The sequence below is a fragment of the Labrus mixtus genome, chromosome 4 (genome assembly GCF_963584025.1).
Source record: "Labrus mixtus chromosome 4, fLabMix1.1, whole genome shotgun sequence".
In the NCBI taxonomy this organism is placed as follows: Eukaryota; Metazoa; Chordata; class Actinopteri; order Labriformes; family Labridae; genus Labrus; species Labrus mixtus.
In genome coordinates, this window is record NC_083615.1 from 29,656,123 (window position 1) to 29,711,381 (window position 55,259).

The 55,259-nt window shown below is 40.2% G+C and overlaps 2 protein-coding genes across 2 annotated transcripts in view; both read right to left on the reverse strand.

The window, feature by feature from the left end:
• tead1a (TEA domain family member 1a) overlaps positions 1 to 12,606 on the reverse strand; it is a 43,976-nt gene extending 31,370 nt beyond the window's left edge. Inside the window, exon 1 of the mRNA XM_061036812.1 lies at positions 12,344 to 12,606. The gene's annotated coding sequence lies outside the window, so the exon portion shown is untranslated. The remainder of the gene's footprint in view (positions 1 to 12,343) is intronic.
• A 14,737-nt stretch (positions 12,607 to 27,343) lies between these two features.
• Positions 27,344 to 48,754, reverse strand: parvaa (parvin, alpha a). Its single transcript, XM_061036813.1, has 13 exons — positions 48,467 to 48,754; positions 42,608 to 42,697; positions 40,500 to 40,570; positions 39,066 to 39,168; positions 38,694 to 38,834; positions 35,886 to 36,001; positions 35,703 to 35,761; positions 33,748 to 33,767; positions 33,596 to 33,657; positions 32,169 to 32,237; positions 31,399 to 31,500; positions 29,078 to 29,150; positions 27,344 to 28,226 (listed from the first exon to the last, which is right to left on the reverse strand). Exons 1-13 carry the CDS (start codon positions 48,600 to 48,602, stop codon positions 28,150 to 28,152), a joined length of 1,119 nt encoding a protein of 372 aa, XP_060892796.1. The 5' UTR covers positions 48,603 to 48,754; the 3' UTR covers positions 27,344 to 28,149.
• Between the last annotated feature and the right edge of the window lie 6,505 nt (positions 48,755 to 55,259).

The following is a 55,259-nucleotide window of genomic DNA, read 5'->3' on the forward strand; positions in this document are numbered from 1 at the left end:
CAGCAGATTTCCAGTAAAGACAAGAATCCATTCATCCAACGGGCTGGCACACTACAGGCAAGATTTGTTTCATCTTCACCAAATGTGGATGTTTTTTTTTAACAATGCAGCTCTGGGCACTGAAGTAGAGTGGTCCTCTGTAACAGGCTTTGATCATGTAAGACTCATTTTACATGAAATCCCTGTAAATGCAGAATTTAACAAATGAAACATGCATACATGCTTTTTTAAAACCGCTCCCACAGTGTTATCCAATTCTCTGTCAGCTATCATTAGTTTGTACTATATATGCTCAGTATACTCAGTTGATATGACTTCCATTTGGCTCTGGTGCTTATAGGAGTCATAGTGTGTCACAGTGTTGATTTTTGCAGCGTCTTTGATTGTGATGGCTTCTCGGACACTGTTGGGATTGGGTTGTCCCCAATGAAGAATCTAATGTCAGTACTCCCTTGACAATGGAAATGCTGCGTGATTTAGATGGTTTTATCTTCATGCTGGAATGTTCCAAGCACCCAGAGAAGCCGGACAGTCCTGTCTTCTGTACAGATGTGTTCAATGTACTTGTTTCTTCTCGCAGGTACTCCAACATCCTCTGAGCAACAATACAGAAGAAGACTTTACCCTCGACATTCAGTAGGCTGAAGTTCTCTGCCTGCTTCCCTTTTGGGATCAGGACCCCCCTCTTCCTCTGCCATGCCGTCCTCATAAGCCTCCAGAGACACCTCAGGATATCTGGTGTGTTCTTGTACATTTTATATGGAACTCCATTTGGCCCTGGTGCTGAAGCTGTTCTTGCCCGTCAGACTGCATTTTCCACCTCCTTCCAAATTGGAGGGACAAGCTCAAACTGGTGTTCTGGTGGGTCAACTTGTGTCTGCTGGAATAGTTAGATGTTCATGCTGCCTTGGGTCTGAGTGGGTTGTCTTCAAGTAGTCCTCCAGCTCTTTCTTCCTTGTTCTCAAGGCTCTTGTTCTTTTGAGGAACTTGAAAGGATCTTGATAGAACCGTGTTCTTGTTTGTTCTTTTTTCCTTCTGCGTGCGTTTCCATAAGTGATCTTCTCTGCGGAGGGATGCTGATCTGGTTTTAATATCATCTTGAAGCATGTTGATGCCTTCCTTTACGCTTCAGGCATTTTTCTACCGTTTCCTGAGTTGTCTCCTTTCTTGGATGAGGTGCTTGATCTCCTGTTGCCTCCTGGAAGTTGGTGCAGCTGGAGCCTTCTTCCTGCCTTTCCTTCTTTGCACTCCAAAGCGATCTGCCCCGTACTGGTTAGATGATGTCCCCCATTCTTCCCAACTTCCTTTCAACTGAGCCTTGTTGTTGGATCGAGGTCAAGTCAGTGTTGACTGTTCCCCATGTTCTTGTCAGCAGCATTAGGCCATTTTACATGTAGTCTGTGCCCTGTCAGCCTCCTCTGATTGGAGGGCTTCACTGATGATGTCATCTCTGTGCTCGGGGTTCCCTCTTCTCTGACAGTGGTGCTGATGCGCTGCAAAAGATGGTTTGAGTCTCTTGTTGTGCTTCCCAAGAAATTAGTAGTTTTCAAAAAGCTCTAAGCCCAGTCCTTAACTGAACATTTGGTTCTGTAAAACAGAATCCAAAAGCATGTTCATCGAAGGTTCAAGCATGAGGGATATTTTTCTACTCCCGATAGTCAGTCATAATATTTCACTCGTTACAATATCAACTTCTTTTGGTGCTTTCACACACTGAAAACTTTAAGTTAATCTGAAAGTGTGATACAAATCGGCCGATTTATTATTCCCCCTTTACAGAATTTTTCCTGCCAGCCCCCCAGGAATATTTTCCACATGAAGATGGGGTAAGCTGATGTTACGGCACAGCAGGAAATAATGAAGAGTATTTACTGCAAGTTGATGACTTATATGTCCTGCGACCGTCACAGGACTACAGACTTTATGCAGACGTCCTGTGCGATAAAGCTGCAAGTAATGAAACTGTGTTCTTCTTTGCTCATTTTTTGATAAATATGTTGAACTACATGTAGTACTGATATACTTGGATATAAAGGCAAAAATTATCATCACACAAGATGTGCAAAATACGATGTTATTTAGAGCCAAGGAAACTAGCCAAGATCTCCAGGCAGGAAAAGAGAAGCAAAGTGGATTTTGGTCAAACTTTACACAGACAGTTAAAACTGAATGAAGCATAACACCTCATCATTCTTGTATGACATCAACTGCCTCTCAAGAGACTAGTTAGAACTGGTTATGAGCAGTGAAAAGGGAGGTTTGAAGATTAGTAGAACAACCAAAGTGAGGCTCCAGGGATGTGTGCAGGAGAGGGGCCCAGCAGCAGATGGACACTGGAGAGAGACATTAGTCAAACAACAATCACCTCTATCTGGTCAACTCCTCTGCACCCTCTGAGTACCCCTCCCCTCTGTGTATCTCTCTGTCACCAGGCAGGCCCAGGCCACTCCAGCCAGGACAGCAGGCTTCATGGTGTCAGTGCCAGCCCTCGGGAGAACACACACAGGGCATCCAGCCACAGTCCTGCAGCTGCCTTGGACTCTCACACTCTCCCTGTGTTGCCTTTCTTCCTCTTCCACTTCTTTCTTTCAGTTCTTTATGGCTTCTGCTACATGCCAACTGCATGTACTTGTTCCTGAGCGTGTCATTTGTATGGTGCTCAGCCTCTGTACTGTCAAAAGCAGGCCAGTGAGGTTGTAATGAAATGTTATGCAACTATAGGCCCCCTACATAACCAGAGGGGCCTATAGGTCTGTATTTGCGAGTGTGTGTGCAGCAGGGGGTCCTGTTGGTATACAAGTTGAATGTGTTATCACAGGCTAGTCAGCTTCTTTCACTCTTTTTTTCTCTTGGACCACTCAGCAGCATCTGTTTCAACTGCTTCCAACTGTGCACACACACACACACACACACACACACCCCTGGTTTTATACAAGAGGATTTTCTCATAATCCTCTAAGCAAACATTGTTCCACTTTACAATTTTTTGTCATGTTTTAATGTTGCCCTACAACACAAATCAAATTATACAACACTTGATGTAATGTTTCCAGTTTTCTGCTTACATAAGATTTTTTTTTTTTTAATCAAGTACCGTAAGGCAGAAGATTTATTTATATTGCTTTGCGCCACAAACGTAATCTCTACCTGAACAGATTCAGTGCCACTTCATTTGTCTTGCCACTTTCACAGCCTCCACAGTGGACACATCATTTGCAACAGAAGACCATTCAAGTACACCTCATGTTATTCCACAAGTCTCAGAGTATTATTTAAATGAATGATTTGCTGATGTACAGTCTGACCCTGAACACCAGACGTGTCACTATGGGGAGAAATAACATACATAAATCGTATTCCTGCTCTCCTTTTTACATCCCTTTTATGTGCAGTATAATGAATGAGTCTTTTCAAAATGTAGTCACCAGATCTCTTCTACATTTTTGATATTGACTGATGAGTGAATAAGTACCTGGTTTATGTTTTATAACAGCTAATTATAAGTATTCAGCAGAGTGTGTGGGGACTGCTGCTCATTTATTTCTATAAGCCGTGCTAAACCAAATCAGCTTGAAGACATCAGCAGTCTCACACTGAAGTATAAAGGATGACTGATCAGAGATCATTGATTTATAAAGTTAGCCAACTTTGAGCTTGTCAAGGTAAAATTGATGCAGACATGGATAGAAATCCAGTGCTGAAATAAATTCACAAAATGTTGAGTGTTCTTGATGGTTATAACATTTTTGCTTTGTGGTATTAATATATCATATTAAGGCTCATAGTAGCAGCTTTCAGGATTTCTCTGTACTATAGCATTGATTGCATTGCTTTGATTTTTTTCAGCCCTGGAATAAAAAAAAATTTCAATTTGCCCCAAAAACGTTCTAAATTACTTTTTATAAACATGTGAGGATAGTTGACTAATGGCAGGCACTAATGGATACTTTGAATGTGGTAACTCATTTAGGCTAGAAGCCCAAATTCCACAGAGACGAGCCGCAACATAAAAAAAAAGGAACCAGCTAACTACAACACCACAGCACTGCTAGTTCATAAACTTCACTAACCAAATATTTACATTTCTTTTAAGAACAAGATGGATGAATAAAATATCGAGAGCTTGAAGCTCCTGCGACACTTTTGCTTTGTGTCTATTTTGCTGCCCCCTGTGGACAAACATATATCTTATCTCTGCGCTGGTAAAACAGATACTGGACCTGTTTTCAGTCATGTTTCTGTTGATCTTTATACTACATGTGTTGCTGGAGCTTTTTGACCTCTTGAAGAAGTTCACTCTCCATGCACCTTGACAGTTGGTGAAGTTTGCTTCAAAAATCAATTTGGACGTTATTATCGGGTGATACTCGAGGGTTAAATTGGTCCAAGCTGTACTACTGGCACACTTTATCCAGATGTGTGGACACGACCTGGAGCTGTTTCACTTGGAAGGACAAAGCCTTTCTATGTGGATGGCCTGCTCTTGCTAAAGCCCTTCAGTTAGGAAGCTACTTTAAAGACAGAGAAACAGATGTCACATCTGTCCAGCCTGAACTTCACAGTAAAGGAAAAAACAGTCAGATCATCGTCTATCTGTGGACAGAGAGAAAGTCCAAATTGGAACTTGATATTAAGGAAACAGCAGCACACGGCATACAACATGAATTTCTGATATATATTTTTTAAAGATACTCAAAAATAGTACAACTTTCTTGGAGCCTGTATGTTAAGATAAAGTTATGCTCAGGGGCAGATTCTAAAGACTCAACTTCACCTACAGCTCAAATGCAGCGTTTCAGATGCATTTGGAATCATCACATGAGCTAATCTTCCCCATTTGATTTCTATCTGTGATGAACACATTAAAACTCACATTAGATCTTAAACCATTCAGCCAGAGAGGAAGAGTGACTTAAAAATCTTGTTTTGCGATCAGCATACCAGCTGTATCCAACAATGTTTGAAAGATTTGTTGAGCCTTACATACGCTTCTGTGGATACAACCATCAGTGGTCACGAATGGTGAACTACAGAGGTCACATGAGGACACTCGTCCTTGACCAACTGTGTCTTGAGTTAGCCATCCTAAATGCAATCTAGGAGCACTCACCCCTGTTTGTACTGTTATCTACTCGTGATCAAAACAGACAAGACTCCATCGGCTGAAAAATGTGCAGGGCCAGATGTTAAGTAAGGACATTATTTCTCACAAGGCTACTCAACCATCAATCCTGTGACAATTTTTACCAACAGTGTTTTGTGCAGCTGGTTCAAACTGAAGGATGGGTGAGTGCAGTATCAATCTCTCCAAAAAGTGTAACAACCATGAGATGCAAAATAAAGCCGATTTCAAATATGCACTCCTGAAAATGTATAGAACATTTCAGGCAGACTGCCCATGAAATTATTCCTGAGTTGCTTGTTCACACATGCACCTCACAGCCGGAGACTATCTATGTCAGACAGGAGGGGGATATGTGAAAATGAAATGAAGCAGAAGTGGAGGACAAAGAAAAAAAGTCAAAAACTAATGACAATTTTTGTCTTTAAATCAATGCTATGTGTGATTCAACAAAGAAGTGGAGAAGAACATACTGGTACTGAGATCACACTGGTCATCACATAAAGTGTTGCGTCGGTTGCAGGACATTAACACCATCACCCCCTTACACTTGCTTGCGGTCATTTTTCATGCATAATTGCTGCCTCTATGTTCTGACATCAGCTCACCAGACTTTACATGGAAAATTTAATAGACGACTGATGGTAAAAATTCTGGGTGAAGTCTGAATGAAAAATGTGTCCTTTTACGTTCACACATGCAGCTCACCCTGAAAGTTTCAGGACGTTTACAGGAGTTTTGTGCAAAGTGTGAAAAAACCACAAGATGCTAGATTTGATCTTTTCTGCTTCTAGGAAAACTGTGTCGGTTTCTGGAACTATCAACAACATACATTTGTTTTCTTTCTTTTGCTATTCAGTTCTGCATGGATATAGAATTCAACTAATTTAGAGTTTAATGGACTTTCTATATGTTCAAAAAGCATTAATACTTCCGACAAAGATCAAACTGATATCATTAGCCTCCATTCCAAAGCTGATTTCTTCTCCATTACTTGTAGTTTGTTTTGTCTGCTTTCACTCTCTCTAGATTAAATGGTCACAATTTCTAATAATCCATTACTGCGAAAATCATTTTACACAATGCCAGGAAAAAAACTTGAGTCCGATTGATTAGTTCTGACCCAATTTCATGTTTGAAAAACAAAGAAATATTCATTAGAGCCCAATGAAAAAGCAGCCTCAGTGAAACAAACCCCACAAAGCTACTTTTGTGCTGCCCCTGTACTTATACACACTTAAGAAAAGACAGAGAAAATGAGAGAGGGACTTGCTTTGTGAGCGGTGAAGAGGCTGTGATTCAAAGCATCCCACTCTACTTACAGATGCATTACCATTTATGCACAAACACAGTAATTGTTTACAGCTTGTACACAGAGAGGTGCATGCTTATTTCTTATTAAAATATGATGGTGAAAGGTCTAGAAACTCGTATCTATGATCTCTATCCTTCTCTGTTACTTTTCTTCTTCTATCAGTTTTTGCTGAGTCAGATTAGGCCATTATCTGGCCTCTTCCTGGGTGGGGGGCAGTTACTGTCACACACACACACGCGCACACACACACAGGAGAGACAATATACTCAGACTGTAGAAAGCAAGGCCTGGGGAGGTTGCAGCAATACCAACACCATTTAATAAGTGTGAGCCTGGGAGCATTGTGCTGAGAGAGAAACCACGTGTGTGTGTGTGTGTGTGTGTGTGTGTGTGTGTGTGTGTGTGTGTGTGTGTGTGTGTGTGTGTGTGTGTGTGTGTGTGTGTGTGTGTGTGTGTGTGTGTGTGTGTGTGTGTGTGTGTGTGTGTGTGTGTGTGTGTGTGTGTGCGCGCGAGCATGTAGTAGTCTTGTCCCACACCCAGTAAAAGAACATTGTATGGCTACATGAAAGTGAAGAGTACCCTGAACTCCATCTCTCCACCACAATGACATCCTCTACAGCTAACAGACGCTCTGCTCTCATCTCCACTGCTAAAAACAGAGATATAAATACACACACAAACACACACAAACACACAAAATAAATTAGCCCCTGAACTATGTTTTCCATTTGTGGTCCATTAAAACTTCGCTACTGCTCTATTTAGACTGATGCAGGTTTATAAGGAGGCAGAGATTGTGGCTGCTGTGCATCCTTCAACCAGTGTGCCGAAGTTATCTACGGACAGAACTGGCTTTGCTTCTGGTTATTTTTTCTCTGGCTACAAAAATGTGTTTCTTAATCAAAGCCTAGAATGGAGCCGACCAAGGCTTTATCCTCTTGATGCATGTGCTACGTAAGCAGATAGACAGTCATTATTTCACAGCGCAAACACACCCATAACATTTTGGAACAGTTTACCAAGAGACACTTTCTCACAAACTCTCTTTTCAGTCCCGACACTATGATGATAATTTTGCCTTTAAATCAATGGGAAGAATGTATTCACATCACCATCACATGAGTGAGAGGAACATACTTGCAAGCAGAAAACATTGTGAAGCAGCTTCATTGAGTATTATCTGCTGTGTTCACACACAACGGCTCACCCAGAAATTGTGGGTGAAATATTTCTTCTGTTTGCATTCATGCTTTCCTCCCCGAAATTTTCAGGAAAGAGTTTAGTAAATATGTTAAAACTCCAGAAATGCGTCCATCATATCATTAACATAAGTGTACAAAATATAGGTCAAAGTAATTTATGTAGGTCATCATTATTAGCCCTATCAGGTTTACCTTTAGTTTTATTCGCTTTTGTCAATTATCTTTCAGAATACTATAATTCAATTATTGCAAACCAAATGTTTCAAGAAGATCATTTTACCATATACGGCATTAAAATGAATCTGGGAACACTGCTGAAAAACTTCCACGTAGATTGGCAATTGGCAGCAGTTACAGACAGAATATACTTAGTTTCTTGTAAAGGTTTTGTATCTACAGTGTTTGGTGTTGGAGATTCCCAGCAGCAGAAAGCAGCAGAAACAAGCCTGACAGACTGTTTAACACTGAAAATATTCTCACACAGACTAAATCAAAATTCACAGTATATTTGTTTGACCTGCATATCTAAACACAAGTCTGGGTATTTGCTTAAAAAACGTAATCCATGCAACCCCCAAATGACTTTTGTAAAATAAAAGTGAAAGTTAAAACCTCGTATAACTTTAGTACATAAAGCACAGTCATTAAGAAACACATTGAATAAGTTCAGTAAGTGAATAGGCCTGCTAAAGACTTAAGCTGGTGTCCTGAACAAACAACAGAGGAATATTGTTCCAATGCGAGGTATCAGAGAGCAGAGTGAGCTGTTGTCCTGCAGAGTGTTTATCGTGCCAATTCCTCCAACCGGGAGGAGCAAACAAGGAGTACAGGCCTTAGTTGAAATCTAGACTTCCAGCCCACTTCCTGTTGAGGACAGGAAACCTGAGTTTGTTTTAGATTTCCCATGAAGGGTTAGTCACTCTACATCGTCACTCTTCTAATGTGCTCAGTGTAATAACCCGAAATGAGGGCAGAGAAACTGAAAATACATTTTCTCTGTCCACATTAGCAGTTTGGAGAAGGTGGTCCACATTGAAATGCAGGAACCACAGGAAGACACTAAAATCTCTCTTTTTTTTTTAGGTAATTGTGCATGCAAATAAATAGTTTTTTTGATTATGGTCGTCACATGGGAATGGCTAAACCTGACAGTCAACTTCCTTCAAGCTGTGTCACCTGTGTCTGTGTTTTACCCTAACACACAGTAAACATGTTTCTTCTATTTTACATGACTGAAACAATGGTGGAGTGTTACATGTGTTTAATGTGAACAAAACTTTAAGGTCAATCACATTGTAATAAATTCCACATCAAATAAAAACAACTGTTAAAATTAATTTTCCTTCACTTTAACTGCAGAAAGAAATATTTATCCTAACTATTCTGTTTTTTTTAAAAAGTCAAACTCTTTTGTGAGAAGCACTCCGGGACACATTCACCGATTATTTAAAACAATCTTTGAGTCACTGAGAAATATGTCAAAGGAGATACAGGTGCATCTTGCAAAAACTCATCTGCAAAATATGCTACATGGATTATTCTGAATTATAAAATGTCCGTTACAGTAAAGTAAAGAAGATAGAGTTTGGTTTTGGACATGAGAGAGGCAGACAGACGAGGGGAGAAGGAACAGGGAGTCCAGGCAGTCAGACAAGCCAGCACAGGCTCTACGGCCTCCTGCAGCCAGAAACCAGCTTCCCCTACTCCACCCCACCCAGGAGGGTACCTATTGTTCCCCCATCCCCTAAACAAAGCCAGCCCCCCCCACCCTCCTTCTCCCCACCTACCCCCTTTAGCCCCTGCCCCCTTCTAACTCTCGCACTCACCCCCCACACACTCAGCATTGTTTCTCTAATAAACCAGCTCCGCTCCCCAAATTTCATTACACACGAGCCCTTTATCAACACTCTGGACTTTTTATCTTCTTAAAATCACATCACTCTTCCTGCTACATGCTAAATACCCCCCCCCCCCCCCCCCCCCATATGACAACAATGTGCAGAAAATGACCATATCTGTAAACAAAAACAAAACATTAAAGTAGATATTATATTCCAAACAGGAAATAGAAAGAGGAGTGCATGAAATGTGTGTAAGTCATTATGTGTGTAAACATGAGGAAACTGTTTCTTTTAACAACCACACAGGTGTGTTCACAGACAGAAGCAGCAGGAGTCAATGTTTCACCTGTTGATTCATCCAAACCGGAGATTTGTATCTACAGTAATATATAAATACATTCAGCAAGGACACTAAAATAAGCAGAAAAAGGGCTAAATGATCAGAATGACAATGGAGAAGTATAGGACTACATCTGGACATCACAAGACATCATTTCATGCCAGGAAGATTACTCCTCCTAATCCTGACTCCATGAAAGAAATCTGTGTGCCGGATTTTCTCCTCCTGTCTAGAAATGAGACAACAGATGAAACAACAAGGAAGAAGGCGAGCAGCCTGCCGCTCACAACTCCACCATAATGTTACAGCATTGGTGAAGTGCAGGATCGCACACACACACAAACATGTGCACACACACACACACACACACACACAGCAGTTGTGACTAAAGCACACAGAGGCCATATGGTGCGTCCTCATCCACCGACGCCTGTTGCTGCTGCAACAATAGGCCTGCCTGGCCTGGACAGCAAGAGGCAAACACATACACACACATACACACAAATACACACACACACACACACACACACACACACACACCAAATGGTCGTTAGTCAGTCTGAGTTGCCCAGAACAAACGCCTAGATTTGCATTCTGCACCTCCTTTCACCCCCCCTCTCTCACACACACACACACACACAACACACACACAAGCTTCCCCAGTCTGTACAGGTGCACAGAGCACTCAAAACAGATGTCAACGGACTGGAGAGGGCGAAGAACGGGGGGGGGGATGACGGGAGGCTGTTTGCCCAGAGTGACGGTGCTTTGTACACGCAAAGACAATGAAACACACACACACATATCTCCTTTCCCTGTTTCAATGTCAGGGCTGCCTGATTTATTATTTTAAAACTGAAGAATTAAAGGGGATTCAAAATCTAAAAAAGGTCCCATACTGTAACTGATGCACTCACAGGTTCCCTTTTCCCCATCTGTCAATATTTCACATGTTCAGCAGATGGAACAAAACTATAACTAAAGTTTACTTTTTCTTTTCAAGTCATATAAGCTACTGCATAAATAAACTTCATATAAATAATTTATTAAAAAAATCTGATTTGCGTTTTTTTCTTCTATTCTGGGTTTTTAACAATATATGTTTCAAATGTATTAAAAGAATCGACTGCTTACCAATCAGAACAATATGAAAGGACATTATGACTTATGGCTCGGATCAACTTAAACAGACTGATTTCAATGTTTCCTGACATTTGATATTTTTTTGTTTTATTTATTAGGAAAACTATTTTAAAAAGTACAATAGCATCACAGTTGATTGAGGGACAAAATTACTGACTTAAACATTATACCAGTTTCATAAAGTAGCTTCATGATAATAGGATTTAATTCCTCATTGACAAAACTAAACATTTAGCCCATTTGACAGTTTCATTCAGCCACATCAATTTAGTACAAGACCCTTTTATCTATCATCCCCCCCCCCCCCCCCCATCTGACAGATGGATTACTGTTACAGAAGTAATGCAGCTACTATGCTTCATGCTGAAGGCTGTAATCTTCTCCAATAATTACATTGTGGTTTGGCCTGCATTACCACAGATGTCTTGCTATAAAGGATAAGAGCAGCCCTTTAATCAATATTTAAAAGGAAACACACAACCAGGCCTCTATGTCTTTGGAGGGGTATTACAGGCTGGTATGGGGGATTTAAAAACTATGAGGTCCCTAACAAATTCACCACCAGTCTCCACAGAGACTTCAGACAGATTTGATTGGAGCCGGTGTTCAAATGAAAATGTGTCTCACCTGGCTAATCAATGAAAAGAAACCAATCTTATTGAAAGCATAGAATGAACCTCCGTTTAGTCTATAAACGGTGTAAGGTGTAATTGCTGAATTTACTATTCGAGTTCTCTGGAAAAAAAAAAGGTGGACAACTCTAATTAGGATAATAAAAAAAAATCATCCGTATCATTTCTATCGCTTAAAGATGTAGGGAGGATTTCATTGAGCATTTACAGTAATGTGCTCTGTCTACGTAAACACAGGCTGTGAGCATGTTATCAGCCGATGGCCTGTTCCTGTGACTCAGGCCTGCCAGTGGAGGAAAAGAGAAAACCCCGCCGATGCAACAAGTCCCCCATTCACTCCCAGCTTTGTTAAGCTGCCTCCCAGCGCAGCGGCGAACATGTTTCCATCCGAACATCAATCCAACAACTTCACTCCCATACGGAAATACGACAGCGTGTCTATCCAAGAGGAAGATATGATAGAAACCCAGGTTTGTTTATAGGTGTCGGAAGAAAAGAGGACAAAACTGATGAGAAAGCCACATCCCTCGCTTTGAAGCTCACGCTGCAAATCATTAATAAGCTTGTTAGACTTTTTAACATCTATGAAGGGTTTAAGTGGAAGGTCTTGTTCGTCATTTCGCCTTAATTGCCGTAATTTCAGTTTTAGGGATCACTTCGGGGTTTTAGAAACAAGCGAAACGTCCGGGGGCTTTCAGACGTGAAGGCTACAGGCTGATGGGGGGGACTATACTCCTTGGGAACTTACCTCGATTCAAACGCCTCTTTATGGATTTATTCCCACACTTTCCCACGGATTGGAGTCCTTAAAGCATCGGGAAGCACTCCGTCAACTCCAGAGTCTCCTCTCGGTTTTGGTTTAAGGAAGGATCGGGTGCGCTGAGTGCGTAAAATGCGCAGCGTCTCTCCAAGGATGCGAAATATGCGCGGAATGGGAGCAGGAATGAAATGAACGCAGCGGACTGAGTTGAACGGGGCGGGGTGAGAGGGACTGGCGTCACCCTGGATGGATGAGGTAGAGTGAGTGAGAGATGGGAGGATGGGTGAAAAAAAAAGGAGAGCGGGAGGGGGGGAAGGGGAAGGGGCCGGACTGTATGGGCTGCGTTCAACAACAAAAGAAAACTGTGGAGCGGCCAAACTCTATTCAGTAAAGAATGGGTCGAGATTCAAACGAGGGCGGCTCTGCATGCAACAGCAGCTGATAACTAATCAAATGAAAAACTACAGTGACAACATCATTGTGAAAGGTGAAACTTTTCATGCGAAGTCTAATACAATGTAAAATAAAGTAAACACTAAAAGCCCATACATTTGGTTTAAAGTAATCTAAAGGCCTACTTTAAAAATTTGACGAGACAATTTGATTTATTAAAGAAGAAAACGCTAAATTAAAACGTAACCACTTGAACAAACTGTCCATTTCTTAATGGTCTCACTTGGTCCGGTATAGCCTAATATCTATGTATAGATTGGGTTAGCTGACTTATAGACACCATTGCATAACAAAAATTAGAGGGTGGTTTCCTGACTTTATATCTGTTCTCTTCATGTCACTCCAGTCTTTATTTTTAGTGTTTCCCATGAAGTGTTTACAATGTTAAGTGTGGTCACAGAAGCTGCAGTGTAGCAAGCCACTTGATAATATTTTACACATGCACAAAACTCCAGAAAAAGTCCTGACATTTTTGTGAAGATGCTACATGTGTGATTGCAAAACGTTGATTCTTTTTCATCCCCAATTTTTGCACTGCTGAGGTAAGTCGTGACATAAAAAAATGATGAGGAAGTAGAGGACGAAGCAGCAGAGTCCTCTACATGACACTATAATGAGAATATTTGTCTTTATATCAGTGCTATGTGTACTTCAACAGAATCACAACACCAACAAAACATTCTATCTATTCATTCTATCTATTTTAAGACAAGAAGGAAGTTGTTGTTTTTTTACTTTATTGTACAATTTACAAATACAAACCTTAAGGCACATTTTCCAAAATTAGATTACACATTAGCGCTGACACAGTATGAAACACAAACAAAAATAACATATGTGAGAGTCTCAATCTAGTAACATAAAGAGATCAATAAGGCAGCATTTTTGTCCATCATAAATTGAAGAGCTTACACAAACAGCATGAAGGAAGTATAAATGAGCCTAAAACTCTGAATATGTCCAATTTAACGTAGCTCTGATATGAAGGTAAAAAAAACATTTTTTGTTTTTGACTCTTTTGCTTCATTCACCTTGGATTTCGACTGCCTATTTTTTCTGTCTTGCTTCCTGAGACCCCCTTCAGACAGGTACAACCTGCGACTGTGTAATGCATGTGTGAATAGGCAGCTAGTTATTTCAGGAGAACCTGCTGAAAACATCTTTAGTCTCATTTCTAAACCCTGGTTTACTTTGATACAGAAGTTCTGCTTTTCATGTTTATAAACCAAAAACTGAAAACAGAAAAGTGACAATGCAAGAGACAGTAGGAGCCTAAAGACAATGTTTCAATGTTTCAATGTTTCTTTTTTTTTACAGTCTATGGTTTGAACACAGCAGTAAATATTCACCAATGGTTCAACTTATTTTTGCTTTGATAAGTTGCAACAGTTTGGGCGGCAGTAGCTCAGTCTGTAGGGACTTGGGTTGGGAACCGGAGGGTCACCGGTTCAAGTCCCAGTGCAGACCAAATATGGAAGTTGGTCTGGTAGCTGGAGAGGTGCCAGATCACTTCCTGAGCACTGCTGAGGTGCCCTTGAGCAAACCCCCTCCCCACCATCAGCTCAGGAGCGCCCGCTGTTGGCAGCTCCGTCACTCTGACATCTCTCCCTTAGTCCATAGGATCCTGTTTCTGCATGTGTGTGTATTTCAGCCTATGTGTGTGTTGCATGACTTATAGAGTGTAAAAACTGAAATTTCACCTTGCAGTGATCAATAAAGGTTAATCTTAATCTTTAACATCTAGCTTTTGATGTTTCACAGACGCCTCTGCCCATAGACAGATTATGGGATTATGAGATATTGGGCCCCTGGGCACGTGGGCGCGTGGACTCTATCTACAGCCCCTACCGGGCCCCTGGTCCTGGGACCGGTAGGCCCGTGCGGTAATCCACCCTTGCCAGTAATGTTGGCTCAAAGGGTCCAGAAGGAAAATATTTAAATCAAAGTTTATTGACTGAGTTTATCTACAAACTGACTAAAAATTGGACAAGTAGGCTGAGCATCAATAGCCGTGACAAACCAGTACTACAACATTTAAGCTAAATTCTTATTGATTATTATTTAACTTTAAAAGGTGAATATCATTGTTACTTTCAGTTGGCCTCATCTGTTCATATCACAAATGTATTCTGATATATTTAAGTCTGTAACTGTAGTCAAATATATAAACCAGGAACCATTCACCTTTCAGATAAACACAGACTGTTGTTCTTACTTTAAATAAACAAGTAGTGAAATTTAGCTTTTTCTTATAGAGGAACCCCCAGGCCTTTCAGAGACCACCACTTTCAGTAAACACTGCCCTTACCAGTAAATCTTTGTCTCTCTCTCTCAGAGCGTTGAATGCAGCAGGCAGCCGCCTCTCCTTCATAAAAGAGTTGTTGTTTACTACCGAGCTCTGCCCATCTCAGGTTTCATCCCCTCAGGCACTGCTGGACTGTCATCTCCCCCAGAGGGAGGGGCTGTGACATAAAACAAACACAGATATGCCAGGGTCACAGTCTGGAACACCTACTGCAACCCGACACCACCGCCAGCCGGGCCAGCCAGCAGACATCACATTCCACATGGCAGCGTGGCTGTGTTTGTTTGTGTGAGTAAAATAGTTACAGACGCACACAAACAAAACCACACACAGCTGACTCACATGAGGAGAGTGCAGGATATGTTTCTGTCATATCTAAGGCTTGTTCTTCTTCTTCTCAAAGCAACGCAAACACAGAACAGGTGGAATATTAAGCTTGGAGACCTTCAGGTCTGACCTCAGATCTAACCCCTCCTCTGCCTCTCCTGGAGCAGTTTTCTACATGCTGTCTATCAAGGATTTGTGATTATTTTTTTATTTAGAAATGTACAAATAAATGACATCATATAATACAACTGTTTTCCCCTTTACCCCCCATAGAGCACATACATGTATAAAAGTGCATAATGTGCAGACATCAGGATCAAACAAACTTCCAAACCTTCCCCCCACCCCCATCCACCCCGTGGCGACCCCACTTACATCCCCACCCCGGATCTCTCAAGGAAAACATAGAAAATAAAAACACATTTCAGGTCAAGCATGCCGCACGCTGTCCTTAACTATATTGTAGGCTTCATACCATGATTTGAGGGTCTTAAGGCTGGCCCCAGACCATTCCATCTGAACAATTTCAAGAAGAGAGTTGGCCCAATGTCGCCAGGTCGAGGAATGTGGCGGTTGCCATCTTAATGCCAACATTTTCTTTGCTGCAGTGATACCAGCCTCTGATGCAAAGACGAGTTTAAACCAGAATCATCATTAAGAAGGAGCAAAGTCAGTGAAAGATCTTAGCTTTAAGCATGTCACTTAGAGTTGAAGTGATTTGCTTCCAGAATGTGACCACATCGGGGCGTTCCCAGTACATGTGCATAAACGACCCCAGCACGCCGAGTGAACATAAGTCACAGTTGGGAGATGTAATAATCTTCATAGAGTGCCGTTTCCTAGGGGTGAGGTACATCCTATGAATGAATTTGTAATGTATTAATTGGTGATCAGGATTTTTAGATGTACCACACAGGTTTTTCCACACTGTGTTCCAGCTAATCTGTTTATTGCTTATCGTAGATAAGTCCCTATTCCACATAGCCTCCACTGGTAATGAGTTGTGAGACTCTGAAATAAATTTGTAAAGTCTAGAAACCATTCCTTTTGTGGGTCCTACTGTGTGCAACAGTTTGTGAAGTGGGTGTGTGATGGGACACCGTATGTCTTCATGGCCGATCTTATCTGTAAATAAAAGAAAAAGGATGATCCTGGTAGATTATATGCAGCTTGTAAATCATTAAAGGCTCATTGTCGTTATACAAGTCTTGAGCGCTGAGGTTCTTATGGATTTTTAACGTCTTGCATGCCATTGAAATGTGCCGCAACATTCACTCCCAGGGCTCAATCATTCTGATAGTTTCCTTCAGTCCATACCAATAGAAAACATCTCAGGCTGCAAAGTTAGGAAAACACTGAAGTGCCGAAAACATTTTTTTAGGTTGCCTCCAAACGAGTGAATCTTCTTCAGGTCCCATGATGCATAACAAAAATACTGCTCATTTCCACAGTAGATTGGGTGAGTTTGTTACCTGTTTTATTCTATAAAGGCTCCAAGTTATACATTATGAACTCCATGGTTGCTTTAATTTAAAGATTTCCAGTTCAAAGCTGGACATTTACAACCCGTTAGGCCTCGCAGCAAGTAAAACATTTCTTGTGAATTACTTGATGAACAAAAAAATGGTTTCCAAAATATCTGACTCTTCTTCATATAGGGCCAAATGGTTCAATCTCAGGTGCTAGAACGAAATAAGAGATATATTATTTTAAAACAATCCCAGTCAGCAGTTTTTTACTGAGATTTACGTAAGCATTGTGTTGGGTTTTTGTGTCATAAAAAGATACATTTCTTTCAGTATACTGTAAGCATAAGAACAGATCCGTCACTCCCTAGAGACTCTTTGAGGTGCCAAAAATAATTTTGCTGAGCAACACATTTGAGCAGCAAGCTCTACTTAGGGGTAACACAACTTTAACTGAAACCTTCTCATTTGTCTAAACATGTGTATCATTTAACATTTTGGTCTATTTTGCTTAAAATAACACAGCGGATGTAAAGATTCAGTTATGCATTCATGCCAGCGTAGACCTAAACAAAATATCAGCGAGTACTCTTGTAGTCTTCTAAACAACTAGGGTGTGAAGTCTTAACTTTGATTCACCCAAATTCATAACAATGGAGTTTATTATGACATTTACGCAGAGCAAGAAGGTTTTTATTAGCTCGTTACAGATTGAGATTCGGCAACAAAGTCCTGCCGTAGTAACGTCTTTGGACTGACACATTTCATCTGTAAGAGTCAGTGTGTTATTGATGTCCCAGTTTGTGAATCCAAATTGTATTACAGCGTTGAGGAAAAACGAAAAGCACCGAGTGTTAACTCACAGTGAGAGCTTCACATACGCTCATGCACACACAGCGCAGTTCTGCCCATGCACAACCATTTCCCCTCTGTGTGTTACACATGGCAGGTGGGCTGTAGCAGGGGCTTTATAACCTTCCCTTGAACTGGCAGTGTGTAACGGCCAGTTGATACCTTCAGAAAAACACCACACTTTACAGCTTAGGGACAAATACAGAGCCTATCATGGTCTGAAAGGTTTCATTTTGTATCTTGTGTGTAAGAGATAATGAGTTGTTGTCACAGCAGAATCAATCCCTCATTATGGCACCTTTGGGGCACAATTAGAAATTGAAATAGAGTTTAGTAATGTAGAGAGAGTAAATGTGAGAATTTGTGCTTTCTACAACTCTGACCTTGCTGCAGGTCAGGTGCTGATAGCTACAGAGGTCTGCATTCACATGCTAGAAAACACATTGGCAACCACCTGATGGCAAGATGAAGAGCTCCTTTGTTGTATTTGGCTTATAAAGATATAATAAGATATAAAAAAGAGAGGAAAGAGGAAACAGTGTGCAACCTTTATTGTTGTTAAACTTGCTGGAGGTTTTGAGCTGTAGCAGCACAGTGTTACAGTGGCCAATCAGGGCAACCAACTTGGAACGGCCGAAACCACTTACATTAGGAAAAATGTGCACCAAGATCAGAAACGTTATTAATTCTTAATTTGTGGAGTAGCCCAGGCTGGACTGGCATTAAATGTTTTAGTTGCAGTAAGTTGCAGCTTTTCCATTAAGTGCCTCTTCTCCTTCTCTGTCTCCCAACAATATGAAGATGTACATTTTTGCACGTTTGATGCTGATGCAGTTGTTCAGAATTTGTTACTTCACTTGCAGCATGTTTCAGTCTTTGCATTTGTTTAAGATTTTTCTTTTTTTGCTTTTGAATGTATAATCCTTTATGGAGCTGCTGCCCATTTTTCTGACCATGGCAAGTAAGCCACCATACAGCCCTGTTTTTACGAGAGGGTATAGCTTTATCACATGCAACCAACGGGACACATGCATGCAAATGATTTACATCTAGCCAGTGGCTTTACAGTAATTCAGTGATCAACAAGTAGTAGCAGTGTGCAACACACAACATTCAAGGAACAGAATGCAGGTAAGAAAATGTTAAAGTATGTGATGTGGGATTTTGAAAAAAGTTGCTTCAAGATGCTTCAAACAATCCCTTAAAAGCAAGAACTTACACTCAACATATGCGTCAGAAATTGTGTGTTTGATTTGTAACCCTAAGACTTAAAACAGGGTTCCTTTAAGTTTCATGTTTTCAGATCAGACTATAAAAATGTGTTTGTGTTTTGCACTCACAGAGCTGGGTTTATGAGAGTTCAAATGTCTTGTGTATCTTTAGTAAAAAGCTTGAAATATGAGCAAATATGAACATAATTAGAGGTGAACTTTACATTCCTACATTCTGTAACTTTTTGATTAAGATTAAAGGTTAATGCAGCAAGATCCTCTAAATCATCATAAAAAAAGCTAAGCATTTTTTTTATTGTAACATTTGAAATGTGACTGGATCAGACCAGTTTCCTTAAAGCTAACAGGTGTCCTTGAGAGTCACATCAGCTCAAATGTTGAATCCCTCTCTGCAGTCATACTCCCTTATTTCCAAACGTTTAAACTTAAATTGTTCTCACCACAGCAGGTGCCACCTATTGCAGAAATGCTGTTGTAATTCCACATGTAATGTCGTAATGAAGTAGACCATCACGTGTGTTTGTGGGATGTGTTGCCTGGAAAGACGCTCCCAGACTAACGCTGTGTAAACTGTGCACTCAGATCAAAAGCTGTGCTCGCATTCTCACAAGCTGGTTAAATAACCGACTTCAACAATGATGCCTCTCGTCTCATCTGCTGCTCGTTGTTTTGATGTGTCAGAGCGAAGGAAAAGAGTCATTAATACAAGTAGGCAAACTGATTAAATTTTAAAATGAACTGTTTTTTGGCCTTGACGCTTGGTTGTACTTTAGTCTGACAAGAGGAATGGATGTGATATTGAAAGAGTAATTAAAGAAATACTTGAGCACATCAATTAATTAACCTTTCAGCTGTTGGAATGTATTTGATTGCAAGTTGAATCTAAATTAACCCTGAAGCACAGCATCGTGTTGTGCTGTGGAGATGTGTTCACTTATAAAACCTTGGGCATTGTATTCACTCCATCCTCATATATATTCAGTTTGTTTGAGTCAGTATCTATTGAACTTTCAGGTGCATGTTTTTTGTTTGAGCCTTATTATACAACGAACATGGTATAGACAGAATCCAAGGTTTCTTTCTTTGTTATTTTCTAATGAACTCATTATGTTTTTAAACAGTCCCTTTAAGAAGCAAGGCAACTTTTAGACAGTTCTTTAATTTGTTAATTTATCTAGCACCCTTTGACTTAACTGTTGTTATTTAATCAGCTGAAGCCTTTAAACCACTGCACCCCTGAAAATGTCCTGTCATTTTCCAGTTTGTCTACATGTGTGAACAACAGCAGCCTAATTGTTCACCCAGACTCTACCTGTACTTTTTTTTTCCTAGTAAAATTTCTGCAAAAAGAATTGAGATGAGCTGATGAAGGCAGCTTGTAATGCTCAGGATACGCCACTGTGAGCTGGTGATTGGGGGTGATGACATTTATATCATTCAAGCCAGCAGTAAATAAACAAGACTGCTGGGATCAGCCCCCTTAAGTTTTAATTTCAAGTTTACATCACAAGGCACAAGGAGTTATTTTAATGCAGGACATTGGAAACCATAGCTTGATTTAAAAAAAGAAAACAAAGAGAAGCTCCAGTTACTCACTCAGGAGAAGTTTTCACACATGCACTCCCAAAAATGTCTAAAAAACATTCCGGCAGGCTGCTGCTGCTGATATATCGTAAATTGCTCGTTCACACATGCACCCTATCGGTGACAGACAGGAGGGGTTGATCTAAGGAGGCAGGACGTTGCTTTAGAAGAATGGATGTGTGTGTATTTCAGCCGATGTGTGTGTGTGTAGCATGTTCAACAACAGACAGTAAAATTGAATTTCCCCTCGTGGGTTTAAATCTTAGAATCACCCTCATCACTTACTGCCTTTTCTGCTAAATGGTAAATGGACTAGAGCTTGTAAAGTGCTTTTCTAATCTTCTGACTACTCAAAGTGCTTTTACACTGCAGGTCACACCTACACATTCACACACTGATGGTAGAGATCACCATGTAGTATCATCCATCAGAAGTAACTAATCCCATTTGGGATAAAGTGTCTTGTCCAAGGACACTTTCCCCAGCTGGGGATCGAACCCTCAACCTTCTGGTTGAGAGGTGAAGACTCTCCCAACTGAGCCACAGCTGCCCCCTGTCTAGCACTGGGATCATTTTGTAAACTGAATATGTGCAATAAAAGTAGCTTGTAAAGAACATAGAAGTAGATTGTAAAGAACATCACTTTGAAAATATTTGTAATAACATTAACTTATTAATTTAAGTTTTTCCTTTGGGTTTGTTTTAGCAGCGTATCCCTCAGGTGTGTTACTAGTGAGCCTTCTGGGAGCTTTTCTGGCTCAATGCTCCACTTTACTGGAACACAATACATCTACAATGCCACCTTAATAGTAGAGACTAGTGCAGTAAAAAACAGTGGATGGAGTGCCAAACTCAGGGCTTCAGGTACACCCAGCCTCCTCTCCTTTTGTGTTTTTAAATGCTGCCTTTTATAGAAATGGGGAGCATACAAGCCTCCTTTTGAATTTTTGACATTTATGTGATGTTTGGATAGAGAGAGCCATGCAGACGTGAAAGATAGCAGTTCAAGGACTGACGTTTAGGGGCTCAATTTCCATGAGCGTCATTGATCTCACTCTCACTCTAAGAGGGAATGAGAATGAATGGACTAGTGGAGAGAGGTCACTCCTCTGCTGCTGGGCAGAGCAGATTGATTCTGCTGATTTGAATCAGATTTCCTTTTGTCATTATGTGCATCATAAGTGATCAGGGAAGATGTTTAAAACGGTGTCCAGACTGCACTGTCCCCTACCCCGACATATGTTTCCTGTAGAAACTGCAGAGAGAGTGCAAGATTTTTAAATATTGTTTATCACACACACAGAGTTGAGTTGTTTATGACTGTTAATAGATTTGGTTACTGATATAGACTTGTGATATGTCCACATAACTCAACATTTAATCCTCAAAGCACCACTTGGTGTTGGGGTTCTGCAGCATTATACATTGATTTTATCCAAGACTTGAGTTGTTTAGGCTAACAAAGATTTAAGATTTACTGTAAAAGACTCAAGTAGGAGGGGCTCTGGGGGCGCAGTGGTGAGTGCGCGCGACTCATGTGTGGAGGCTGTAGTCCTCCAAGCGGGCGGCCCAGGTTCAAATCTGACCTGTGGCTCCTTTCCCGCATGTCATTCCTCTTTCTCTCTCTCCCTGATTTCCAACTCTATCAACTGTCCTGTCTCTACAATAAATGCACAAAATGCCCAAAAATATATCTTAAAAAATTAAAGTAGCCTTTACCTGGAAGAAAGTGAGTTAGTGGAGATGATCAACTGAAGTTTGTGTTTCTTGTCCCTCTAACTCTGTGTGCAATGACACACTCCCTCACTCTTGTTCCCCCATATCAGCTGTCTCTCTCTCTCTGTAAGAAGTTGTTTCACAGATATAAATATAATCATCAACATAAATTCCCAAATCTAGGGTAACAGCTATGGAAAAGGTCTGACCTGCTGAGAGTCACATCTCTGTGCCCGAGGTATTATCATCAAGTTACAGACAGTGAACTGACAATAAAAACATCACATCAGTTTTCACATACCTTTAATCAAGGCAACACCAGTTAAAACGTTATAAGAAGCTGATGTTTTTAAAAGTGCTCATGTGAGCCCACATAAGCCGTTTTAAAGAGCCCATATTCTGCCCTTTTTGGGGTTTGTATATTTAATCTATGTACCTACTTTTGTACGTTCACAATAGCTAAAGTTTGAAAAAAGTGTCTGTTTTCATGTACTGCTCCTCCTTGCTCCCTCTACGCTCTGAGTCTGTCAGCTGCACTCTGTTGAGTCCACACTGTTAGACCCCACGTGGGCCAAGTCTGCTCTGATTGGTCTGCCGGTCCGCTCTGTCGTTATTGGTCAGTCGCTCAGCACGGTTCTCGGAAATTTCAACATGAGCTGCAGGGCTTGCCACAACGAGCCAATGGGCTGAGATCAGTGATGTCACACTGACAAGACGTCACACTGACAAATTTTTATCGAGGGGGGCTAGAACCGAGCTTTACATGCAGCTAATGCTACAGCTAACAGGAGGACGTAGGAGAAGGACTTTGAATTTTTGCACATAAATGCACATGTGCCTAAACATGCACAGGACACTTGGAAAACACACTAAAGGGCATATAAAACCAGAAAAAGCATAATATGTAACGTTTAATTAATTAAGTACTTTAATCGACAGTAGAAATAGCAATGCTCTTACCTTCAGTTGCACCAGGCTTTCAAAGAGAACATAATCAGACACCTTCATTGATTTGATTGATGTTACAGCCCAAACACACCTTTGAATAATATTGAAACTTCATTCTATCCCTTAAAGCCTTACCTCACAGATTGTGTTTATGTGGGCAGGCCCCATGTAGACTTGTATCATACACTGAAGATCATGCCCCAAAGTTTTGATTATTGCAATGCTTAAAGATGAATTTGACTCAACTTACCCAGCAGAACTGTCATTGTTTTTATTTAAACTTTGGTGCATTTATTAAAAGTGGTCAAGCCTCATTTCACTATTCCAGCTGGTGTGCACATAAACCTGCCCGGTTAAAAACTGTCATACATGAGCACTGTTCAATAACAGAACATTGATGGTATCTCACAGTGACTGCACACTTTATCTGCTGATAGAGATCACCTTAATCAGGTGCATAATAACATCACAGACTCACAAGTTAATCATTAATAGGATATCTTGTTGTTAAAGGCGCATAGTTTATTTAGTCTTTTACATTTTATTTATTTTCTATTTTAAAATCCAATGTTATTCATTTCTGTGTTGCTTTTTATATTATGCATCATTTTTTTGTGAGAGATTTAATACACTGCAAGTTGTAACAACTTTTGCATGTAGTTCTTGATGACACCAGATAGGACAAACTATAAGTGGCACTTCTGTTGGTTTAAATAAATGTAAGCAGCCTACAATTATGCATTCAGACATTTTTTGTTGTCTTTTTTCCTGTTTCACCAAACTAGTACCAAATTGTGACCGCAAAGTACATGACTTCTATGTATTATAATTACCCCTAATTATAAAGGGTATGAGCTGCATGCAGACCTCACAACATTATTTATTCTACACAGAAAAATGCATTGATATTAAATGAATAGCCCCGCGTCATACAGTATGTAATTGATACATCCTGAATATTTTCCGTAATATAACTGTACTTTTACAGTTACTCTATTTTTCAGTGTTTCCTTTCATGGGTCATTAAGTGTGACCCAATTACATTAGATCATCACTCATACACATTTATTCATGTAAGCTAAGAGCTTTTGTGTCTCCTGGCTCTTATAATTACAGTGACCTTGCAGAGTGAGAATACTTCACTAGAACACATAATGGGATATACATTTTTTGTCTCATCTGATAATACCTCCTCCCGGTCTGCTTGCTGCTTCTTCACCCTGTGTCTCTTGTCAGAAGGCTAAAGTGATATTGTCATATGTGATATGTATCCTAAAGACTGAAGAAGTGCTTTGAAGAAATGATGGGAAAAGGAGTCATATAATATCAATACTCATACAATTGATGAGGCAATCCTGCTCTACTTTGTAACATTACCTAAATGGAGTGCCAGCAAAACATTATTCAGGCCTTTTATCTAATGCCACATAATATAATAATGTGATACTTTATTGATCCACACATGGAAAACGCTCTTTTTTTTGTAGCCCTGCAGGTTTTCAAGATGTCGGAGGTCAATGGAAGCTGTAGAGGGGCAATGTGGGACCTCCAGAGCTTCTATATCATCAAGCTAACTCTGCAGACTCATGGTCACATCTATCACCAAATGCAACACTAACTTCTTTTCTCGGCTTCTCATAGTGTAGGAGCTATGAAGGCCTGATCCAGACTCTGATCAGGTTCGATCCCCAGCTCCTGCAGCAACATGTCAGATGTGTCCTTGGGCAAGACACTTAACCCCAAGCTGCTACCACTGCTTCGTTGTCTGCATATGAATGTGTATGAATGGGGTTAGCTAATACTGATGGACTCTTTAAAAAGAAGCCTCTACCATCAGTGTGTGAATGTGTAGGTGTGACATGCAGTGTAAAAGCACTTTGAGTAGTCAGAAGAATATTCCATTTACCATCTAAACAGCAAGCTAATTGTCCAATGATTGTGGCTTGCTAAAAAGTGAATAAAGGCCGGGTCCTGCAAGTCCCCTCCTGAGGGTGTGGGGGCTGCTGCTGCAGGACCCGGCACAAAGAAAAAAAAAATAATAGCTTCGCCTCTCCCTCCATCCTCCCCTCCAATCAAATCAAACACTCAAACCAAATCCAAAACCACGGCTGCAGTCAACTTCCCCTAAAACATAATCATTACACAAAGTCTCACCTCTCACACCACAGCATTGTTTAACATGTGTGTCACTCTATTGCACCTATAAAAAAAAAGTGAATAAAGGAAGAAAAAATATATAAACTTTTCAACCAACAGTTCCATGTGTGACACAGCACTCCATCTGTTCATTACTGTGGTGTCTTCAATCAGAGGAATGTAGCCCCATGTGACACACACACACACACACACACACACACACACACAGTGACAATATAACAATAATGCAATCACAATAATGTAACAAGGTAATAACTAGAGCGACTGAATTGTTCCCTGGAGCTCGTGCGAAGGAGCGGAGAGGAAATGATCATAATATGGTTTCAGATCCCTCAGGATCGGTTGCAACTGACAGGAGAGCATCTGAGTGGACAATAATCAGCGGGTACTGTTACCCTGACGATGTTACGCTGCGCTCCAGGCATTTTACTGAAACACACATGCAATCTTTGTGCCTGCAGAGCTTTTCTCTTTTTACAAAGACACTTTCTTTTTTTTTCTTTTTATAAGCTCTCTGAAGAACTGTACACTGAAGGCATCTGAGCTCACAAGATAGAGTATTAACTTTAACCCTCTACTATCAACCTATAACCATTTTCACTTATCCACTGCTTTAAAAAGATTCAGGCAGACTGCTTGATCTAAATCCTGAGTGGCTTGTTCACAGATGCACCTCACAGCAGGAGACGGGATGTTATGTGGTAAGACATGAAGTAAAAAGAACGATACTCAACTGGTGCCGGCAGCCGTCATCCTGTACGCACCGTGTGTGCAATTTAATTCCAATATTTCTTATATTAAAATCAAACCGTGGGGAAGGTGGATCCTGTGTTTGATTCTATCCTCTCTTTTAGTGCGTCCACTCACCAACGCCATGACGCTAATTCATGTGAAGGCATTTGATTGGTGTAACAGTCAAAAGTTATCATATCAAAACATTTCTGGAGACATACTGTGAAGTGAGCTGTGCTGGATGGAGATTGTTGTGTGCGCTGGGAAGAATTTGGGTGGCAAAAATAGCAAACAAACAACTGAACATTTTCAGGCTTTTGGAAGGAAAAAAAACTCACCCTGAAAAGTTAGGTTATTAGGGAGCGTGCATCTTTTGTACATCATGAGACGCCCCCCACCTTCCCTCCGACAGGGATATTCTACCGCTTTCTACCGCAGTGTGAACAGCCAACTCAGGAAGATTTCAGGGGCAGCCATTCTGAATATATAATAGAATATTCTGAATAGCTCTGCTCCTCTTACATGTCTGAGCTACATCCATCAGAAGAGTTCAACCACTTACCAACACCTTTTCTTACCTTCTGTTTCAATGGTCAGAAGTGAATTAGGGGGACAGGTTTGCTGCTTTACTTGAAACAATTTACAAAATAAATCTGAATCTTATAGAGCTGATCTCATTTTATGCTTTTAATGTGATTTTGAATTACTTGCAAGCAGGAACATCTTGCTGTAGAAACATTCTTGATTGTGGTCACTTTTGACAAATATTTGCTATCTTACTTGTTGTTTCATGTCTTTTGAATGTATTATAGTCATGTGTACTATGTGTGTATGTACGGCTGCTCGTCGTTTGACCTGGACAGGACACTTTAGGAAAGAGATTCTTAACCTCAACATTTTTTTGGGGTTAAATAAAATAAATAATTTGCTTTGGTTGATAGATAAATAAAACGTTTCATCTATTAGTCAACTCTTCGGTCAATTCTAGTCTGTATTTGGGATAGGTCCATTTGAGAAAGCTTTTAAACACGTGTCTATGTAGAACACAAAAACACATTCTGTGTATTCAGGATCAATCTGAATGTGCCGTTGGAAAAAGCACTGCTCTTTGCAACCATAGATGGAGGCAAAATAAAATCCTATTCAGGGAGGGATGAAGATATCTGTTGACTGAATGATATGCATTAAAGAAAATAAATCCATGCCAGGGAATGGGTTGGCTGCTCAACACCATTGACAGTGACTGCATTTATTGATCTGAAATCTCCTTAAAGGAGCACATTACATACATTCAATATTAAAGCAGAAGGAAGTGAAATATAATGTGTTTATTAATAATAAAACAAAAAGCAGAGTGAATACATAGTGTAGGTTTAACTTCATTAGAAAAATATGATTCATGTCCCAAATACAAGAGAGTGAGGTGCTGCCAAGTTAAAGCATTTATGCATTTCAGAGTGTGAATACAGCACAGCTTTGGTCAAATATTTCAGATGTTCCTACACAGGTACATACAAATCTGGAGCAGTAAGACATCAGGGAGTAAATACATGCCAGTATTAGCTGTTGGTTGTGTACATGTTTAAATAAAGGCACTTATTACTGACATGAGCAAGAAAAGGGAAAAGACAATCAAACAGCTGGAAAGTAAAAAAAAAAAAAACGTGACAATAATGGACAATAAATACAATTTAAACATTTTCATTTTGGAATTTAAAGGTACAAGTCTTGTTCATCTTAAGTCCCCAACCCCCCCATGCTTCCAATGTGAGGTGACCAAAATCATTACAGAATACAGCTACACAAAAATATGCTTATCTTCTTTAATTAATACATGTCTACTAGACTGTACAGTAATTTGTGAATGTTTGAGATTGGTGTTTGTGGTATACTTCTCATCAAGAACAATATGTGATGTAGGTATTATAAGAACAATATATTTTTTACCACAAAAAGAAATAAAACACAAGATTTTAGATGAAGTCCATGGTCCAAAGTGTTCCCTCTTGCTATACATGGTCTTTAGTCCACGTTTCTGTACCTGGTGAAGAGGTTGTAGAGGACACGCAGAGTTGACTTCAGGTCACAGTTGACTATGTCTAAAAAAGAAGAAAGGAGTTATAAAGACAAACATCTACAATTCTACAATTCACTTAGCAGACACTTTTATCCAAAGCGACGTACATCAGAGAGTAAGTACAACACAATCAAGGATCTAGAAAAAAGGGAACAATGTCAGTAAGAGCAAACGATCAGCTTTGAGTCTGATTGGACACACAGGTGCTGACAGGAAGTGACCAGAGGCAAAGCACAACATTGAGGGCAGTTCTTGAGAGCTCTAATCAGTATAGAAACCATCTTATAAGTCATCGTTATCAAACAAAAACCATCGTCATTACCATCATCATCATCAATAATATGGAGACCATCATCATTAAGTTAGTAGGTATTCATGAAAGAGCTGGGTCTTTAGCTTTTTCTTAAAGGTGCAGAGGGACTCTGCAGATCCAATAGATCATTCCACCACCAGCATCTATCCAGACTTAATGTTGCCTCTGTGCAATAAAGTGCTGACATCACAATGTGTGCCACAATCTGGCTTCATAGCATTTAGTTATTATATAGTGTTATTTTTTTTTTACATATTTTATTGCGGACAATACTGACCTCACTCGTACACATTCCTTTGTCAGTATACTGAACCACAAATACAGCTTAACATCCAGGTAGTGTTGAAAATGTCTTTCTTTTAGAGGTGTAAAAAAAAATAAAATGAGTAGATGAATAAATATGAATAAAGGCCTTCAGTGTTTGGATAATTATGAAGAATTAGATCTTTCAGTTTTAGGAAGCTACAGCTGTCTTTGTAATAACACTCATAAGATTTGGGTTTCCAATATTAAAAGACTCAGTAGTCCACATGTTAAAATAAAGAAAATGTTTGTCCTACCCTCTGGTCTGGGCTTGGGTCTCTCCAGACCACCATCCTGCATCAGCTCAAATGAGAAGGACACGTTGTGGACCTGCAGAGAGAGGGACGAGACCAGGATGAACACTACACACAGAGACACAAACACATAGCACCTGAACTTTAGTAAGTCCAAATCATGCCGCTCTGCAGAGAGCTCCTCGCTGATAACAGAACAAAGACACTGGTTGCTAAATCCCACAATACGCTGTGCATCGATTCAATCGTGCTACCACAGCTTCCTGTATCGGCAAACACAACACAGCTCTGTCCTGTAACACCATAAGCCTTCAGCAGCTGCACAAACACTCTGCTCCCTCGTGTATCAACAGATTCTTGTCAGCACTTTCACTCACAAACCTCCTATAACCAAGAAATTGATACCACCACTGAAGCCAGATATTCATGTACAGTTGTTCAATTAACACTCTTAAATGAGACTGTGTGCAGACAAAGACTGGAACAGAGCGGCTAGAATCACTAGATTAGCTTATATAATGCAGCAAGAGGAGGGGGATCAAACATGCCAGAGATGCTGCTTACAAGGTTTTCCTGGAACGGACAATTAGGTGGAAATGATTAATGATCCTAAGCAAAGGCCTGACATTGATTTAAAACATAAAGCACTAATAATGTTATGATGGATCAGTTCAAGATGGTATTTTTATGATTTCTGCATGGAGACAGAAAGACTGACAGGTAAGCATAAAAAAACCTGCAAGAAATGAGAAACACCAATCAGAGAGGTTGAAAGATGTTTTCTAATATCAGTCCATTGTGTGTGTGTGTGTGTGTGTGTGTGTGTGTGTGTGTGTGTGTGTGTGTGTGTGTGTTCATGCTGCTGTGATGTGCTAAAAGCTTTTCCTACAAGGGCTTATTGTGTAAAATGAGTAACCTTCCATCTATTACAGTCAAAGAGAAAAGAGGAGAATGAGCCTTCAGTAGAGATCCACTAAGAAGAAGCAAGAGTGCTTTTTTTCTGACTGGTATAACATCGATAGGCCTCAGGGCTCACACACACACGCACACAAACAACCATACACAAAAACACACACACAGTAACAGAGCTGAGCCCTTAAGCCACTCCAGTCTTTCCCTGTGCAATAGGAGATTACAGATGCTGTGGGGCTGGAGCCTGTTCTTCCAGGCCAGGAGTGTGTGTGTGTGTGTGTGTGTGTACATTGTAGCACTGATGCCCCTCTGCTCGGCAGCCTGGCAGGGGCCGCTGGCCAAGACCCAAACAAAAGGCTAGTGTGGTGTCTCCACAGATTGCCTGTTCAGAATACCGTAGTACTACAGAGGCCATTGGAGAGGAGAGATGGCTCTGCCCTGAATGGGCTCTGGGGAAAACGGATGGCATTTATCAAGCTATTGAGAGGAGAGGCCTGGCTCCGAGTGCATGATGCTCCTCACAAATAGAGTGTTGATTTAAGAGGGTTTCTTAAACTAGAGGACAGGACCAAGGCTGGGTCAGGCTGCCGTCTACTCAAAAGATAAAGATTGGATACATCAAAAAAAAATCTAAAAGTTCAATCAGGGCTGTGATAGGCATCAGAAAAAAGATAGAAAAGTCTTATAGGAGCTCAAGTCCTTTTACAATCTGCTCAAATACTGCTGAAAACTTAGCACAAGGATTAGCTGTTTATGTTTGACATTCCAAGTCAAAGACAGAAGAAGTAACTGCATGCGACTGAACTATCACAGTCTTCAGCAGAAAACAAACTAAATAGAATCTATCAATTCTACCAGTTGTTGATTGTTGGATTGAAAACTATTTGAAAAACATCTGAATGTGATGTGTCAATACAAGAGTGGAACATGTTCTGACAGCGATGTGAGAAGTTTATGTGGATCGTTTTTATACTGCTTTTCATGAATCATCAAAGTCCCCGTTGTTACAGATAAGAGTTCAAGGCTGCAGGTGTTTCATCCTCCTTGAAAGCACCAGCTGTGGGAAATAGTTTTTAAGGAGAATTCCTGCAAAGTCCAACTCATTCATGGTTTAGGAAGGGGGCGGCTGTGGCTCAGTTGGTAGAGTCGGTCGTCTCTCAACTGGAAGGTCGAGGGTTCGATCTCCAGCTCCTGCAGCATCATGTCTGATGTGTCCTTGAGCAAAACACTTAACCCCACTGCTTCATCCGCGGCGTAAGAATGCGTATCATCTCCATAGCAACCACTGCAATCAGTGTGTGAATGTGTAGGTGTGACATGCGGTGTTAAAAGCACTTTGAGCAGTAGGATGACAAAATAAAACTTCACAAGCTCAAGTCCATTTAACATTTAGGAAGAAAAACAGATACTACCTTTTGGTCGAAATTCTCTGGTGTGAGGAAAAAGTTGTAGAGTGGCACAAAGTATCCTTCCAACAGCCCCATCAGCAATACCAGATAAACACCATCTGCAAACTGAGACAGCAGCAAAGTGAGGGCAACAGACTGACTGAGAGGTGCTGGAGCTGAGATTATTCAAAAACTAAATACATTATCTCTTAAATAAGTATGAGGAATAAAAGCCCCAAAAGTAAATTAAAGAGACAGTTACAAAAAAGAAAGAGGAAAATATTTCTCTGTGAAATGTCTTAAGTACCAATAATTCAATCCACCATGGTTTGTGATTATGAATTAATAACCAACCAAGTTTGAAAAGATTTCATTATTTGAATGTTTTCAGATTCTGTATCAGTGAAAATATGGCGTAATTAATTCCCATTGTGTTACTGCTATATCACAAAAACAACAACTATTATTATTATTAGTAGGAGGAGTGGTAGTAGAGGTTTTAGTATTTTAGTACTATTATTAATATTATGAAAAACAACAACAACTGCATCAATAATAATAATAATTATAATTGTTATAAACTGTTAAAAACTGAAATAACTTCCCCAACATAGAAAACAAACACTCAAAGTTCATTGTAATCCGTAGCTGTCAAAACAATGCAGACAAAAAAAATAGAAACATGGCAAAAGCAAAAACTTTCAATCAAGTAAAATAAATTAAAATTCCATAAAAAAAAAAAATAAATGAAGTCAAATGTAGAAAGGCTATCATGAAAAAGATATGTAACGTACCTGTGTGTCCAATTCTGACACCTCAAGGTTGAGCTTGTTCAGGTGTTTGTTCACAAATGTGATCAATGTCTGAGAAGACAAAAGGAAAGGAAAAGTGAGCAGTGACTCAAAGAACACACATGTAGACTGTTTAGGAAACAATGCTCTGCTTCTACTATTTAAAGGTTTATATTGGAATGAAATGAACATGTTTTCTTTTGTAAACAACATTTCTCTCAACTTCCAGATGTAATATTTTCACTGAAGTCAGATAAAGACAAACTGGGAAAGACGGACAAAAAGATGCAGCGCAGTTTAGATCACAAATAATGTGACCAAAACGAGTTCATATTCATTTGAAAACAAGCGGGTACTGATTTTTAAGAGCACAGAAAACAGTGTATAGTAGAATAACTCTTTAAGCGTGTTGGCCTGCTCTCCACCATGTGTCATGTTGCCGTAGGGATGTGCAGCTCCGCTTTGGAGCGCTCTCTCAATATTTCAAGAGACCATTTAATTGTGATCTTTTTGTTTTCATTTTCTGCAAATAAAATATGTAATCAGAATATTTTTAGAGAAATGTTTTATATAATAAAACTGAAATAATCTATAAATAGAAGTACCAGAGAACAACACGTTGCTCTTTGAACTGACTTCTCACTAAACACCGGAGAGCTGTTTGACACAAAGCATCTGGTCATTGGTCAGATAATTAAAAAGAAAAAAAACATGTTGTTAACATCATCTAAATAGTGTCTAAAAGGTTGTGAAAATAGAGTTGAATTTAAATACATGAATTTATGTCTTAGAATTAAAACTAGTCAATATTTAACATAATATCTTAAAATCTTGAATTTCTGTAAAATGTTTAGAATTTAATTCAGAACTTTAATGAAAATGTTTTACATCTTTTCTCAAGGTAATTATTATTATTATTATTATTTTTTTTTTGGGGGGGGGGGGTAGTGGCTTTGACAAGCATACCCTAAGAAAATACAATAACAATAATATTAGAATTATAATAAAATATACCTTTTGGAGACCCTGGGCTTGTTTTTGTTCTCACAAAGTGAGATTGGATTTTCATGATTACAATTTAATCTAATTTCTAGAAGTTGCTTTTTGCTTAACTGAAGGAAGAAAAAAGGAAAAAAGAATAACGTAAAAAAGTATCTATACTGAAATCTCCTTTCCCCGACATAAACATCATGCCCCAAAATGTTTCAGGGTAGAGATTGAAAAGAAGAGAAATCATTTGTATTTAAAAAATGATAAAATCTACATAGACAGACACTTAAATATATTAAAGGTTCCATTTTCCTGTCAAGGACTTGTCTCATAATCAGGATCAATAACGGTTAGCACAAAGACCTTTTGATTTATATTTATGTTATTTGCCAATTCTGTTCCCACACATGGCTGAAATATGAGACTGCAAGACTTTGTACCTTTTTGACAACATTTAGTTTATCCGGAGCGTGGTCAAACAGGGTGTCGAAAGCATCACGCTCTGTGAAGAAGGAATAAGATAGATATCAGCCAAAAAAGGGACAATGCCATGAAAACATGGTTCAGTATTTATTTCTTCATGTCTACGTACCATGTCTGCCAGAGAAAGCCCTGAGAGAAAAATAGAGAACGAATTAAAGGCGGACAAAAAACACACCAATCAGAATCAGTTCCTGCTTTTATATTCCTAAAAAAAAGAGACAAGTGCTTCCAGTTCAACCACAGAGGAATGTAGAGAATGGAGGGATTATGTCACAGAAATGAAAATACAATAATGCAGCTAGGGTATCATAATTTGATTAACAATAACACAGGCATACCTTGGGTATTCAAATAGCACGGGTATCATTACAGGGATGTTAACAATGAGTGCATACTATAACAATGCAACAATCTCCACAGCAGAACAAAACTGTTGGGTATTGACACAATGAATGAAGACGTGCCTGTCTGTCTGTACATGCAGCTTTCTATGGGAATGGACGGCCAATCCAGTCCATTATTACAATGTTAGCGCTTTGGAGGATGTTGTTGTTGGAAAGGTTCAGGTGGTTTGGAGAGAAGGGAACGCTGCAGTGCGAGTGTCCCTCCGAGGAAGAGATATCACAGTGGGCAGGCAAGCAAGAAAATGGCAGACACACACACACACACACACACACACACACACACACACACACACACACACACACACACACACACACACACACACACACACACACACACACACACACACACACACACACACACACACACACACACACACACACACACACACACACACACACACACACACACACACACACACACACACACACACACACACACACACACACACACACACACACACACACACATGTTCACGGTGTAATCTATGATGGCAAAGGAAGGCAAGTCTGGGCAATGGTCCTGGTTGTGGGGTAATAACCGTATTTGCACTGTGATCATGTGAGTGTGTGTTAGTGTGTGTGTTTGTGTGTGTGTGTGGGTGTGTGTGATATTAACGGTGCATCCATCTAGCATGACAAAGTGTGTGTGCTCGTGCACGTTGGCCTGCTGTTATCACCCTCTCTGCTGCTGTCAGGCTGCAGGACAGCCTCACAGGGAGAGAAAGTGTGTTTTTGTGTTTTTTTAAACTGTCTGATTTGTCAGCCGACGGAGCCATCACATCTCTTTTTGAAATACAATAGGCGCCTTTTCATTCATTGCAAAACATTTCTCCTGTAAGTCAGTCGAAAGCACACTGTGCTGCACATTTGTGTTTGCAGAAAAGACAATTTTCAAGGTTCTTCATTCAAAGTCCCACTACCGTTTGAATTGCTGTGTTTAAGGTTGAAATCCAATTTCAATGCTTTTGTGGTACTGATTTGAATGTGTCTGTTTCCTCTTTTTCCCAAAACTTTCAAGCCCCTGAAAGAAGTTATTAAACACTTGAATAGATTCTCCTTTGATCAAATGGTTTCTGGTTTAAATTCTTATTAACTGGTATTTTATGACATGTTTCATACATCTAAATAAGTTTAGAGTCATGAAGAGCAAAACCAACTCAACATGGTTTCACCAAATGAGACCCATAAGGGAGAATGTAAAGGTGGCTTCATGAATCTATAGAAGCTGCAATCTGAGCACAGCTTTAATTCTGATGTTAACATGTTAACAGTCACTTAAGTGTTCTGTTTTTTGAACACATGAAAACATTCTCACACACACTGGATTGCTGAAACACCAGTGTAAAATCACCTTATTGTGTTTCTCTTAATTTAACCTTTTTTATTTCATTCATGCAATGGTTTATACAAACTGCATGAATATGACCAGCTCTTTGTTCAATTTATTTTGATACAACACTTAACCACAACAATCCAAACCTACCTTCACACACAGGTATTTAAATGACAAATCTCTGACATGTTTCATACTCAGCTCTTAGAATAAAAAAAGGCTTCGTATTTATTTATTTTTAAATATCGGATATTGTCAGTGGCGCTTGGATTACAGCGTGATGTGCATTTTTGCTGTTGACACATTTGTGATATCTGAGTTACTTACTCTGTGTTCCCAGTGATCTCCTCTTGAATTTGTCTGGACTGCAGGATGCCTTCTCTTTTCTGCAAGAAATGTTTTGAAAACATTAAGAAAAACGTGTTTAGTCTGTCTTCTACTGAATCTGACTGTAGTTTATATTGTCATGTATTGTTCTATACAGGCCATGAAGCACATTGTCACACCCACCTGGACAACCACCACTTGAATAGAAACGTGATCTGGCAATCTGATTGGTGCTCTGAAGTGCTGCGACAGCGCCACCAGAAGATGCAGGATGGCCACTATACTCTTGGCATGCACAGCTACCGGGGAGAGAAGCAGAATATATATAATATATATATATATATATAAGTAACACCAGAAATATAGAACATCAATCAGGGAAGCATAGCAAAACAAATATCAACCTTTTCACATATATCAGATTTTTTTCTTAAATTCAATGTGACAGCAGCTCACTTATCTGTTGTGTACTTTTAATTGATGCTTCGGTAAAGAATTCTTAATTCACTTTTCCGGCATAGAAACAAGAAAATCCTGTTCGGTTAGACATGCTGAGAGACGTGTCTTTAATCAACTGGTAAATGGGTTTACCTTAAGATACACCAAATAATCTTCTGGATCAATAAAGTGTCTAAAGAAGCCTTTGATTGTAGGCCATGGAACTGACAAATCACAGAGCGCAAAGCTAAAAGCCTTCACAAAATCCAATTAGGCCCTCACTGCATAAGAAGAGCGACATAAGTTATTCAAAGGCTTCAGGAAGGGGGAGAGGGTGAAAGAAGGGACAAGCAAAAGTGAATAGCTTGAAAAGAGATCCAAATAAAAAGGACTAAAAAAGAAGTTTCATTCCAAGTTATGAACTGTGCCCTTATCCATTTGATACATCACACAAAGAGCCTTCAAGGACAATGTTCCATGTTTTAAAGATGTTCAGATCACATCAGCTATTTTCTTATTACCATACTCAGACAGAGGTTTGGTCTTTAGCCCCCCCCCCCTCTTTATATTATACCTTACATATATATGTATAGTAAGTAGTAGTAGTAGTAGTAGTAGAAGTGTGTGCTGGGAGCATAACAGATATTATCTGAACTCCCTCTGTCAGTTAAAAGAGTGTCATCAGAGGAGGTGTAGAGAGCTCTACATGCATGGCGGCTATAAGCTTTCTCATCTGAACGCTAATAGGGAGCAAATTAATACAATGGCAGGACAAGTATGCAAGTAAGCAAATCTTTTTGGTAGCCACTGTTCTCCAAGCATGAGTACAATAAAAGTTTCACCCTTATTTTTGCCTCAATAGTAAAAATTATACATTTTCATAACAAAAAACTCTATTTTGATGGTTGTTTTGTAATAATTCATGTCATCTCAAAGCAGACTTTGTCACATGGAAGTCGAGGTGGAGAATGATAATGTAGTATAATGTTGTCTGGCCTTGCAGCTGATACTTTGACTTCTCATCGCTCCATAGAAAGCAACACAGAAGCTGCAGTGTTAAAGTGGTTTAATGGAGAAAGTGTAAACACAAAGCAGGCCCTGGTACCTAATCATCTGACCGCACTAACTATTACTTACTTAGTCAATAAGTTGCTCTTAGCCACACACATCACTGGTCTCTATGCTTTGAAGCAGCTGAGCCAATCACGGTGAGGACGTAAGCTCAGGCGCTCAACAAATGGAAATTAGTGGCAGCGGTGAACAAGCAGGCCTAAAAATCAGAAACTACCTACTTTTAAATTCTGATATCTGATGAGGATTTAAACAAGTCCTTTACATGATGATTGTTCACCACTTCATGTTTAGCATTATTCTCTGATTGCTGCAGATGTCACTCTGATATGGTGGGTCCATAGCTCGGGAAAAAAGATGGATAAGCACAACCGTTTTGGAGCTACCCCTGCTGACCAGCTGTAGAATGCCATAAGCTCCGCCGCCTCCTCCTTGTTAACAGATGGGACATGGGTCAAATATGGAATCATCTACCAGTCAGGGTCCTCCTTTAAGGAGTAGGATTAAAACATTCCTATTTGATAAATCTTATAGTTAGGGCTGGCTCAGTTATAGAGCAGCTCATAGTTATGCTGCTAAAGGGAACCTGGCACATTGAGCTTCTGTCTCTCTCATCTCTCTCTCTCATTTCTCTCTAAGCATTTATATTACTGCATGTCACTATCTGTAAATCTTTATGTACCATTTCAGTTATAAAAAAGATATTCTTGGGAGATCCCGAGCTCCCTTGTCTCGTAGGATCCTCTGGATGGTTGATGTGGGGGGGCTTCTGCTGTTCTATCCCATTGCTCTGTCCTTCTCCTCCTTTCTGCATATCGCTCTATCCCACTTTACAAGATCAACACAGTTTTCAAATTAAGCACTATTTTTGTTGTTTTTCTAAAATCCTTCTTCGTGTGCTTTTTTTTCCTCCAAATTTTGCAATATATATATTTTTTTTTTTTCTTGAAAGGTGTTATTGAATAGTTTATTGTATTTCCTGTCCTTTTGAGGAATTTGAAGAGTTCCAGGTTTTAATGACATCAAGATCATTTGTGCAGCAGCAACATTGACGACTCACAATAAATACTCCTAAATACACAAGTACTGCCATTAAACTATGCAATACCAGTACTACTCACTGTTATATGTATCTGTATCTGTTATATCTGTGCTGGACAGTACACTGTGCTAGTGAACAAACACTGCAACAGTACAAGAGCAACATGAAGAGCTAAATGTGGAGGGTCTGGAAACGTGTTGCAGAAATGAAAAAGTTACTTCAAGCAGGTTTCCATTGATGTTGCTTAAAGTTATATTCACCTTTTGTTTCCCTTCATTGAATTTAATTTTCATCCTGCTAAGCAGCCACAAGGTCAAACCTCTAGTACTTTAAACTGTCATAGACCAAACCTGAAGGTTCTCAAACCAGTCAAAGCTGTGCTGCTGCTTACTCTCTGGAACGAGCTATCAGATGGGTAAATGATTTGGAGCTATTCTTACAGTCAACGTTCCATCGAATGTTCCTGGTGGAGAGTTTGAGCGAGTCGTTGATGCGCTCTAAAACAGTCTGCAGCTTCTGCTTCTGGGCGATCTCTGACTGAGTCACCTCGGCCACGTTCAGCTTCTCCCCTTCCAACTTTTCTGGAGTACAAGAGACAGACGGAGACGTTGACAAACAAACATTGAGAAGCTACATTCAAGCTAACCATATATACAGTTTTATAATGAGACTGGAAACCTCAACATGGGTTTCATGTGATTACAGCCAGAGCTAACAGTAAGAGTTTCAATTAAACAGCAGCAGCTAAAAATAAAAAAAACAGTTTCCTATGTCGATGGCATTTATTTAAAAGGTTCAGTTCAACTCCTCACCAAAAAGTTTCTGCAGGACCTGTCCGTCATACAGATCTTCAGCTAGATCTTTGACTATGATCCTTTCTCCCACCAGAACATCGTTTATCCAGTCGATTAACACCTACAAGGAGAGAAAAAACAGTTCTTGCTTTAAATGAACAAGAAGTTGCAATACAACCAGAAATTGGGTTTTGGGGGAGGGGGGGGGGCAAACTGTCCAGCAGTGTAGCCAACAGTTCAAGCCATATCAGCAAAAACACAACAAAGAGAAATACTTCGGAACTTTCTGAGTAAAGATCGTGCTAGTTGGTTAGGAAGTAAACATATATATGTTATCTTGCCTGGGAACAAGGACAGACGACTACAACAGAACAGCTGGGCCTGGAGATCGTATAGAAATGTCAGCTGGACAGCAGGGAAAGAGAAGTGGAGGTCTGTGTGAGACCGCGCCCTCTAGTGGTTGCCATTTTTAACAACCGTCCCAGCGTAAAGATGGCGTGGGCGTACATGGTTAAAGTCTTTCTATGTGATTTGTCACACTTAAATGTAATATAAATCAAGTATATCCTCTGAAAATAACTCTGTGAGTCATGACTGTCTACAATGGGTGTAACACCCGAGTCCCACTGTCTGTGATGTTTTCAGAGTTTTCAGAGTCCTATCTTCAGTTTGTTTACATTGCCCGGACGGCCGGCTGACTCCTCCCCTCGTGTATAAAAGTTGTTTAATTGAGGGACTAGAGAAAAGAAGAATAACATACTGTACTCACTGATTAACTGTGTTTCTAGATCACGCTCATTTCAGGTAAATTTACATGCAGTGTGAAGATACGAGCATAATAAAGATCGCTAGCATTAGCATGCTAACACAACAATGCACCGCAAGTTGTTTTGGTTTCATGCTGGTGCTCAAGGGCGACATCTGCTGGATCAAAAAATCACATATAAAGCCTTTAAGTAATCATTAATGAGCCTCTAGTAGTCAACGGACCAGTGTGTTAAGTAAATGTAAACATTATCAATAGAATATGAGTTAAGCTTGGGCCCTGTCAGATTAAAACAGTGTGAGTTTTTGGTGTCTGCAGGACGAGGTGCAGAGAGAAACTGGGACATGAGTTCCACTATTTCCAACACTCTGTGGTATTTGGCAGCCTTGCACATTTTTTTCCTGAGGAATGTGTATGTTTGACTGCAGTGACTGCTCATCACTCCTCGTGTGTTCTTGTTATTGGAGCTGATGCTGACTTCACAGCACCAAGACACCTCAATGTTTGAAGTAGTGATGGTACGTGATGATCACTCCCAAACACTCAAAGACACTTTTCTCTACACTTTAGCACTCCTCATAGGTGCTTTATCTTTTTTTTAAAGTTATTAAAACACACAGCACAATACAACCCAAAAAAGTTGTGTTTATCTGAGATAAATGATGATTTTACAATTCTAACCTTACCTTCATAAGTTCCTGCAGCTTGGGGTCATTCTTGGAGTTTGGGTCCACCATAGTACGCACTTCATTCTCCTCTGATGGAAAAGCAGAAATACAATGAAAGTGATATCAGCATCTTAGATGAGATCACTTAATGTCAAAGATTTGCTTCAAAGTCCACCCTGCGTAGGAATAAATAAAAACATTCAAACTAGGGGTGTGCACGTGTACACGTGTATAATAATTTTGTTTTATTATTATGGCCCACGGTCATACTGGCCAGGACTATCCGTGCTTAAGCACGATTACCTCTTGTACATAACGTCGTAATACAACACATGCACGCTTTATGTTATTATGAAGCGTGCTGAGTTTACAAACAGGCGGACGGGAGAGAGAGAGAGAGAGAGAGAGAGAGAGAGAGAGAGAGAGAGAAAGAGACGCACAGTCAAGTCGTCTGCACATCAGAGAAAAACACACAGAGCATGACAGCTACTTTACAGCTTATTTTAAGCCATTTTAATCAGACACAGCCATGAATAAATAAAATTAAAAAAATAGACGCACGGCCGAGTCCACAGGCGAGTCCGTGCGTGAGTCCGCGCGCGGAATTTGTACATGGTATTTTATTTTGAAATTGCCCGGATGCTCTATGCACTGCTGTGTCTGACTGCCCATCCTGGTCCATCTGATCCGTTTGACTTGACGCATGCTGGAAGCGGCTCTGTGGAAAAGAGACTTGGCGCGTATTTGGAGTGGAGCAGACGGGAGTGGGGCTTCTGGGAAGTGCTGTTCAGTCAGCATGAACCAAGCTGACAACAACCAGAGGGAGTTTGACTTTAGCCTTTGGTTTTTTATAAAGTTCTGAAGAAATATATATTAAGTTAGGATACATTTGATATCTGCTTTGTTAAATTTTATATTTAGCATATAAAAACTTTAATAAACACTTAAATCAACATTATCTAGTTAAATGTGATTAATCGTAATTAATCACATTTAACTAGATAATGCTGATTTAAGCGGTCTGAAATGAATGCTTAGTAGCAAAGAGAACTCCCATGATTTGCCAGCCTCAACGTCATCTTTTGTTATTGTAGAATTGATTGAGAGCCCCCTGGTGGCGGAATCTACATATTGTATCTTTAACTTTTGAAATTCAGCAATTTATCGCAATTATTTTTTTTATGGCTTGACAGTCCTACTTTGAATAAAAATGTCTCTGGAGATAAGGAGATGGTATATTTCTCATTGTGAGGGGTGATGTCAGACAGATAAAAGGTTTTCTTTTTTTTTACAGAGAAAAAATTTTGTATAGAGAAAATTTGCTCAAATAAAGCTCTGTAATCAGCACCCGCAATGAATGACAGGCTGACATAACCCTCTGTTTTATAAATGAGAATTATAATTTCATTGTTTGTGTCTTTGAGTTGAAAGTGATAAATTAGCTCAATAAGTTGATGTGTTTAATACTTCATGGCTGATGATGGTGTTTCAGTTAGATCTCTGGTCAGTGAGATGACACTGCTGGTTATAAAAGATCATCTAAAAGAACAGAAACACCTGATGGGTCAAAAACTACAGTGGCTCTGAAGGTCAAATGCAAAAAAACACAAAAATATTTCACATAATGCAAAAGTGTATAATAGAACGCAACAAACATTTCATCAATTGCAAAAACATTTTGTGAAATGCCAAAACAACTTGTGACTTAGCAAAACATTTTATTAAACATGTGAAATGTTTTTATTCATGAACAATTTTGTGTTTTTTGCGTTCAGTTGACCTTCAGGGCCACCGTAGAAACAGTCTTTGATGATACATATGACAATGGATTTTGACAGCAGACAAATAAGTTTACCCTTTTTTTTCAAGGCATTATTTTCATCACCATATGTCGACTCGGGTCATTGTCATTTTGTGTATAATTAAAAGAAGATTTATTTTTGTCTTTACAGCGCTGAGTAGTCAGAAGACTAGAAAGCGCTGTACTGTACCATTTTACCATTTACATGATTCTGATTCCAGAGCTATGTGAAGGATCTTTTCTTTGAAATGTCACCATACCCTTTGAGCAAACTCCTTCAAGCATTTGTATCTGAGTGAGTGAAACAGGAACTGTGGCTGTTTACCTAGCATGGTGTCTTCAGGGTCCAGCTCATAATGGGAAGGACTGAGAGGAAGGTTAATGGCATTGATCCCTTCTTCCTGAAGCTCAGACACTATGAGAAAGAAGAACAAACATCATATCAGATTCAATTTGATCAGACAAACAGTGTAGAAGTCAGCATGTCATGGGGCACTCCAAAACCTTTGGTTTAGTCCTGCTTTTATTTTCAACATCCTCTTTATCAAATATAAATGTGAATGTAATGACCTGACTCAGGCTGGATGGAATCTGACAAAACACATCAGAGTAAATACTACTTAAGGTTCCACATTAGTCTGGTTCTCAGGCTAACTTTAAAAGCTAATCAGACAAATCATATCTTGTTTTTATAAAATTATATGGGTAAGATCAGATGAAAAAATGAAGGAACAACTCCCCAAACAATAACATGCAGCTTTCATCTGTAATGTGGACAACTCCTTCAATGCAGGCCCTCCATTGTGAACCATGTGACATCAGCAGTCACAGACTGGTGTTGCTTCCTGCTTCTCAGCAGGCTTTACAGAAGCCCAGCATGCCATTCTTCTCAGATACCTGAGGACGCTCGATCACTGCTGATGTGTGTGTGTGTGTGTGTGTGTGTGTGTGTGTGTGTGTGTGTGTGTGTGTGTGTGTGTGTGTGTGTGTGTGTGTGTGTGTGTGTGTGTGTGTGTGTGTGTGTGTGTGTGTGTGTGTGTGTGTGTGTGTGTGTCGAGAGCATGGAGTGAACATCCTGTGCATTTCTCTGCCTTCACTGGAACAACTTCCTCTTAATCAACACCATCCACAAGTACACATACACATGGACACATCACATCTCACAGCAAGACATGAGAATATTCCTACAGAGTGGCACATCCCTCACCCTCTCCGATCCGTAAATTACAACCCACTCATCAGACACATCCTGCTTCTCCTGCCACAAGTCTGTTCTACTTTAGTAAATGTCAAACCCTTTCATTTCATTTTTCTGACACTAAATAAATATTACACAAACTTGTCAAGCTGCAGGAATGATACAAATACACATCATTATGTGTGTGTAAGTCAAATGTATACATTTTATAAACAGGTAGTTTAGAACAGATGATAGGTCCTAAAAAATATATTAGGAAAGTGAGAAACCTGCTGGCTGACTGCTGGATAAGGGTAAAACAGACAAACCTAGTTTGTGACTACCTGCCAGCCATTTATTGAACTTCATAACAGGAATTCTTCTCTCATCATTTCTCCAGACTGTGTTGGTGCAACAGATCATGTTTAAGTTTAAGTTCAAATTTATTTTGCTTTTCATATCATTATTAGCAGTTAGCCACCATATGCACCGTTAGCCTGAACGCCCTCAATTTATTTATGTTGATGTAAAACAGAGGCTGTGACATCATCCTCTCTGATATGACCAATGAGTACAACATGAATGACACTGTAATGCATGTTGTATTTATTAAAGGGTATTTTTTTGCAATCCTTTTCATTGATCTACAAAAAAAAATAGAACACAATAGTTTCTCACTGTAATTAGTTATTGTGTATCTACGTTATTTTTGAAGAGGTCAAAATACAAAAAGTTCACCACAATATAATTTGAAATATTACAACAAAAAAAAAACCTGTGGCCCGCCAGCGATTCTAACGCGACAATTATGGTCGGCAGGGAAAAAAGGTTTGGACACCACTGCATTACAGGTTCCAACTGGTCAAATGACAGTTTTATGAAGTCAGCTTTACATTAGATGGAAACTTGTATCAAAATCTATTTTCACAGTATGCACGTCTGAAAAAATCAATATTCAGTACCGGCTGCCCCTGAAATGTCCTTAAGGGCGCGGTCACACTGGCCATCCGTACCGTGCCCAAGCACGCTTCAACACTAAAGTCCAGTTCGTTTGACCAGTGTGACCGCTCCGTATCGTGCTCAGGCACGGTACACTTCCTTGGCTTTGGCACACTTCGGAGAGGTGTGCTTCAGCACGGTACACTTTATGTACGAGCACAAGCACGCGGGTAAACAACGCTGACAGCCTTCATTCTGGAGAAATCCAGAGTTTCACATCTGTATCTGACTAACATGACTCAATATGAGACACAAAGTAGCTGTCAGGTTCTCTGTGTTGTTCTCCGATGTGCGAACGCCCGCACATCGGAGAACAACTGTGAACAACTGTGTTGCTGTGTCTGATTAAAATGGCTTAAAATAAGCTGTAAAGTCAGTAAAGTAGCTGTCATGCTCTGTGTTTTTCTCTGATGTGCAGACGCGGACTCGACTGCACGTCTCTTTTTCTCTCTCTCTCTCTCTCTCTCTCTTGTCCGCCTGTTTGTAAACTGAGCACGCTTCATAATAACATAAAGAGTGCATGTGTTGTATTAAGACGTTATGTACAAGAGGTAATCGTGCTTAGGCACGAATAGTCCTGTGTAGTGTGACCATGGGCCGTGCCGGCCAGCGGGGTAATGGCGCAATCGTGCTTGGGTACAGCACGGTACAGATGGCCAGTGTGACCGCGCCCTAAGGTGCTTATGCACACATATCCTTCTCAGCATAAAGATTTCCCTGTTAGAGAGGGGAGGGATGTTGCAAGAAGCAACACAAAATGCAAAAACATTATTTTTTGTAAATCCATGATGACGGACAGAGTCTACACTTACTTTGCCTTTAAATCAATGATACATGTTATTAGACATATTCACAGTATAAAGTGGAAAAGACAAGAGAATACTGGCAAATAGAAAAGAGTGTGAAGAAGTTTCATTATGTGCAGGAAGATCTGACCTGTCACACACCGGCTCACAGAATATATTTCATCAACCATGCCCGCTCGCTCGCAGTGAATTTTCCTGAATATCTGCTTGTCTCGACTTCAGGTGGAACATTTTACTATGTGATTGGCAGAAAAAATCCAGGTAAAGTCAGGGTGAAAAGTTCAGCCTTTTATGTTCACACATACAGATCACCCCCAAAATGTCTGTGACATTCACAGGGCTTTGGTGAATGTGTGAAAACACTGGAGTGAAAAGGCAAAATGTATGGTACATCTTTGCAGCTAACAACAAAAAAAAATGTGCAGGACCTTATTCTGTGTTTAATGGAGTCTGGGTATTTGGACTCCATTTGACAGTTAAAGCACAGATGAAAAAACATCAATATCAGACACGCTCAAGAACACATAACCTCGCTATAGAGTGACTTACAGTGAACGGCATAGAGAAAATCTCTGGATTCAAGATCATTTCAAACAAAGCATTAAGCAATCACAAAACATATACTGAAGGGTTATTGCTAACTGGTTTTATTAAAAATCTAATCCATCACATCAAGTCTACTCTTCTTGAGACCTGCAACCAAATTAAGTAGTTGTTGAGGCAGACAATTCTGGTAATGAGGTGTGCAATACCAACATTATTGAGCTTTGAAATCCATGTAGGTTGTATTAAGTGTACACATGATTATTATCCTAAAGGCCCCTATGTGTTTTCAGTCGATGGAGATGGATATTGTCTCGTGCACTGATGAAGGAAAATAGAATAAATATTTTGAGTAATTCATTTCTGATTGTATTTTTTATAACTGCATCATTTCCAGGGTTAAACCTGATAACACATTGTATATGCTCAATGGAGATTCTGCATGTTTTTAAGCCGCATGAACAGGAACTGCAGGCGTCCTGAGTGTCCTCGCTGTACATCACTCCTCCCCCTCTGGACCAATGTGATAAAATGAAAATGCAAATATCTACCCACTTGGTTAAATAATGATAACAATAAAAAAAAAAAACATGTCAGTGGATTCAACATTCAGTCACATGCTTTTTTATTTTTTTTTTTTAGTGATGCCTTAGTGATGCACAGAAGGAATGCTTTCTGGTGTTGTGTCCTACCTGGAGGGCAGAGCGCTCCGCAGCCCATGTCTGTCTGTCTCCGTCCCCGTTTCAAGCATCCTCCCCTGGCTAGCAGGACCAGCTCTCTCCCCTGCAGCTCATCCTCACAAGCTGAGCTAACAAGTCTTTTATAACTCACACTGGTGGATATTCTATTAGCTCGATTTTCTCAAAGAAATATACATGTCTTGCTTTATTTGCTGTATTTTCTGTCTGTGTGCATGCAGCACAATGCTCCCAAACCTTATGAGCATGTCATTTCTTTTTCAAACTAAAACATCCCAGCCCTATATATCTCTAGCTCATCCATAACCCCCTTTTACTTTTTTCTTTTTCATCCGATCCTACCTCCTGTTTCACCCAGTGTCCCATCTCTCCCCGGCACATGCAGCAAATGCCATAAACGTCACGAGGACTTTAATTTAATCAATGATCAAGACAAGAGCGGCCAACCAACGTTTTCCATCAAATCATGGAACATACTGCGCTCAGTGAATGTGTGTCTGAGGAGTGCAGAAGCCATGTATGAATGTAATGTGATTGCATGCATGTCCTGTTGACAAAGGCACAAAATGGGGCTCAGCTGTGCAGCGCTAGCCTGAATGACACAAAAGTAATCATCCAATTGAAGGAGACCTTTCTCATTCGATGATAAAACCTGGCCTTTAACAATGAATGTCACGCTCTACGACTGCAACTGTAGGTTATTTAAGAAGGATCCCTGCATGGCTATTAAACTGAACAGTGTCACCTATTTTGGATATTGGAACATTCTAATTTATAACACCTCTGTGGTAGTTAAAATCCATTACATCCGGGATATAAAAAAAGGAAAGGTTAACTAAATGTCCAGGACGAATGCAGCCAGTTCTTGTGAACTCCAGATCAGACTCTGACCTCTGATGGTGTAAATCAGTGGTGTCCAAACTTTTTTTCTTGCGGGCCAAAATTGTGGTGTTAGAATCGCTCGCGGGCCACAGGTTTTGTTTTTTAAAATATAGTTGAAAAAAGAGTAAGGCTTTGTAGATCAGAATCAAAAGGCTCGCTAAAGAAACCCTTTAATAAAAGGAAATCAAATATTTTGATTTCTTCGTTCTACTTTATTTGTTTTTTTCTCAGAATCAAGCCTGTAACGTGGTTCATTCTTTTGGAAAAGCTTTCTGCATTTAGCTCAGGTCATGTTTAAACAACAGTCCGCTTGTTTGCAAAAACTTTGCATTCGTTTTTTTTTTCATAGTTTACAAAAAAAAATTGGAAAATAGTAAAAGCTGTAGATTTAAAAAATAACAACAACATACATGTTACTGAACATTTTCTATTTTAGGAATATTGTTCAGCTCTTGTTAACATGAAAAAGAAAAATAAGATAATGTGCCAATCTTAATCAAGGCCTTGGGCCAAAATCTTCTGATTCTTCATTTGAAGTCACGGACCGCAAAAAATCCCCTCAAGGGCCGCAAATGGCCCTCGGGCCGCACTTTGGACACCCCTGGTGTAAAGCGACCTGTCCCATGAGGAACATCATGAACACTTCATGTTGTGGTAGTATCTGTGAAAGCAGAGGGGATGTTGGTGGAGCCTCCTGCCTCAGTCTGTGACGGGCCTGTGTTTACTCATTCCTCACTTATTACAGCAGATTCAAGACCTTACATGGGAACAGCCCGCGGCCATGAAAACACACAAGCAACCATTACTTAGCCTACAGCTCAAAAGTTATTTTTTTATGTTCAAAACTGAATTAATATAGGCTATAAAAAAGGCGAAACGAGCTGGCTCTTAAAATCTTGGTTTGCAAAAGACTTGAATTTAGTAATTTTGCACAGACAGGCAACTACTGTTAGTAACAGTGATATTGTTATCAAAGTCATTTATTTCATCTTCACTTCTACAAAGAAGTGTCTAAAGAACTAGAAGGAGCAGGAAACTGTTCTGATAGTTTCTGGTTTATCATTTTGAGAGCTCTTTACCTTCTTTCGCCTTTTTTCTCCTTGCCAGAGTTCCACCAAGTTTCCCCAGAAAAGAGTCATCTTTCTTTCTGGAGGACGGGGATTTGGGCGTCGGGGATTTCGGAGAGGACGGAGACTTCTGAGGAGAAGACGCCATCGTCGTGTCTGCTGCACTTTAATCCGGGAAAGATAACAAAAAAAAACTGGAGTTGACGTGGAATAAAAAGTTGTTTGGGAAGTGAAGTCAAAAAAAAAAAAAAAAATCACCGTCCACTCCCTAAAGCGGAAACGGAATTCCACACGTTTTCTCCCGAAGTTGGCTCGAGTGCGTAGCTCCTCCCCCTGTCCTCTGTGCAACAGGGCAGGCAGGAGCGAGGCAGGAAGGAGGGTGCTGACCGCGGGAAGTGGGACCTCCACGGTGGAAGTGAAGGGGTAACAAAAGAGCGGAATTTCACAAGAAGTGAAAGTAAAGATGTTCACCACAAGGGGGCCTCTGCCTTACAGTCTATGGTCTGCCTACAGTTTAGATAGATAGATACTTTATTGATCCGAGGGAAATTCAAATAAAGTGGCTCATCCTGGTTTATCCTAAATCAAAGTTTAGGATAAACAAAGCAAGAGTAGTCTGTTTTATTATTGCTCTAATCTATTAGCCAAGGATATTTAAAATTTTGATTCTGATAAATGAACATGAGACCTTTAGGCTAACTTATCAAAATATGTTAAAACATTTTTAAATGCTAAACTGATGGATATGCTTTACTACTAAGCCTAGTTAAATTCATTGTTATTGTTTAAATAGTTTTTAAGGGTGTATGACGGTGGTATTATTGATGTGCAGTGGGTTAGTCAGCCATTACTGTAAGCAGAAACAGCGGAGTGGTTCAGCAAATGAAGAAGTTTTCAAATAAAGCCCGAGACGAAACAAAAAAAGGAAGACGTTAAAATGGATGTTTTTTCATTCACGAGTAAAAATGTCTCCTTTGAGCCGCGAACAAAACTGATCATCTAGTAGACAACAGACTATTCGTTTGAGGATTTAGCCTCAATATTTATCACATATCCTCTTCTATGCAGCTTTTCTAACCAGTATAATAATGTATAACTTCATATAGACTGAGTGAGGCCCCTTAATGCAACTCTAAAACATTAAAGGGGCAGTATGTAACTCTGACACTTAGTGGTTAAAATGGGTACTGCACTCTAAATTCTAAACATCATAGAGAGCTGTCTCCCCCCGCCTCCTCAGAGTCGATGCTCACGCAGGTTTCCATGTGGTGGACACTGAAGCTTCAGTGTTTATCCAGCTCTGCATGGGTCTGTAAACCTTTCTGTGTTCTAACCTCTCTCCATTTTTTAAAAGCATCTCCAATATTGATCCTAGTTTGAGCACGTTTCTGCTCGTGGAGCTTATTAGAAACATGCAGAGGCTTTTTAGGTCGGGTACAATCACTTCTATCTGAACCACTTCTCTTGCCCGCTTCCATCGCTGCAACACCTGTTGGTTTGACCTGTTAACTGCTGAGGGGCGTCCAAAACGACCATGTGGGGGTCGCCTTAAAAACCACCTACCTTCTCTGGTCCAAACAAATCCAGAGCATTCAGGACCAGAATCTAAAGTTAGAAGGAGGACATACTGGCTGCTGCATTGTTGTCAGAGAAGCCAGCACTTCAACATAGCATGTTTCCTTAAAGAGATCATATTATGCCCTTTTTGGGGTTCGTATATTTAATCTATGTACCTACTTTTGTACGTTCACAATAGATAAAGTTTGAAAAAAAGTGTATGTTTTCATGTACTGTTCCTCCTCCCTCTCCACTCTGAGTCTGTCAGCTACACTCTGCTGAGCCCCCACTGTTAGACCCCACGTGGGCCAAGTCTGCTCTGATTGGTCTGCCGATCCGCTCTGTCGTTATTGGTCAGTTGCTCAGCACGGTTCTCGGAAATGTCCCGCCTCTTTTACCATATTGGGAATGCAGCCACTGGCTCTGTCCGAGGGGAGCATAAACATTAGCACTACTGTGCTACGGCATATCGTGGGCGTGCTACAGAAGTTAACGGGCGTGCATCATGAGCTGCTGGGCTTGCCACAACGAGCCAATGGGCTTAGATCAGTGATATCACACGGACAATGACGTCGGACTGACAAATTTTTATCGAGGGGGGCTAGAACCGAGCGTTACATGCAGCTAATGCTACAGCTAACAGGAGGACGTAGGAGAAGCCGCGTTTCTGCGGACTTTGAATTTTTGCACATAGATGTGCCTAAACATGCACAGGACACTTGGAAAACACACTAGAGCATATAAAACCAGAAAAAGCATAATATGGGACCTTTAATGTCTGATCATATAGTAAGATCACTTAATCATTTCACTCACTACACATCTCACTGATTGGTCCCTTAAAGCATGACAGATTTATAAATAAAACATGACAACATAAAATGTGCACACAGGAACAAGTGAAAGAATATGGACGGAAAATCTGAGAAAATGTTCAACATGTCAGAATCAGTCAAATTGAATTGTGATTGAAGCTGTTTAGATTAAATTTGATTGATGGGATGATCAATTTAATAAACACCAAATGGTCAATCAGGGTGTAAAATAAAGTCTTCTCATGCTGGATCCTCCAGTGTCAGTATTTTCAGGGGTTTCAAATGAGACGGATTCATCATAAATCAAACGATGAGAAAAAGAGATGCTGCCTCCATGTTTTCCTTTCAAAAGCCTCCTGTGGACAGGTGTTGAGAACTAGCATGCTTGCTAAAACACTTACACAATGCATCTGGTTCGTCCAATGTATCTGATGTCCATGCCAAATAAAGTCTATTATTATCTGCTGTCAGACAGGAAGTACTGCAGGTTACTAGAGGGAGAGGGATACCAAGCGACTCTGCATCCCTACCACCGTCCTTCATTTGGCAGAATATGACAAACATTTGATTTAAGAAAGGCCAACAAGCTCAGCCATATTGTTTCATAAATGTCCAGTTTCCATTTTATAATGTTTGGGCAGGGATGCACCTACAGAGGAAGGTCTCCTCGTGCAGCTCTCACTGTCGACTCCAAAATATTAATAGAGAACCATTTTAAGGTTTCATTTAACCTGAAATACAGAGAAATGGGTTTGTGTGTTGAATCCCACTATGACGATGTAAACGGGGATGTATCCTAAATGACATTCATATACATCCCTCTGACATGTCTGCACTCGATTGATGTACATCTACATTGTTACCGAGATTCAGTTGCTGACACTCTTCAGATGTTTACTCCTCCATCTTGTCCCTCAAAGCCAGAGACTTGAGGCCGGTGAACTTGTTGGCGGGCGTCGCCGTCTCTTCCAGCTGAGCCTTGGCACAGATGAAAGAAGTCCATGGGGTTGGAGTTCCCCAAAACCCAGTTAAAGGTGCCGAGATAGAAGATAGAAACTGAATCATTAGAGACTGTGTCACCATCATGACTTTATGTGAAAATGCAATATCAGACATAGGAGTTAGAGAAGACAAAAAACAGTATGTTTGCAGCCATAAAGTAAGGGGGCTGCGCTCATGTCAGTCAGCTCATGGTCTCACCTGACAGTGATCTAATTAGACTCAGGAGTGTAGGACGAGAAGGTCAGGGCGACGCAGCCGATCTCCGTGAACACACTCGAGTACATGCCTGAACACACGAAACACAAGTCACAGGTGAGGGTTTCATTTTATTCATCAGATGGTGTTTTACATGTTTTCAAACTCAAGATCGTTCCTCTAGACCACTTCGGTCTCGACTTGGTCTCTGTCTCACCCTACCCTGGTCTTGCCTCGGTCTCAACCCCTAAATTTCCTGGTCTTGTCTCGGTCTCGCCATAAGGCAGCCCTATGGGGCTAACAACAATCCACACTGACCCATTAAAATACCTGAAAGCCAAAACAAAAGGGATTTATTACAAGAGGACACTAAATAATAACAAAGATCAAATGAGAAACACAAGACAACAGACAATCCCTGACTGAGCAGCACAGCAGTCCCAATTCAAAATGCCTCTCCTCTCTGCAGCCAGCACTGGTCTTTTAAGCTCTGAGGCCAGGTGTGCCTCACTGTTCAATTAGTGGCTTCACCTGGGCTGGAGACAACAGGTAGTGGCGAAGGAACACACCGCAACACCCCCACCCTTAAAACAATGAATAAATAATTTGTTATAAAAACACCATCAATTTTAAACTAATATGGCAAGTCACTCTAAAACATAACATTTATTCATTGAATTAAAGTGCATTGTGCAAATAAATAATTTACACATTAACATTACTAAATGGGTGTTACCTACCAAGGCTATTTATCTAAATTGCACTGATTCAAACACTACATCCACAGAATACAGCAAAACAACAAATGTGCTATTAGGATACAAAGAACAAACATGGGACTACTGACTTACATGTGTTAACATGGGTCAATAATGGAACATAGAGCCAACACAAACAAAAGGGCCATCACAGATGCTTCAACAGAGTTTACATTTGAGCATCAACTACAATGGTAGCCAATCAGTGGGTGCCACTCCCACAATCAAAAAAGGCTACCACCATGAGGTGAAAACAAAAGGACAGTACTGCACTAACCTACATTTAACATTATAACACAGGTGCCCAACATACAAAAGTGGAGTGCAACAGTCACAGGATCAACACAAGTAGACCCACTACAATAATTGTTGCCATTCACTAACAGCCATAGAAAGATCCAACTTCATTGATCTGCCACAACACAAGATGGACACCATGTAGTCCACAACCACACACACAAGTTAGTCTGGTAAAATGTAGGCAAGGAGTCACAAACAATTCAACAATCCAGGAGGCCACAACCACCACTCTAAGATCCACTGATCTGTGGAGTGACATCTTCCTAGACCATCAAAAGTCAAACAAAGTTTGCCACAGTTAAGTACACAAAAAACAGTAACACACAAGTGACCATAGCTAAATGTGGACTGCAACACCACCACACAAGATAGCCACCCTACAATACTGTTGCACACTTAGACTTAAGTAGCAACTCCAATGACCCAACGAATGCAGAGTACAGTTATACCACCAAAATGCACACGAAAGCACTTACTGCAGCTAAACAAACACACAACAGCTTCCATCAGCGAGCAAGTCCCTGAGTGCTGCAACAAAAAGTAATCTCACCTAGTACCTTTAAATAAACCCTGACTTTCTTCAGAGGCGACTTTAGAGACAAACATCAGAGTTTCAGTCCTACCCCCAACAGAGAACAGGTCTCCACCCAGGATTACCTCCAGAAATAAAAAAGGCAAAACAACAAATAGTGGACCATTGGAAGGACGAAGTCCACTCCCTCACTAACCAGGGAGATCACTTAAACATCTTCAAAGCACTCGGACACTAAACTCAACTGATACTCACCAGGAAACACAATGGTGACAAAACAAGAAAACCCAACGTAGGCCACAAGTTACACAAAACAAACCTCACGGTTGTTTGAGCCCAGAAGAGCCCCCATTTTGTTACGCCCCACCATAAGGCGGCCCTATGGGGCTAACAACAAACCACACATTGACCCATTAAAAATACTTAAAACACCTTAACAAAGCCAAAACAAACAGATTTGTTATTTGTTACAACAGACAATCCCTGCCTGAGCGGCACAGCAGTCCCAACTCCAAATGCCTCCCTTTCTGCAGCCAGCTGCATTGGCCTTTTAAGCTCTGAGGCCAGGTGTGCCTCACTGTTCAATTAGTGGCTTCACCTGGGCTGGAGACAACAGGAAGTGGAGAAGGAACACACAGCACAGGGAAACACACAGCCATAACACTACCCTGTCCTTGGGGTGCGTTCGAATTGTCATTTTTGCTTAGGACGGTTCCTAACTGAGTGAAATGACCCAGAAGCATTTAAGTGGAAAGGTGGGTCAATGCTTCCGTTATAACCTCCTTTAGGATACACTGGACCATCCTTTACCAAAGGAGATGAGATATGACGCCCCACAATTCCTTGCGGCCGCAACATTTAAAGCGAGTCGCGCATCCGACTGTTCACGAAAACTAACGATGACCGTAAAGTGACACAGATCATGTAAGAGATAAAAGATAAGAGACATTTTTATCAGATGATGTTTTATTCAACATATTTCATTCAATGCTGTGCAGTTGTACATTTGTATAAAACATTATGTATATCTTAATTAAATCTAACAATTAATTTCATACAGTCATATTTATTTTGATGTTGATTTCTGAGTGGACAGGAAGCTGATGGTTTCACTTTTCTTACTTGTAGCCTGGTAGTCTATATTTCTTTTATTTAAATCCCAACCTCGTGGTAATTAGGATTATTTCACCGGTAAGAAGGCACAGGGGAAAGTTTTTTAGATGATCTTTTTGTAGTCCATTTTCTGACCATTGTAGTTTCAACACGGCGGACCCACGTCATTAACCTCCGCCGGCTCGTCACATTTAATGACGTGGCCTAGTGGAAATGTGGTCGGATTGTCAGAGCAACGAGATCGCCTTTCCCTAAGTCCTTTATGAATTCTCCTAACATCTTTCCTTAACCTCATGACGTTTCCCCCGGGGTTAAGGTAAAGTGGATAGTGAAAGGAGATAGGAGGGACAATTCCAACGCACCCCTGGTCTTGGGCTCACCCTGCCTTGGTCTTGGTCTTGACTCTGTCTCGACCCCTAAATGTGCTGGTCTTGTCTTGGTCTTGGTCTTGGTCTTGGTCTTGGTCTTGGTCTTGGTCTTGGTCTTGTCTTGGTCTTGCCCTCCCTGTGTCCTGGTCTTGTCTCGGTCTCGCC

What these genes read in the sequence shown, in the direction of transcription:
- parvaa (XM_061036813.1), bottom strand. Translation starts at nt 48,602, where the DNA reads ATGGCGTCTTCTCCTCAGAAGTCTCCGTCCTCTCCGAAATCCCCGACG. An exon ending in CATTCGATGGAACGTTGACT is followed by an intron (nt 36,002 to 38,693) that starts GTAAGAATAGCT and finishes TCTCCCCGGTAG; the next exon opens with CTGTGCATGCCAAGAGTATA. An exon ending in GGCTTTCTCTGGCAGACATG is followed by an intron (nt 33,658 to 33,747) that starts GTACGTAGACAT and finishes CCTTCTTCACAG; the next exon opens with AGCGTGATGCTTTCGACACC.